We start from the raw sequence: 72,089 nt of genomic DNA, 5'->3' as shown, positions 1-72,089 counted from the left end.
AATATGTCAAATTCAAATATTTTGAAGAATTTTCTCTACAGACTAAAATAAGTTTTGATATGAGCTCAAGCGAGTATAACTTGGTAGTAAATGTACTTCATCTTTCGAGACTACAAATGTATGATTAAGAGTGATTTTGAAATGATATTAAAATCAACTTTATCATGTTTAAAATTATTATGAAACACACTTTTGATCATTCAGAATCAATTCAATATTTAATTTTATACTTTCAAAATTGATATCGAATGGTAAAAGAAAATTTTGGAGTAACTTTAAAAATGATAAAAGTGATTTTAATCGATCGCTACCAAGCAAACCATAAAAGTTGAAATTTTCATACCCATACACTTACTTGTACTCTAAAAAGATAATTAAATAATATATATATATATATATAAAAAGATAAAAACCTCGACTTAGAAATAAGAGCTAGTTGCACAAATGACATTTAAGCCCAAAATAATAATATATGTAGCATAATGATAAAATAATTACATATATAGCACAAAATTGGCAAAAGACTAAAAAGTCCACTCCCAACCCTTCGTTTTGCGTACTTCTTCTAGGTTTTCTTAAATTGAAAGCTATCACTGATAGTAGCTATTAACGATAGCTTTCAATTTGAGAAATACACTATCAGTCAATTTGAGAACTATAAGGAAAACAAAACAGTTGTCCCTTCTTCTCGCAATCTCTACTATCAGTCTCTCCCATATGAACCATAAAACCCATCTTCTCTGTCACGCGCACACCATTTTTCGCCACCCTCCACTCGTGCTCACACCGTCGTCGTCATCTTCAACGACATGAGCTCTCTCTCTCGTTTCTTCCATCTAAAGGCCACCTCCTTTTCAATCTTTGTCTTGAAACCCTAAAAGAACGAAAAATTTATATTTAGCTTCTCGAAACCCAAATCAAATCTCAAAACTTCTCACAAAGCTTTGTGAAGGTGATGAATAACGCAAGAACTAAAGAAATCGAAAAAAAAAAAAAAAAAAACTAAAACTAAAAAGCAAATTTTCGAACAATGGACCTGATTTTGCAATCTATTATAATTTGAATATTCGTAATAGATAGTAAAATAAGAGGAAAAATTTAAAAATATATCACATTTTTTAAATATTTGTAAATATAAAAGGATTGATTAGTCAACTTTTGAATTTTTTCTAATTTTCAATTTCGCTCTCTCTTATTTTATCTTGTTGCACACTTTCTCCTTCCCTTTCTTTTATTCATTTATTTTTATTTTTTAGTTTCTCTTCAATTTATGCTTCTTTCTTTTTTTTGTTCTTTTTTTTAATTTTCTTTCATTTCTCCGGTTTTTGCTTCTTCACTTCCATTTTTTTATTTTATTTTCTTTCTCTGGTTTTTGCTTCTTCCTTTTTTCTATTTTCTTTTTTTTCTCCAGTTTTTTCTTTTAAAAAAAATATTTCATTTCTCCAGTTTTTGTTTTTTTTTTTTTTTAATTTTCTTTTCATTATTTGGTTTTTGTTTCTTCCCCTTTTTTCATAAGAACTATGAGCCTAAATTTTATACCCAAAACTTAAAAGTACCCAATTCATAAATGACTTAACACCAACAAGTCAATCATCAAGTTTGATTATTATAGTGAAACATTAAAGAAAACAGCAAATGAAAACGGATTTGAAAGAAGTTATTTTTTTATCCATAAATTTGCATCATTTTTAGAAACATTTCTTAAAAGTTTGAAATAAGTAACAAGAATAGTTATTACACAAGCTTATCTCTAAAAAAAAAAAAAAAAAAAAAAAAAAAGAAATACAAGCCATATCAGACATGCCAATAGTCTTTTTTCCCTTTTATAAAACTTTAAGAGTATGATGTCTATAAGAAATAAACTTGAAAAAATGGCATAGATGACCCAAAATGAAGGACACAAATTGAAATATTTATATATTTGTGTACCGTAATATTTGTTTACAAAATCAAATGAAAAAGAAGGGTTTGGTTTGGTTGTTCATTGTTTTTGCGGAAGTGTCCTTGAGAGGTATCGCAAAGAAAAGGGACCGTACGAATGTTTGTAAAAGACAAGGAAAAGGACAATAAGGTGGACAGTAGCTATCACTGATCTAAGCTACAACTGATGACATGTTATCAATGATAGAAGCTACCACTAATAGCACGCTATCGGTGATAGGAGCTACCATTGATAGCACGCTATCGATGATAGGAGCTATTACTGATAGCACGCTATTGATGAGATCATTAATAGCATCTTATCGGTGATGTTATCAGTGAAAGAAGTTATCACTGATAACCACGATTTGAGTGATATTAGCAATATTAGTGATAGAAGTTAGGTGAAATCTATATAGCGAGTTTCTTTGAAAGTTCATAACTAGTTATAGAAGTCTATCATTGCTAGCCTTAAGTGTTAATATTTCAAGGTCAATTCTAATCAATGAAAGTCTATCAGTGAAATCAACTGATAGCTGCTATCAGTGATAGCTACGATAGAAGATTATTAGTGATAGATACCGTGTTAATTAGGGGTGTTCAAAAAACTTGATGACCCAAAAAAACCAATCAACCCAACCTAACCCATGCGGTTTGAGTTGGGTTGGGTTCAAATAAATGAAAATTTTACGGGTTGGGTTGGTACATGGGTTCACTTAATATGACCCAAATCTACCTGAACCAACCTGATTTATTATTAACTTAAAAAAATATTTTTTTGTTACTTATAACATAATTATTTATACATATATTAATTTTAATTTTATTTAATTTCAATATTGCTTGAATAATTTATTCTTCAATAACTCTTAAAAGTAGTTTATTTGCACTTTAGAAAGAAAATTTTCACTATATAAATTGAAATTGAGTTGTTAATCTTAATTCAATATATGAAAATAATTCAATTAGATTTTTACATATTTACGTTTTGCTTATTTTTAAAACAAAATTTTAAATAAATGACTCGATTAACCCGAACCAACCCAACCCATCATGGTTGGGTTGAGTTGAGTTCATTTTTTAATAAGGGTTATTTGGGTTGAAGAAATTTACAACCCGAACAATTGGGTTGGGTCTAAAAAATCTTTCAACCCAATCCAACTCAACCAATGAACACCCCTATTAATCTTTCAAAATTGATAGTCATTTATGAAAGTCTATCAGAAATAACCACTATAGTTTTCCATCACTGGTATAACTCAATCTTTCAAGGTTGTTGGTTTTCTTTCAATGTTGATAACTCAAAAATCTATCATTGATAGCCATTCATAGCCTTAACAGTTAATATTTCAAAGTTGAGTCCAATTGTTAGTAAATTAAAAGCTAATATTTCTCAAATTGTAAGTTGTCACTGATAGCAATTGATAACTAATGACTATTAGTAATAGCTTTCAATTTGAGAAAATCGGAAAGAAGCGAGCAAAATGGTAGTTAGGCGTGGACTTTTTAGTCTTTCACCAACTTTTATTCTATATATATAATTATTTTATCCTCGTACTACATATTTTATTAGTTTGGACTTGAATTTCATTTATGCAACTAGAAATAACTGGGCCAAGATATCTGATTTCAAAGCCCGTTAAAAAAAACATGCTTTTTTGGAGAAAGATACTATTTCACCAATCGAGTCACAGGTATCTAACATATTCGTACCTAACGATTTTCCACAAAGTGGTGACGAAAGGTAAAATTTGTACAAATCTTTCCATTTTCCAATTCGATCTGATCCATTCGTTCGTCGAGCTATTTACTCGATCGCAGACATTTCTGGAACACCTCTAACAGAGGGACAAATAGTCAATTTTGAAAGAACTTATTGTCAACCTCTTTCAGATATGAATCTATCTGATTCAGAGGGGAAGAACTTGCATCAGTATCTCAATTTCAATTCAAACATGGGTTTGATTCACACTCCATGTTCTGAGAAATATTTACCATTCGAAAAGAGGAAAAAAACGGAGTTTTTGTCTAAAGAAATGCATTGAGAAAGAGCAGATGTATAGAACCTTTCAACGAGATAGTGCTTTTTCAACTCTCTCAAAATGGAATCTATTCCAAACATATATGTCATGGTTCCTTACTTCGACAGGGTACAAATATCTCAATTTGAGATTTTGAGATACTTTTTCAGACCTATTGTCGATACTAAGTAGCAGCCACAAATTTGTATCCATTTTTCATGATATTATGCATGGATAAGATATATCATGGCGAATTCTGAAGAAAAAATTGTGTCTTCCACAATGGAATCTGATAAGTGAGATTTTGAGTAAGTGTTTACATAATCTTCTTCTGTCTGAAGAAATGATTCATCGAAATAATGAGTCACCATTGATATCGACACATCTAAGATCGCCAAATGTTCGGGAGTTCCTCTATTCAATCCTTTTCCTTCTTCTTGTTGCTGTATATCTCGTTCGTACACATCTTCTCTTTGTTTCTCAGCCTATAGTGAGTTACAGACAGAGTTCGAAAAGGTCAAATCTTTGATGATTCCATCATACATGATTGAGTTGTGAAAACTTCAAAAATCCCACATCTGAACTGGTTAAAAAATCTCTTTCTAGTTGCTTTGGAACAATTAGGAGATTCTCTAGAAGAAATATGAGGTTCTGCTTCTGGTGGCAACATGCTATGGGGTGGCGGTCCCGCTTATGGGGTCAAATCAATACGTTCGAAGAAGAAAGATTGGAATATCAATCTCATCGATCTCATAAGTATCATACCAAATCCCATCAATCGAATCGCTTTTTCGAGAAATACGAGACATCTAAGTCATACAAGTAAAGAGATATATTCGTTGATAAGAAAAAGAAAAAAAAAATGTGAACGGGGTCTCGAACAATGATTTCTGATAAAGAAAGAGAATTCTTGACAACCTTAACGACAGAAAAAAGGATTGATCAAATTCTATTGAAACTGACTCATAGTGATCATTTATCAAAGAATGACTCTGGTTATCAAATGATTGAACAACCGAGAGTAATTTACTTACGATACTTAGTTGACATTCATTAAAAGTATCTAATGAATTATGAGTTCAATATATCCTGTTTAACAGAAAGACAGACATTCCTTGCTCATTATCAGACAATCACTTATTCACAAACCCCGTGTAGGGCTAATAGTTTTCATTTCCCATCTCATGGAAAACCCTTTTCGCTCCGCTTAGCCCTATCCCCCTCTAAGGGTATTTTAGTGATAGGTTCTATAGGAACTAGACGATCCTATTTGGTCAAATACCTAGCGATAAACTCCTATCTTCCTTTCATTACAGTATTTCTGAACAAGTTCCTGGATAACAAGCCTAAGGGTTTTCTTATTGATGATAGTGACGATATTGATGATAGTGGCGATATTGATGATAGTGACGATATCGACCGTGACCTTGATACGGAGCTGGAGCTTCTAACTATGATGGATGCGCTCACTATGGATATGATGCCGGAAATAGACCGATTTGATATCACCCTTCAATTCGAATTAGCAAAAGCAATGTCTCCTTGCATAATATGGATTCCAAACATTCATGATCTGGATGTGAATGAGTCGAATTACTTATCCCTTGGTCTATTAGTGAACTATCTCTCCAGAGATTGTGAAAGATGTTCCACTAGAAAGATTCTTGTTATTGGTTCGACCCATATTCCCCAAAAACCGGACCCGTGCGAATCACGTCTTCGATCTTGCATATATAGAGAATATCTATCTATATTATCTATCAACCTGGTCAACTGACGCCTGCATCACCACTACGGAAACGAAATTTCCTGGGCGAGAGGTTCTCCAAAAGTTCCCCAAGGCCCAAATTCTTGCTGAACATTCTACAGAAGTTTCTCAAGGCCCAAGTTTTGTTCACGCTCAATCGAATTCCTCCAGGCCCAAATTATGTTGGGCTTCACGTTCTTCCTCGTTCCACGAGGCCCAATTCTTTATGGGCTTCAGGTTCTACCAATTCTTTATGGGCTCAATCGAAGTTTCTCTACCTTTTCAAATCATTCTTCTTCAACTATAAACCAAACCAGACCTTAACCATGGTAAATCATTTTCTTAATTTTTGAATTAATTAATAAAACAACTATATATTGTGTGTTTAATATTTTAATTAATAAAATAGGGGAAGCATTGGTTGACTTATTTGTCTATGAGGGCACAATAATTGTGAAGGTGTAATGATTAAATATTATGACTTTTTACGACAAAAAATCTAATCAATAAAAAGGGGAAAATTTGTTGCACCCTAAAAAGTAACTTAATATATATGTATATATATATATATGCAAAGTGAATTATTAAAAAAAGGGCAAAAACGTGGGCGCATTGATTTAATGTTATGAAAAAATAGACATACAAATAGTTGGCTACTTCAAAGGATTAGCTTTTGAATTACTTAATCGGAATGGTTATAAGATATTGCACATGTTTTGCCTCCAAACATTATTTTTTTAAGAACTTTGAGGTTTTTAGAAAAATGATTTAAGTTGACCAACATGATATCAATACACAAAAGTTTGACTTGTCGGTATCAATTTGAAACACGCCTCTTAAAGTGGTAATTAGTATAAAAAAAACATGTTTCAAGATATCCAATACTCGAGTGCATTATGGGATGCACCTATCTAAGTATAACTCATAAATATCTCACAACAATAAAAAAATTTAAAAAATAATTTGAAAGAAATAAAAAAAAAAGAGCTTGTTACGGGAGACTGTGGCAAAATGTGATTAAACAATTGAATGAACTGCATAAAGATGGATGTAGTTAAATATGCATCTAAATATTTTTATGAATGTTATATATTTTGTTTTTCCTGTATGCATTTGCTTGTTTAGTCAAATACGAATGTTTTGTTTCTTCAAATTCTCTTGTTACTATGTTTTTTTAGTAGCCTCATATGGCCAATGAAGCTTCACAATAACTATTAGATAAATATATAGGTGCGTCCTTATATACATTGAAAATTTTGTAACACATTGCATGTAGGATGTACTCTAATACTTAAACATATTTATTATGAGAGAAAACAAACATAAACTTTGAAAACTTAATATAGAAAAGGAAATCACTGCTAAACGAAAGGAAATCGCTGCTAAACGGACCTCCATATTTTGTTTTGATTTTTTTAAAAATTAGTTTATAAACATTAAGTTCTGTCATTCACTTTCTGCTAATATTTCAAAAACTAAGTTAGAGTAGTTTGATATTTTTTTTTTTTTTGGGTAAAAAAAGTTACACCTAGAAATGGTATGGAAATGGGAAGAACACAAGCATAAAATATAAAAGTAAAAACCTAGAAATGAAATCTTTATCAAAACAACCCTAATTTATTTGTTTTGTTTATAGGTAGGGCATGATTTGATTTGATATTTAAGATACAAATCTTTCTAAAGTTTGATAATCTTTGTCTAGCATAAATAAGAGTGTGTAGCTAATACAATTTTTTAAAGTAGGTGAATGGCCATTTGCAAAACTTGCAATGGCACTTTGGTGCAATTTGTAATTATTATACATTATATGTTTTCACTTTCAATTGTCCACACACTTCCTTATTTAAAAATTATTATATAATAATCTGTGAAATTTTATTTAAAATAATGGAACAACTAAAGTTTAAATTCTCCTTTTCATCTCCTTTAGGGATTGAGGTTTTCAACTTAGACCTATGCTAGTTTTATAATTGTATTTTATACTTTATGCTCATATTGCAAAAATATCCTCACATGTCATATGATATTGTCTTTATTTTATTTTTATTCTTATTCTTTTTGTTTAATTAAAGTGATGTGTCAATTAAAAAATAAGTTTAGTATGAAAATGAAAATATTAGAGAGAAATGGAGTTGTTATTTCATCTATCATTTTTCAAAGTTTGTGAGGGACAAAAATTTAAGGTAAATGTGGAAGAGTGATGAAAAACAGTGAAATATCAACAATCAATTTTAGTTCTTAGACTTTTCAAAAGTGTTTATTTTAGTCCCTATTATTAAATTATGTTAATATTTTAAAAATGAAATCTGTTTAAGAATAAAATTGCATCTAGTATGAGTTGAGCAAGATTGAAGGTGCCAAAATAGTGAATGGCCAAAATCTTGGACGAAAAATAACTTTTGAGATCTCTTATAGAAAATCGCTTTACCACCTAATTCAAAATTAAAACTATAGATTTTCTAGCATGGCTAACTCTTTGATAGCATAGTCATCCAAATCATTTCACTATTATGTTTAAGAGTTAATAGAATCTTAATAGTAAGGATCGAAATAAGCATTTTTAGAAGTCAGGAACTAGAATAGACATTTTTTAAAGTTTAGACACCAAAACAGATAATATTTACACTTATAATAATAAAACTTTACAAATAAAAGCTCATCATTTTTATTATGAATTAAAATATGTTTCTATCGTATTTATTTCAGAATTATACCTAGATGAATTGTTGTATATTTACAACAAATTTGAAAAGAGAAATAATAAAGTACAAAAGATGTAAAAATAATAAATTATTATACACAAACTCATATATGTGAATCTATAAAAATTAAAAAGCGAAAAAAACTACAAAAACATAAAATAGTCAATTACTCTTATCTTTCTCACTTTATCGATCTCTGAATTGCTTAATTTTTAACAAATTTCCTGAACCTCAAAAGTAAGGTTTTCTTTTCTACTTCTTCAATATGTGAGGAAGAATAGATGAATTTGTGTGTATAAAATAAGAAAAGAGCTACAAAAAATATATAAAAAAACTATAGTAATAGTAAATAATCATTGAAGAGGAGGACATATAATAAACAAAAAAAAATAGAGAGAGATAAATGTGGTATATCCTTCTAGACTTAGAAGAGAAATACGTGAATAAAAAATATTGAGATAATGCTACTTCTAAAAAAAGCTCAAAGGAGGAAAAAAAATGTTGGAAACGATGTCGCTATTAAGACAATTCTTTTTTTTTTAAAAAAAAATACCATAATGCTACAAACAAAATTTCCACAAAAATGAAAGGAAAAAAAAAAAAATAGAGGGGGTGAGTTAAAAAGAATAAATTTGCGAAGAGTTAATTTAGCTATTTATAGAAAAATTAGATTTCAAATCATTATTATGTTTTATTTTCATTTAAAACAAATATATTTACAAATAATAAAACTATTGGAAATGCTTTTTTTAGATATAATAATATTTGGTTTATTTCTTAACGTTTTTAGATAAAATGAGATTTTTATCCCTGACATTTTTTAGATAATATGAGATTATAGACCAAATCTGAATCTGGATTTTTTATATAAATTTATTTTTATAACGAATTATTCAAATCATTTTTTTGGGAAAAAAAACTATTATCACTCCAATATTCTCAGTTCAAGGTGAATGCCACAAAAAGAGGGAGATTATTTTTACTTAGTGATATAATGTGAAATTACACTTTCAATATCTATTCATAGCCCATTTTAGTTAGGTTTTAGATTAGAATTAGATAATAAATAGATTTTTCATAAGTGGTTTTTCCCCTTTTAACATGATTCAAAATTATATATATTTTTAAATTTTTTTTAACGTTTTTAAATAAAATGAGATTTTTATAAAGAAATTTTTTAGGTAATATGCGATAATAGATAAAAGAAAAATTCTTATAAACGGAAAAATCTCAGAAATATTTACACTTTATAGCGAAAAGTTCTAAAAATATTTTGTACTTTGAAATTTTTTGCTATAAAGTATAAATATTTTTAAATAATTTTTTTATATTTAAAAAGACCCAGATGAAATCTAAAACTAGATTTTTATATTAAAAAATATTTTTTTTAATGTGATAGCATATAGATAGACATTTTTTCATAGCTCTTTTTATAAATTCTTGAAAAGAAAAAGAAAGAAAAGGGAGAGAAGATGATGAAAATTGATATATTGAATTTAACTATTTATAGATAAAATTTTGATTTCATAAATCTGATTTTATGTTAAATCAAACTATATTAACGTGATATGGCATGAGATATAGAAAGATAAAATGTGAGAAAAATTTGATTTCATAATAAAATCAAATCATATTAACGTGATATAGCCATAGTTTAAAATTTCCTTTGCCTCAAAATTTTGAATTGGGGGAAATTTTGTATTCCACCAATTCTGATGAAATTTCGAGATCTCAAACTTTGAAGGTTTTGAGAATATTTCGAGAATATTCTGATTTCCTCTATTTCGAAAAAGTTAAGATTTCTCACAAATTTCGAGAAATTTCTGAAGGAATTATGAAGTTCCATAATGAATGCGGGGATCAGTCCAATTTTAATTGTCATAGAACAATAAAATTACATAACACAATTTATACAATTAATATTTAATTTATAGCATGCAAGGAAGAAAGAGGAGAAGAATTTACACTTGAAGATACTGAAACCTTCTTCATGAATTGGCTCCTCTTCGATCACTGATGTGATCATAACAAGCGATGAAATGAGTATTAAGTGTGATGCTAAAACACACTATTTTATCTAATTGAACCCAAGTGCAAACTCAACTAAAGTCCTAATGAGTCCAGGGTCGAACTCAGGCATTACTTTACAAGTATGCAATGAAGTCTAATGCCTTGATCTTGACACAATTGATTACAGATCAGATTGATTTTTGATAAAACTTAAACACTAAGTTATGTGCGATGGGAAGGTTTATACTTTAAGTGAAACAGTATATGCGATGATAGGGTTGAGAAGAATATTCGCTAACAATTCCTAAGTGAATATATAAATCATGTGTTCATACAATGCACATAATATTAGAACTTACACTTCTCAGTGTACATAGCCACATTATCCTATCTCTAAGATGCATGTGATGAGTGTGTAATGCAAAAAATGTTACTTATATCTAAGGAACCTCTTCTCTTGTTTTATGAGTTCTAAATGTTTAATTTTCTCAAAATGAGATTTAAGCTACTTAGGTTAATCTTCTGAGTTATCCAAGTATTCATTAGACATACATAAAACAAGTGAAACACATGAGTTAAATATTACTTAGTTTATGTTAGCTAGATGCTTCTCAACCCATGAAAGATTTTAGTTGTTCATGATGAATAAAGAGAGTATGGATGAAAGTTGAAATGAATATGTATTCATACTAAAGAAGTAAGTCTTCACAATGCTTAAACATTACAAATACGCTTTAAGATAAAAAAAAAAAAAATAGAGAAACTGAGTCAAACCGTGGTGCACAATTTTTTGTTTCCCTCGACTTCCTAAATGACCGCTTCACTATAAGTATTGAAATTTGAAATTCCTCTTTTACTCCCACAGGAAACCAAAGCTTTCACTAAGTTTTTGAATGAACGTAAGAGAAAGGGGCTCATTTCACAGAATTTGTATTGTTGACTATTCTCTTTGCGCGTTCCTCTCTCTCTTTGCATGGCGATTTCATGACTATTTATAGACGAAAATGATATCTTTTCTTTTCTTACTAATGATTGTGTTGATAAGGTACATTATATTCCATACCTTAATGCGCCACCTATTGTGCGTCAGAGGTTCATTGGCTCTGTAACGAAGCTTTCTTATCAGCTACCAACTCAATCTTTGATTTGATCTCCACTGCCCAAGTGTTGCACCATGCCTCATCGCCTAGAGTCACCGACTCGCCTCGCTATGCAATCATGCGTAAGCGTTGAGATTTCTCATTTGATCGTATCGTCAGTCATTCTGCAGTTAAACAAAATGATTTAGCTTTAAAATAGACAATTAGGCGTTGAGTGCGTGAGATCGCATGCCACAATTATTTCTATAAATTTTATTAGCAATTCGTCGCATTTTCAGAGCTTTTTTTTCCTAGTTGTTTTAGATAAAAGGGGCAAAATCTACAAGTCATCAATCAGGAACAATCAGGATCCAACGAACGGTAAATCCAAAGGGCACCACCACAAGAATTACCTCTGTATTCTCTTGGGATGAGAATTTCTCAATAGATGTGGGCTCTGAGATTTTGGAAGAGGGGGAGAGATTTTTTAGATAGGCGAATTAGTGTGATTTTTTTTTTTTTTTTTGAAAATTACAGAGAGTTTTCTTTTTTGTATCAACCTTAAAGAGAAAAAAAAAAAAAAAAAAGAAAAGAAACTTCCTGCAAAACCACCACACGTTAGTGATTAAAAGAATGAAGGGAAAGAAGTTATTTCCCTCCCTTTAATTTTGAAATTTAAAAAATAAATTAAAATTAATTTAATTTAAATAATAATTATATATATAATAACTAACTTCTTATATGTATATATAACTATATGTTATATCATGTATAACACATAACCTATAATTTTTATATTATATCTAATACAATATCACCTATAGTTTTAATTCTCTCAATAATGCATGGTATTTACTATAAATCATATTTATACTAAATTCAATTATATGAATCTCATTCATATAATTAGTACTTGAATCATATTCAAATATTTAATTCCTTTCTACATAAACTTTATATTATAATGTATTGAATACATTATATTAATTATATCACATATAATTAATTCCCTCAATTAATTTGAACAATTCAAATTAATCCAAAATTAATTCTCAATAATCCCTGTTAAGCTACAGAGATGACCTTATGGACCTGGAGATCGAAGCTCCAATGATACTTAAATAATTAATTAAACTCCTTAATTAAATTATTCAACATCCATTAACTGTCGGTCACTTTACTAAAAACTGACAGCTGCACTATTTGCATTACAGATATATTTCTATGTCCATTGGATATAACCAGCCAATAGTGCGATGAATCTTCACAAATTGCTCGTAAATACATTTGGACTAAATTACCATTTTACCCCTGTAGTTATATCTAATGAACAATAAGTCATTGTCCAACTATGACCAAACCCCTCCTGGGTCAAGAGAGGGTGTGGCGCCACATTATTCAAACCCCGAAATCAGCCTTTGGGGAAGCAATTTATCTACTTACCCAGACGTTAGGGAATGAATGAATTCCATCTTGTGTAGTTGTGTTCCCAGCTCCTCTATCAGACGAATCCCTAACATGGTAGGCTTATTGAGTCGGTAATCTGGCCACTCTCACCCATACAAATTAAAGGATCACCTTCATAGGCAAGAGTTCACAACTCACTCAGGATTCAGGTCATATCACCTATGGTCATCCTAGTGAAATGTAAGTCTCTATTATGAATGGTGTTATATAATGAGACTAATCATTTTATGGCCCAGTTTTATACAAACTCCTTTGTATAGAACACCTCTACTCACGTGTCTCTACATAAATTATCAGAATTAGATCATTTGTAGCACTTTACAATAATTGTAACATCTACAAAGCAAGCTGTATTCGTAGTATTACCAAGGTAAAGTGCCCAACCTTATCCATCTACTACAGACTATTTAGGCTATCACTTAAACATGATCTTATGATCCATTTGTGTCGCTACATACTTATTTAATCTACAGAAGATAACCTTGGATGTTAGTTTATTGGTTTTGTAAGTTAATGCTACTATATATCAAATAAAACATCTCATATTTTATTAAATAAATAAAATATTTGTACATTACAATTACAAACTACAGAATCTACGAGATTTAGGACATCAACCCTAACAATCTTCCACTTGCCCTAAAGCTAGTGAAGTGTACAATATAAAAGTCATACTAATATAAAAATACACATAAAACAATAAACTAAGGCATAAAAATGTGCCTAGTACAAAATCTCCCACTTGTCCTAGACTAAATATGGCCTGTCTCGTAGACCCATACTCTGCAGGTGGCCCTCAAACACCTTAGCCATGAGGGCCTTTGTAAATGGATCAACAACTTTGTGCTCCGAAGCTATCTACATGACGATCACGTCCTCTCGGTGCATAATCTCTCAGATGGGATGATACTTCTGCTCTATGTGCTTCCCGCACTTGTGACTCCTGCATCTCTATTATCACAATAAAGAGTGATGGGCTTAGACATATCTGGAACCACTTTCAGATCAGTCATAAATTTCCCGAGCCACACAGTTTCCTTAGCAGCTTCACAATCCACCACATACTCAGCCTCCATAGTATAGTATGAAGGAACTCTAAAACTAGAGAACCAATGAGCGGAAACAGATCGTTCCAAATCCCATTGTGAAAGAACAAAACATCTTCAATCAAACAACAACAATTATGCATAACTAGTGAATTACAACATGCTACAAAGGTAAAAACAAAGGGATCGAGTAAACATACCCTTGAAGAACCTTTTCTTCTAGTATTTCCTCAATCGAACTTAGCAACGCATCCCACAACATGAATGAAACACGTCTCTAGAAAATCCTTGAAATGCGCAACGAGTGAAACTCGATCCTCGACTCTCGAATAGAAACTTGACACTACCATCAGGCTACCTTGGTATTCTCGGTGTGAGAATCCAGGAGATGTGGGCTTCGTATAGATTTGGAAGAGGGATGGAGGAACTAGATGATCGGGAAAACGATCGAGTAAGTAGAAGAAGGATGAAGTCTATCATTTAGACTTGGGTACTCGATCATTTAATAATAAGTATCTAGCATATAGAATCCTCGATTGATCGTTTACTCTCTCAACCAAGCTATCGTAAAACTTGATGCCTTTAGCACGTGAAATCTTCAAAATGAAAATAATTTTCACTTTTATCCATTCAGTTGCCATAAACTATCCATAACCAACCACTAAATCGATTATTGGAGAAAACCAAAATCAATTATCTTATAATCAATTATCATATTATATTTATAACCTATAGTTTTAATATCACATCATATGTAACATATAAACCATAGTTCTTTTTCTCCTTTATGACATTTAATATAAATCATATTTATATTAATTCCTCCAATAATTAATGTATCAAATACATTTAATTAATTATATCATATATAATTAAATTTCCTCTTGTTAATATGAACACTTCAAACTAACCCAAAAACTGATTCTCAACATGAATCCATTAAGCTACCAAGGGGACCTTATGGACCTGTAGCTTGAAGCTCCAATGATACGTGAATAACTGACTAATCTCTTTAATCACGATATCCACCATCCATTAACTGTAGGGCACTCGACTAAAGATCGACAGCTGCATTCTGTTGGGGTTGATGCCCTAGAGTCTCGTGTCCTGTAGTTTGTAAACAGTTTGTACGAACGTTTGTGTTGTTAATATATGATATTTACTTCACATCTTGTATTTTTGCTCTACTTGTTTTATTTGCTTTACCACAAACAAATAAACATAAAATCTCTGGTTATCTGTATGTGACTCAAGCATGTATATGGTGACATACAAGTGGATCATGTCTTGAGTGATAACCAAAATGGTCTGTAGTATATAGATATAGGAGGAAAACTTTATCCTGGTAACGCTACGGATGCGGCCCACTTTGTGGAATTGTCACAAGTGTTGTGACTTGTCACAGATGGTCTGATCTTGATCATTCATGTTGGAGACATGCAATACAAAGAGTTTGTATAAGACCTGACCACGAAATGTTAATGTCTCGTTATATAACACCGTTCATGACAAAGACTTCACTTCACTAGGATGACCATAGATAACATGACTTCAATCTTGAGTGAGTTGGGAACTCCTGCCATTGAGGGCAGTTCTTTGTTTTGTATGGGTGCGAGTGGCCAGGTCGCCGATTCAAACCTATCATTTTAGGGATTCGTATTATTTGGGAGCTGGGAACTCAACTACACAAGATGGAATTCACTCCTTCCCCGAGACATGGGTAAGTAGATAGATAGCTCCCTTAAGGGCTGATTCCGGGGCTTGAATGATGTGGGGCCACACAACTTCTCTTGGCCTGAGAGGTGTTCACGCATAGTTGGACTATGTTGTATTTTCATTAGAGGAATCAGTGGTACTTAAGGAGTGAGATGTAACTACAAGGGCAAAATGGTAATTTGGCCCAACTGTACTTACGAGCATCTGTGAAGGGTCATCGTACTCATGATTGGTTAAATCCAATGGACACAAAAATATATATGTGTTAAGAAGAGTTCAGCTGTTGGTCTTTAGTAGAATGCATGACAGTTAACGGATGGTGGATCTCGTGGCTAAAGAGTTTAGTCAGCTATTCACGGACCGTTGGAGCTTCGAGCCACAAGTCCATTAGGTCCCCTGGGTAGCTTGGATAAAGTCGAGAACCAGTGTTTAGGTTAATTTGAAATGTTCAAATTGACAAGAGGAAGTTTGATTATATATGATATAATTGGACTGGTTAATTACATATGATATAATTGGCTAAATGTATGAGATACATTATTTTGGAGGAAATTAGATATAAATATGATTTATATCAAGTAGAAGAGAAAATACTATAGTAGATATGTTATATCAAACTATAGGCTAAAAATGTAATATAATTATATTTTTTAATATTTTAGTTGGTTAATTATATGATAATTAACCCAAAAATCACGCTTGGACGTGGGTTAGTGGGGCAACGTCGGTTATTGTAACCGATGAATTAAAATGAAAATAGTTTTCATTTTGGTTGCCCATCTAAAAGAAATAGAGAGGGCGTGTTGGTAGAATAGTAATCGATCGCTTAAGAATTTCTAGAGCCTATATGATAGTCACTCTCCGCCTAAACGATCGTCCACCTCGCGCCTAAACGATCGCACACTAGTTTCTATACGATCGCATAGCTTCTCTAAACAACCATAGTGTGTGTCGAGTTTGCTAAACGATCGTATACCATTTCCTAAGTGATCGTCAGTAAAACCTACACGATCATGTAGTGTCATAAACGATAAGCATCGTGCCTGTCCAAAAGAAATAGAGAGATCGCGTTGGTAGAATAGTGATGGATCGCTTAAGAATTTCGAGAGTCTATACGATAGTCACTCTCCACCTAAACGATCGTTCAATAAAACCTACACGATCGTGTAGAGTCTCCTAAATGATATGCATCGTGTTATGCGATAGCACCTTTTCCCTCCCACTTGCTTATCGCCTACACGACCCGTGCTTCCTCCTTCCTCTACCAAATTCACCAAAGACCACGCTTTGGGTTCTCACTCCGAGAATACCCGAGGCTCTTTTCTGGTGGTGTCGTCCCCGCGACGTTCGTGCTCATGTTGCTATAGTTCCGAAGCTTGAAGAACATCTTCAACTGGTATTACACTCTCTCCCATGTTATATCTTGTTCATAGCATGCCGATAATTATTGGTTATTTGCATAACTATACGTTTGAATGTATATTGTTGTATTTTGGTCATTGTGAAATTGGAGCGATCCAAACGCGCTCATGGAACTCTTCGGTAAGAGAACCTTCACATTCTTCGCACTACAGATATATTTATGTGTCCACTGGATATAACCAATCAACCGACGATGATCCTTCACAAATCGCTCGTAAGTACAGCTGAGCCAATTTACCGTTTTGCCCCTGTAGTTACATCTAACTCCTTAAGTACCACTAATTCCTTTAATGAAAAATACATCATAGTCCCACTATGAGTAAACACTTCTCGGGCCAAGAGAAGGTGGGGCGCCACATTGTTCAAGTCCTGAAATCATCCCTTAAAGGAGCAATTTATCTACTTATCCCTACTTCAGGGAATAAGTGAATTTCGTCTTGTGTAGCTGGGTTCCCAGCTCCCCAATCAGATGAATCCTCAAAGTGGTAGGTTTGAGTCGGCGATCTGGCCACTCACACCCATACAAATCAAAGAACCGCCCCTCATAGGTAGGAGTCCACAACTCACTCAATATTAAGGTCATGTTACCTAGGGTCATCCTAGTGAAATGAAAGTCTCTATCATGAACAACGTTATATAATAAGACTAAACATTTAGTGATCCAGTCTTATATAAACTCCTTTGTATAGAGCATTCCCACTCTCATGTCTAATACATGAATGGTCAGGATCAACCCATTTGTAGCACTTTACAACACTTGTAACATTTACAAAGCGAGTCACACTCGTAGCGTTACCAGGATAAGGTTTCCCTCCTTTATCCATATACTACAGACCATTTAGGTTATCACTTAAAACACGATCCACTTGTATGTCTCCACATACATGCTTAAGTTACAACGATAACCAGGGATCTTAGTTTATTGGTTTGTGGTTAATGTAACTAAAATATCTCATATTTCATAGACTGAGGTGAATAAAATATCTCATATTATAAATCATCAAACTGTTTGTTTTTTAAAATTTGATTGAGATAGACCTAAGATCACTTTTCCAATGAGATTAGAAATCTAAGTTCAATATTTTAAATCGGTTTAATAGGATTAAATTGATTCCTAATAAAAGATTAAATATGTAACAAATATATCTATAAGGGACCTTTTATCTAAGACCGATTTTGGCTAGGCTAAGGTACTTAAGTCGATGAAACATCGCACCCTTACCTGGAAACCTACCTAGAAAGATGAATTAGATAGATTTTTTACATGCACGCAAATTTGATGAAAGTCTATTAAATAGTTTAATAAGACTTGAATTAATGTTGTTTAATCATCAAAGACATGAATTGTTTTTTTAGCAAATCAAACAAATACTTAGATAAAATTAGTAGTTGAATTTTCTAAGTCAATGAACCCTAGGTAGAACACTCAGTGGGAAGAAAATGGGGTATATGATACTTCACTTTAACCTCTACATGTTTCTCCCTAAAAGTTCCCAGCATGAGATCTACTCTCGGCCTCGAGGCACCATGGGTGTCCTCCTACGGGTAGCGTTTAGGTAGGTCAATACCAAGGTGAATGGAGAGAGTGTTTATAGTAAGTGGGAGCGGGACGTGTGACAACATATCCCTCAGCCTCTCTCATTAAGTTGGATAAAGTTTTATGCATCGCCTCGTGGCATCGTGAGTGTCCCTCTAAAGGATGGCAGTTTTGCATCACACTTTATTTAATCTCCAGAAATGGATAGGGTTGCTTTAGTCTCTTGTTCTAATCAGCTTTTCCCCAAGGTTGATTCATTAGGGAGAGACTCTAGAACCTAAAATGAAGAGTTACACTTACACAGAATTGTTAAGGATGTTAACAAATTCTGGACCGAACAATGGTGACTATTAGTTACAGTTACAAGGAGTTGTTTCTATCTGATGGTTGAGAATGTCTCATTTCAGTGAAGGGGCACTTGATCACCCTACAGTGACTTTTGTCCTGTCTCACTGAAGCATCATTGCAAAATAGATGTCACTTAGGGTATATTAGACTATTTTGCTAAAACTTGTTTGGTTTTCTAAAAGTGGTTTAATGCAAGTATACTTAATTAAGTTTGTTCTTATTTCAACAATTTAATATGGCTACCGCGACTCTTAGTTTGCTTGCTGCTGATAAATTAACTGGCAAAAAATTACGCTAGTTGGAAAAACACTATAAACACGATTTTAATCATCGATGACTTACGTTTTGTTCTAATGGAGGAGTGTCCTTCTATTCCACTCCCTCCTACTGCTCGAAATGTTCGGGAAGCATATAAACGCTAGATAAGGGAAAACGCGAAGGCTCGAGTGTATATCTTGGAAAGCCTTAACGAAGTCTTGGCCAAGAAGCATGAGCTCATGGTCACTGCAAATGAGATCATGGAGTCCCTGAGGGGAATGTTCAGACAACCATCCGCACAGCTCAGGCACGACGCTCTCAAATATATCTTCAATTCACGTATGCAAGAGAGGGCATTTGTTTGGGAACACATTTTCAACATGATAATCCACTTCAATGTGGTTGAGATGAACGGGTCAAGCATCGATAAGGTAGCCAGGTTAGCATCATTTTGGAATCTTTACTAGAAAGTTTCCTTCACTTTCGTAGCAATGTTGTTTTGAACAGGATTGACTACAACCTAACTACTTTGCTCAATGAGCTGCAGACTTTCCAATCTTGTTGAAAAACAAGAAGAATAAAGGTGAAGTAAATATTGCTTTATCATCTAAAAAGTTCCCCAAAGGTTCGAACTCTAGAACTAAGTCTGCACCTTCTTCCTCCGGCGCTAAAAAATGGAAGAAGAATAAGGGTGGAAACGGGAAAGCTGCTGCTAACCCAGGAGTTGCTACTCCAAGGGATAGACAACAAGTGAGGGTTGACAAGGGAAAATGTTTGCATTGCAACCAGGATAAACACTAGAAGAGGAATTGCCCCAGATATTTGGCAGAAAAGAAGAAGACCAAACAAGGTAAATGTGATTTACTTCTCTTGGAAACTTGTTTAGTGGAGAATGATGATTCTACCTGGATTATTGACTCTGAGGCTACTAACCATTTTTGTTCTTCATTTCAGGAAGTTAGTTCCTAGCGGCAACTTGATGCTGGTGAGATGACAATGCGAGTTAGAACCAGGCACGTTGTCTCAGCTGTGGCAGTGGGAGATCTCTGGTTATCTTTACAAAATAAATTTCTCATTCTGAATAATGTATTTGTTGTTCCTGATTTAGAAAGGAACTTAGTTTCTGTAAAGTGTCTTTTGGAACATTATTATCAAATTAACTTTTCTTATAATAAAGTGTTTATTACTAAGAATCGTGTTGATATATGTTCTGGTAAACTGAAAAACAATTTGTATGTGTTAAGGTCGTTAGCAACAAGTGCCCTCCATAACATAGAGATGTTTAAAACTGTCGTAACTCAAAATAAACGACTTAGAATTTCTTCAAGAAAATGTCCAACTTTGGTACCTAAGACTAGGACACATTAATCTCAATAGAATTGAGAGGTTGATGAACAATGGACTTCTAAGCGAGTTAGAAGAAAATTCTTTACTTGTGTGTGAATCATGCCTTGAAGGCAAGATGACTAAAAGATCGTTTACTGGAAAATGAAAATGTCATAGGGCCAAAGAACCTCTAGAACTAGTGCATTCAGACCTTTGTGGTCTGATGAATGTAAGAGCTAAGGGAGGTTATGAATATTTCATCACTTTCACTAATGACTATTCAAGGTATGGGTACGTTTATTTAATGCAACATAAGTCTGAGTCTTTTGGAAAGTTCAAAGAATTCAAGGCTGAAGTTGAAAATGCATTAAATAGAACAATTAAAACACTTCGATCTGATCGAGGTGGAGATTTTATGGATTTAACTTTCTAGAACTATTTGATAGAACATGGAATAGTATCCCAACTCTCACCACCTGGTACACCTTGACTAAATGGTGTATCAGAGAGGAGAAATCGAGCCTTATTGGATATGGTTCGGTCTATAATGAGTTACGCTTCCTTACCTGACTCGTTTTAGGGTTATGCAGTGGAGACTACAACATATACCCTGAATTGCGTTCCTTCCACGAGTGTTTCCAAAATACATCTAGAGTTATGGAATGGTCGTAAAGCTAGTTTACGTCATTTCAGAATCTAGGGTTGCCCAACACATGTGCTTGAGGTCAATCCTAAGAAACTGGAACCACGTTCAAGGTTATGTCTATTTGTAGGCTACCCCAAGGGAACGAGAGGTGGTTATTTCTTTGATCCTAAAGTTGTATCGACAAATGCTACTTTTCTTAAGGAAGACAACATAAGGGAGCACAAACCCAGAAGTAAAATTGTGTTGAATGAGATTTCCAAGGAAACTATTGAATCTTCAACAAGAGTTGCTGAAGAGCCTAGTGTTGGGAATGTTGGGCTTTATGTCCTAAAACTCGTGGCTAGTAAACACTAAACTTATTCTTAAAATTCAATAAGTTGTTGTTGAATATATGAATTGCTTATTTCATTTTAGAAATAAATCCAATAAACTAAAAGATCCATGACTATTACATGAATACATGAACTTTATGTGGAGACATAAAAGTGGAACAGGTTCGAGTAAGTAGTCAAAATGATCTATAGTATATGAATAAGGTTGGATGCCTTATTCTGGTAACACTATTGGATGTGACCCACTTTGTACTTGTTACAACGAGTTGTAAAGTGCTACAAACGAAGTGATCCTGATTCGTACATGTAATGACATGAGAAGTGGGGGCATCCTGTGCAATAAGTTTGCACAAGATCGGACCACGAAATAAGTCACTCTTACTTTATAACGTTTTTTTACTGCTTAAGACTGACTATGTCAAAGTGATGACCTAGGTAACTTGACCTTAATCCTGAGCTAACTATGAACTCCTGTTTATTCGGGATTATTCTTAGATTTACATAGGTAAAGGTTGGCTCAACAGCACCGGCTCAATAAACCTCCCATTCAGGGGTAAGACCGGGTAGATAGCTGGGGACATAAGGTACAAGATGGAATTCACTCTTACCCACTTTCAGGGATAGTAGAGAGGTTGTTCCCCTAAGTGCTGACTTCGGGTTTTGAACAAGGGGCCCGTCCTCTCATTGGCTCGAGAGAGACTTGGTTTGATGATCAGATCACAAACAAATTGTTCATTAGAGGATCAGTGGGACTTAAGGAATAAGAGGTAATCTCAGGGATAAAACAGCCATTTGACCTAGTCGTTATTACGAACAACCTGTGAAGGGTTAAGTCATTAATCATGGTTATATCGAATGGACATAATATATCTACAGTGAGGGGAGTGCAACTCTGGGCTTTAGTGGAATGACCCAATAGTTAACGAATGAGGGTTAATTTGTGTAAAGAGTTTAGCCAATTAATCTCGGATCGTTCGAGCCCATGATCTGTAGGTCCATGAAATCTCCCTACTAGCTCACAAATGGATTAGTCTTAGAGTAGCATGATAAGTTAATTTGAAACTTTCGAATTAGAATTAAGGGAATTAGTAATTATATGTGATATAATTAGTTTAATTTTGGAATTAAACGAAATTGGAGAATTAATTAATATTTAAATATGATTTAAATATTAAATTCATGAATAGGGATTCATGATGGTGGAATTAGTGTTAAATTAATTTAATATTTGATATTGAATTAATTAAAATCAATTAAAATTTTTAATTAATTAATTATTATTAATTTTATTAGATAAATTAATTATTGAATTAATTTTGTAAAATTAATAATAGAATATTGATTTTGAAAATAAAATTTATTTTAGAAATTTATTTTGAAAATTAAAATTGAATTAAAAAGAAAAGAAAATTTGAAAATTGAAAAAATCCGAAAAGTTGGATTTTTCCACTAATTCCAACTAGCTTACACATTTTCCACTTCCAAATTCAGTCATAAATCCTAGCATGAGCTGCAATTCAGGTAGCAATGGTTCTTGCATGATTGTCATGCAATATATACTAAAGAATTTGAGTGGAATTGAGCATGCATTTGGGTAGATTAAGCTGAAAATCTTCAAAGGTTGAAGATAGGTTTCCAATTGGAAAACCAGAAACCTCTTCTCTCTTTTCCCTTAATTCAAGCTTATTTTGAGTCACACGACTCAATTCAAGGTACCAAGAGGATAGTAGGGAAGGTCTTATGGTGGTTCACAAGCTAAATTGATGAGAAATTGTAGTTGGAATTCGAGATTCAAGTGTTTCTTCAAAGGTATGTCATGAAACCCTCTTCATAGTTTATGAGCATGCTTGATTCAAAGCCAAAATTAATGAATTAGAATGCTTAATGATCTGTTTTTCTTCCGTTGCATATTTTCTAACTCTAACAGGTAAATCTCCTTGTAATCTCGTAGTTTGTAAACTCTATATAAACATATTGTTGTTAATAAAATAAGTGTTATTTTATAAGTATATACTCATTTCAATAAACTAAGATCTGAGGTTATTTCATATAATTTAAACAAGTATGTAGAGACATACAAGTGGATCTTGTTTAAATAATAACCTAAATGGTCTGTAGTAGATGGATAAGATTGGGTACCTTATCCTGGTGACACTACAGATATAGCTCGATTTGTAGGTATTACAAGTGTTGTAAAGTGCTACAAATGATTTGATCTTAATCATTCATGTGGAGATATGTGAGCGGGGTATCCTATACAAAGAGTTCCTATAAGAACTAACCACAAAATGATTAGTCTCTTTATATAACACCGTTAATAATAGAGACTTATATTTCACTAGGATGGCCATAAGTGACATGACCTGAATCCTGAGTGAGTTGTGAACTCCTGCTCATGAAGAAGATTCTTTGATTTGTATGGATGAGGGTGGTCAGATTGCTAACTCAACAAGCTTACCATTTTGGAGATTCATCTGATTAGGGAGCTGGGAACTCAGCTACACAAGACGGAATTCATTTCTTCCCTGATGCAAGGGCAAGTAGATAAATTGCTCCCATAAGGGCTGATTCTGGGTCTTGAATATAGTAGCCACACCCTTTCCTGGGCTAAGAGGACTTGGTCATAGTGGGACTATGACTTATTGTTCATTAGAGGAATCAGTGATACTTGAGTTAGATGTAACTACAGGGGCAAAACGGTATTTTGACACGGCTATATTTGCGAGCAATTTGTGAAGGGTCATCGCACTGTTGATTGTTTATATCCAATGGACACAGATACCTGTAGTGCGAAGAGTGCAGATGTCGTTCTTTAGTGGGGTGACCGACAGTTAATGGATGTTGGGTAAGTTAATTAAAGAGTTTAATTATTTATCCGAGTAACGTTGGAGCTTCAATCTACAGATCCATAAGGTCTCAACTGTAGCTCAATAGGATTTAATCTTTGGATTAATTTGAAGTGTTCAAATTAATTTAAGGAATTAATTATATATGGTATAATTAATTATAACGTATTTGATACATTATGAGAGAAATTTGAATATGATTCAAATACCAATTATATGAATGAGATTCATGTAATTAAATATAAACATGATTTATATTGAGAGGATTAAATATTTGGATATGATCCAAATATCATTTGTATGGATAAGATTCATATAAATGGATTTAATATAAATATGATTTATAATAAATGTCACGTATAGTTAAGAGAGAATAAAATCTATAGTTTATGTTGTATTTGATGCAATATAAAACTGTAGACTATATGTTATATATGATATAACATATAGTGTATATATAATAAAGTAGTTATTATATATTATTAATTTATTTGAAATTAATAAAAGGGAAGGAGTTATAACTCCCTCCCCACATTCTCTCAAAGAATATCTAACAAGTAATAAAAGAAGTTGAGAGATCATCTTCTTCATACAGTTCACAATTACCAAGAAAAGTTCTTTATGAAAAAACTTCCTCTATCCTCTCCTTCTAGTTCCCTCTACCAAGAATTCAAGCAAAACCCACTACTCCTGTTTGAATTCTTTAGTCTCAAAAGAGAATACAGAAGGTTCTCGACTGGTAGTGTTCGTGCGTGAAGAAGAAGGAGATCCACAACGAAGGAGTTCCGTTCGTGATTGTCCGAGGGATTCGTGAAGAAAGGTTCTTAAAAGGTGATATCTCTTGAACTTGTTTCTTGTTTAAAAGCATGTTGTAATTTAATGTTAAATACATATATCATTGTATCTTTATTGGAAATTTTGTTTTCAATAATTAATGGAATTTGGACGATCCGCTTCCGCTCAAGGATCTCCTCATATCGGATTTCCTTCAATTGGTATCAGAGTCAGGTTTGTGGTTTCTAATTCCAATTTCCATTCTTGTATTGAATTCGCTTACAGTTCTGATGGGTTTTAGAATCTGCATTGCGTTTATATGATAAATGTTTGTGGCTGAATGTTGATGGCCTCGTTGATAGCCACTGTACAATTGCGAAGTCCTTCAATTTTCCTCTGATTTTGGCCTCGTTTTCTCTAGAAATCCACCGGAAAACTCACGAATGACTCAAGACTAAAGAATTACATACTCTATCACAATTAATGCCCAAAAAAAAGGCCTTTACAAACCAAAATTTATAAAAATAAAGCGACTAATCTAAGGTCCAATCTCGTAAACATCCAAAAATTGCAAGCATTCATAATCATTCATCATATGAAAACATATAGAATGCAATCCACCAATAGATGTGTAAAACCAATTCTGGAACAATAAAAATTGGGACAAAAAACCTCTGCTCTGTTACAAATTGAAGGAACTGTGAAGTTTTGTAATAGAAGTAGGGATCGATCCAATTTTAATTTTTACATAACAATAAAATTATAAAACACAATTTATGCAACTAATATTTAATTTACAACATGCAAGGAAAAAGGAGGAGAAGATCTTACCCTTGAAGATACCGAGACCTTCTTCACAAATTTACTCTTCTTCGATAATGAACAATCACGATCCAGCGAATGGTAAATCCAAGAGGTACCACCACAAGAATTACCGTAGGTTTTGAGATTTTGGAAGAGAATGGAAGATTTTTTAGAGAGACGAATTATTGTGGTCTCTTTTTTTGAAAATTACAAAGAGTTTTATTTTCTATATCCACCCTAAAGAGAAGAAGGAGAGAGAAAAGGAACTTCCTGCAAAACCACCAAACGTTAGTGATTGAGAGAATTAAGTGAAGGAAGTTATTTCCCTCCCTTTAATTTTGAAATTTAAAAAATAAATTAAAATAAATTTAATTTAAGTTATATATATATATAATAACAACCTTATCATATATATATAATAACTACCTTATCATATGTATATATAATTATATGTCATATCATATGCAATAAACAACTAAATGTTGTCTTACTTTATAAAAAATGTGATTGAAAATGGTCAAATATACTCTAATTAAACCACATTAAAGTTTCATTAACTAATTATAACAATTTTCATCAATTTCTATCAATTTTTATTTTTTTCCTAAAATTTTGATCACGTTTTCGGGATGCCCTTAATAACCAACGCTATTACACTCGTAGTCTCTGAAGGATGAGAACCCACTATGTAGCATCGATGTCAAATTCCTTCTTTGGAAATGCACCTTCACCTGCCCCTTTTCCGAATGGATTAGTTGGTACTTGAAATGTTAAAAAAAAGCCCGGGAAGGGGAGAGTGGCCAAGCGGTCAAAAGCCTCCTTCCTTCAGGCTTTAGGTTCTTTGTTTATCAGGAATGAAATACTTTTCAAGCAAAAGAGTTCTTCCAGCCAGCCAGCCAACCCGCGGAGTTGAACACAAGCCCTTTTTAGTCACGACCAGGTTCTTCTATCAATCTCCTGGCCCTTGCTTAACTCCTTGTTCTGTAAACCAGTCGCTGGTTGATCTGATCGGACCCCGGACACGCGAGAGCCCTCTAATTGTTTCTGCTAGGCCAACGTATTTCCCGGGGGAACCAGTAAATACTTCTGCTACGACAAAAGGTTGTGATAAGAAACGCTCAATTTTGCGTGCTCGTGCTACGGTTAAGCGATCCTCTTCGGATAATTCGTCCAACCCAAGGATAGCTATAATGTCCTGCAGTTCTTTGTAACGTTGTAAGATTTATTTAACTCTTTGCGCAGTTTCATAATGTTTTTCACCAACGATTCTTTCCACAAAATCAGGACCTCGATATTTTCATTGACATCGATATTTCGAACTTTGGATATAGTATAAAATATATATAAAGATAAAATATGTTTTTTCAAAAGAGAAAAAAAGAAAGAAAAAACTACTATCATTTAACACGCCAAAAAATAAGAATATTTTTTAATTAACGTGTAGTGTCCAAAAAAATAGGAATATATATATATATATTTAAAAAAATTTAACTTCAAAGTGGAAAAAAATAGACCAAAAAATTTTATCTAATGTGAAATTACCTAAGATATCCTTGTAACCAATTACTATAGGGGCCAATTGGAGAAATCGAATGTTTTTCCCTCATAGTCCTTTTTAGATGGTATAGATAGAAGTATAAAGATTTGAATCTTTGATTTCAAGAAAAAATATTAGAGGTCAATTATCATTTATCTACTTACTATTAAGAGTTAAATACTATTTTATTATTTACATTTATAAGAAAAATGTGATAGGGCTAACCTAGTTCAAAGACAATTATTATATAATACTCTTCTTCATAAGATGTGGAAAGTTTCTTCTTTCATTTTTCCACATTGGTTATACCAAGAAAAATGTAACTAGAATTACAAATATTTGCGTGCTTATATGGTTATACATTAATTAAAATTAAATTTCCATAAATTTATATAATATATATATGTATATACACCGGCACACATATATACATACAAACACATACATATATATATATTTAAAAGATGCTCGTAAATTTTCAAAAGTTTGAATAATATCCTAACGTTTCAAAACTACTCTTAGAGTAGTAATTCTTTAGAACTTCAAACAATAACTATGTCATAAAATAGTGCGAGGATGACTTAGATCGAAAATTTCGATCGTTCATACCATTTCAGGTCACTGCCACATTGTTTTGAGTCTCGATTTCTATTTGAAATTCGAAAAAGTTTCTACTCAAATGGTAAAATTTAGGGATGGCATTGAAACTTTTGGAAGTAACGAGGTATTTATGAAATAAATGTCAAAGTTCAAAGTAATGGGTTTTTTTTCTTAACAAAGGAGAAATTTTCACAAATAGAAAAAATGGCAAATTATTTATAGAAATAGCAAAAAAATACTGATAGACTTCTACTAACTTTTATCAGTGTCAGTGTGTATTAGTGATAGAATTCTATCCATTTCTATTCAAGAATATTAAAATTTTACTATTTTATGTAAATAATTTTTCATATTTTTCTATTTTTGAAAATACTTAAAAAAAAATTGGAGGGAAAAAAAGCAAAAGAAAATGAGAAAAAGATGGAAGATAGAATCGAAGATGCGGAATCAGAGTGGAAGACAACTTGTTAGTTTAGTAATGCACTCAGGTGGGGCCCAGGAGAGAACATGAATCACTACCATTGATTATTAATAAATCCAACGGTGGGGACCTTCTCGTGACATCCGTTCGATCAATCGAGCGGCAGACAATCAGAACGGATACGTACTGACTTTCCCTTGGTCGGTGCTAACGTTGTGCGCCTTGTTCTAAGGTCATTTTCGTCATTCCACCCAATACAATAAATGTGGGAAATCAAATAAAGTGGGAAATACATTTCTGTGGGGCCGTTTGTTGGACAGATTTTATGAATTCTCGTGTTTGTTTAACAGTTTTCATTTCCCAGACATTTTCATTTCCCATGTAGGTTTTCTATTCTCTTTTAAAATTATGGGCAGTATATTTTCCCCTCTCTATCGATTTTTTATTTTACATATAATTTTACTTTAAATACAGTTAATTAATTAATATTAATTTAATAAAAATGATATAAATATTTATTTTAATAAATCAATAATTATATATTAAAATATTTACTTAACTTATTTGTATAATAAAAATTTATTAAATGAATGGAATTATCTTTTTACATAAATTATTAATTTATTAACTAATAATATCTTAAATATATTTAATTAGTAAACTATGATTAATTAAATTTAGTTTATACTTCATTTTCAATAATAATAATTTATTACTTTATTTTTTTTTAATAATCAAGTAACTTATGGAGATTAATTTTAATTTGATAATTCATTATGAATATAATTATTTATAAGAAGTTAATTATTTATTGTGATTATTTTTTATTACTCTGTTCATTATTAACCTATCATATTTACAAAATACTTTTTAGTATTCATTATTAATATATCATATTTTTATCTCATTTTCTTCACATTTTATATAATATAATGTTCATTTAAATATATTTTCTTATATTATTTAATTAAAAGTAAAATTACTAATGTTGAACTTAATTAATAATAAAAATTATTAAGTGTTAGATTATAATTAATATGACGTTCATTCAATGCATTAACTGGTTAATTTTAATTATAAAATTATTAAAATATTTATAGTTATAATTAAAATATCGAATATTTATCATTATAATTATAATCTTCAAATATTTATAATTAAAATTAGTATTGATTCATAATTAATTAATTTTTTATTGATATATTGAATATTATTTATTCTTTAAATTGTTAAACTATTACAACTATAATAAGATTTTCATGCTTAATTTCATAAATTAAACACAAACACAAATTTTATTCACAAAATGTCCTTAGTATTTTATTTTTCCCTTCAAATTTTACTCACTAAATATTTAGTATAAATCAAGAGATATACATTCTCTCAAATCTCCACTCCCATAATTTGGACTCGGGAAAAAAAAAATATATATTAATATATATATGACCAAGTTTTTCCATATTTAAAATGTAAAATTGTCTAAAAAATATAATACACGTATTTAACATACTTGTCTATGACATTATATAAGATTGTTGTTGAATGTAATATAAAATTCTATTAGTAAAGAGGGATATAAATTTAAATATCAAATTTATAAACATTAAAAAGATTTATCATAATGGAATATGGTATAGAATTTCAATAATAAAGGAAGACCATTTCTTCTTTTTCTTTAATGGAACTCTAACAATTATATATATATATATAGTTAAACAATTAAATCATGATTGAAGAGTTCAATGAAACATGAATCCACAGTATTTGGTAGTAGATGGTTGAAAAATAAACTAGGAATAGGAATAAAATGAATTAAAGAGCATTTATTATATAAATGTTATGTGGTTGCTTGTTACACACAAAATAAGACCGACATAGAAAAATATAAAATATTCCACATTGCATGGGAAGTTTTATGGGAAAAAAAAATGTCACATTATATATAGTAGTGTATTTACCATACACATTTTTAAATAAATAAATATGATTGGATTTGTCAATTTTTGACTTTTCTAAACATTCACTTTCTAGTTTATAAAATAAATGAACCATTTTAAGGGTTTCCCTATCAATTATACAGAATCCAATTAATATTCATTTATTATTAATACTAGTGCAATACTAACCAAAGTCAGTTGCTTGACATTATTAAAGTTTTAATGGTTCTTCTTCCTCTTAATTCAACTAAGAATTCTCCCAAAAAAATAAAATCAAGTTATATGAATGCATTTGCCACCAAAATAAAGTATGTAGAAAAGACATTCCATTTCATCTCCAATGTTGAAACCTATTTTTATAGAAAAAGAAATATTTAACTACATCTTAAGTTGTATTCATCCTTTTGTATCTCATTAAATTATCTAACTACAGTTTACCACGTGTCACTCTTTGTTGTCTTTTTATAAAATATATTTCTAAATTTTTTTTGCTTTATACTTATGGTGGACCGAAAAAGCAATTCAACCTAAAATGCATCCAAATATTACTTTTATTTTTTTAAAAAAAAAAGCATGATTAAAATAACTAATACCCACAATATAGTTTCATTCACCAACGAGAACCTCCGCAAGTAGCAATGAAATTTTAGGGGTAAAAACTCAATTAACAAAACAAATAATAATAATAAATCAATCAAACCAACTTTTTTAGCCCCCTAACTATTTGTTTTTTTAACATTAAACATTCTCACAATTTTTTTGACAATGATTTTCATTTTTCTGGTGTAAAAGAGTGGTATGTGAGTCCCAAAATGAAAAGTCAGACCCTCAGATTTTGAGCCAATGAGCCAAGCGAAAAGAAATATACTGATCGAGTTGAGCTCTATCGTAGCGCTTTGTAACCTCAAGGGTTGCAATTCTCTTGACATTGTTGGTGTTACACGTAACAACATGTAAGTGTCAGAGGAAGAATATTATTATAAATAGTCTCAATTGACAACTCTCAAGGATAAGAAGTAAGCAAGCTCACACGAACTATATATATTATCTATAATAACTTAAAAATTGGAATGTGATCAGCTCAATACCACACTAGTGCTAGTGCAAGTAGGTTAACTTAGAGGTAGAAGAAGTGTTTATAAACCATCTTTTTAGTTTTCAAAACTTTACTTATTTTAGTATACAATTTAGCAAAAAATTTGGAGGTAGAAGAAGGGTTTATAAAAACAAAAAAATGGGCCCTTAGTCTTTTAGATTCATGAAATCAAAACTTTAAATCCTAATTCATAACACCTAGTCAAGTAAATGTATAAAAAATGGGAAATTTTGCCTTTGGGAAAAAAGAATTATAAATTTTATGGCCAGAAGAGAAAGAGAAGCGGAAAGGGCGTGGTGGTAATTTGGAGGCCATGGGCGGTTCGGACCGGACCCGTAGCCGGTTCATGGACGGTCACTTAAATGGTCCGCGGCCGGTGGTCAGTTCGCTGGACCGTTGACTGCTGTTGTTGCGGCTGTACGGATAGCTGGTTGCATTTTGATTTGTTAATTAATTAATTTTGGACATTTTTAACAAAACTACATAAGTTAATATGGGACTTTCAAAGAAACCTACAAAATCCATTCCTGACCACGGATGTACCAACTCAAAAGCCTATTGGTTTTTCAATGGATTATTACCACCAAATCCTCTTTATTATTTTAATGTTTATTCATGCATTTTTTTAATTAAAAAAACTTAATATGTTTATTTATTTATGTATTTATTTGGATCATTTGTAGCCCATGTTTATTAGATTAAGCCATCACATTTGTACTTTGTCATCGTTAATATTGTGTTTTATTCTCATTGCTTGTAATATTAATTGTAATCTCTCTATTAAAATAATGGTTTTGGCCTTCATAATTTTATAAACAATCCTTCATAATATTAATTGTACTCTCTCTGTCTATATTTTATTTTATTTATTTTTTTTTTTTTTTGCAAGAGCATTCCTTATTTTATAGTCCACGACTCCAAAATCCAAGTCTCATAAGAGATTTCAACCTTTAATTTCCACATTGATTTTTTTTAGAAATTTTTTCACATTGAATTTAAGGTAAATTTCAATGATCATCATTTCAATATTCCAATCAAATTAAAGGAAATGCCTTAAAATCAAAACAATTTTTTGTATATCTTAAATTCAAGCATACTTGCTAACTTTTGTATACTCAACAAACTTTTAATCTAACTATATTATTAAGAATTAAAAATTAAAAATATGAAAGAATTCATATGATCTAGTGACAAAATTTAATGCATAAAAAACTAAGAATTTATTAAAATTTAGATCCCAATACAATATTGTTTATATTGACCGAGTTGAGAAGAAAAAAATATATACTTGAACTAGATAAAAAGTTTGGGAAGGGTTTGAATTATTGAATATATTGCGTTGTGTTTGGTATGGAAATCAAGATTTGTTATTCTTCTTTTAAACTCTTTTGAATAATGTTATTACGTGAAAAGATGGATATTTCAATTTATTGGTTAAAATTATTCAATGGGGGAGTGGTCAACATTAAGAATTAGAATTGGCACTCAATGTGTACGCATTGGATGGTCAAATATTCATGGTCATTTTGCCATCCTTGAATTTTTTATCACATTCAAAATTCTAAGGTTTTTAGTTTATGAAAATAACAGTTTGCATCTTTATAAAAGTATTGAATTTTAGCAAATTCTAAAAATAAAAATAAATTTTTTTAAAACAAACAACTATTTTTTCAAATTTCAAAATCTGATTTGATTTTTTAAAATATTGGTAAAAATTTAAAAAAAAAAAAAAAGATTTAAAAGTAGAAGAGGATGTTTGTATACTTAATTTATAAAAACTACAAACTAAAAACTAAGCCTCTTTCGTTAACCATTTCGTTTTCTATCTTTGATTTTTTAAAAATAAGCCTATTTCCTCCCATTTTCCTACAATGGTTTGCAACTTCTTAAACACATGAAAGAAATCTTAGCCAAATTCTATAAACAAAAACAAGTTTTTAAAAATTACTTTTTTTTTTTAATTTTCAAATTTTGGATTGGTTTTAAAAAATGTAGATATAAAGTAGATAACAAAACAAATCTTTAATTTAGAGGTGTAGGCTGATTTTTTAAAAACTAAAACCAAAAAACCAAATGGTTACCAAACGAAATCTAAATCTTTTAGTTTTAAATCTTTATTTTTGGGTTGAATATCAAGACTTGTTTGGTCAATAATACTTTAATCAATGTTTCGTTAAAAAAAAATGATACAAGGGACTATAACTTAACATTGTTCATGTTTCTAAAAAAAGAAAAAAAAATAAGGAACAAAAAAAAGTTACTAAATGCTTCTATTTCTTAAAATCTAAAAACAAAAAATAGGAAATCGAAAACAACATTATTAGACGAGCCCCACATGACAACAAAATCTTATTGCTTATGTCAACAAGAGCGTTAACTCAACTGGCATAGTGCTTGTACTATCGATCCCAAGGTCTGAGGTCCGATTCTCCCACTCATACTTTAATTACAATACCTTAAAAAAAAAAATCTTGTGGCTTAATTTATAACAAAAATTAAAATTTTTATGTGTGTATAGGTTCCACCAAATAAACAAATAATCATGAATTCATAAGGGATAATTATCAATTGACAAATTCAAAATTATTTTATTTGAAAATTTCAATGACGATACTAGTATTGGTAAGCTTTTTTTTTTTTTTTTAAAAAAAAAAAAAAGTACTTGTTTGATAAAATCCAACATAAATACTATGAGGTAGAAATACCTTTTAGAATACTGAAAGAGAATTTAACATGATTTTTCAATAAGCAAATTTTCTATAATCAAATGAATATTTCTGAGATCCGACGAAGTAGAAGTTTAAAAACTTTTTTGGAGCAAAATTGATGTTTTAAAGGAAAATGTTTTAAAAGGTTAAAATAAAATGTCAATTACTATATTAAATATTATTTTTTGGAGGTGTAGATAAAATATGAATCGGTTCATAAGGTGGCCGGTTGTGCCTTCAAATTGGACACCTAATTAGGCTGCCAAACAGGCGGCAGCTTATATGAAAAATTCATATTGATATTTAAAACTTGGGTAGCCTGTTATCTCTTTCTAACTTTTTGGCAAATATTTATTTAAGAAATATTTGACTTATTGTTTCAAAGCGTTTATTCTAAGTTTGAATTTGGCTCTATATTTAATATTCAATATGGATTTTCTAGTTTGAGAAACCATATAAACTCAAACATTTATTTATTCTTTTAAAGATTTTTTTTCAAAATAAAAAAATTAAAATTCTACTTACTACACTATACACTACACATCTCATAGATTGATTGAATGATTTTAAAATGATTTTTTTATTATTATTATTTTCAAAATTACTCGTAAAATACTTTTAATAATTTAAAATCAATTTCAAACATCAAAAAAGTAATTGTAGTTATTTCAAAAGTAATTTTAGACTTTTGCCACTTGGTGGGCCTAAAATTCTAACATAGAATCTAACAAATCTAACAATATTAATTTGGTGCATACAAATGTTTAAATTCTAAACACATCCTCTTGTTTCATTTGAATTTAGTAGTGACCATATATAATAAAACCTACCATTACACAATAATTCAATGCTTCCTAAAGATGTGACGGAGAGTGAATGAGATACTAACAATAATTTTCTTTAAGCTAAAATAAGTAGAACTTAATTAATATAGAATTTGTTCTATTGAGGCCAAAATTAAATCCCTAATCCTATATTTCTAATTTTATTTTTGTTATATATTGGGTGAAAGTTGAAGCAAAAAGTACACAAACTTCAGGGGGCTATTTGAAGTTCATAATGAAATGTGTTTGGATTGTAATGTAATTCAAAACTCATGTTTGTATTGAGTGTTTTGGACCGGTTTGTAATATTTAACATATTTTATTCCTCAACAATTTTTAACCCAACTCTCTTTTCCATCATTTTTACATTTCACAATCCCATATTAGCTCCGCCTTCGATTTCTTATACATTCCAATACTCTCCTGATTCTCAATAGTTCTGATCACATTCCAGCCTCTAAAACAACCTCTAATTGATTTTACAAGACAACTATCTGACTCTACTATGTTAGACTAATGACCTTCTATGCAACCACAATAATCTTTAATATTATAGTTCGGTTAAAATATCATTTTAGGCTTTATACTTTATCGTTCGTTCAGTTTTATTGTTCGTACTTTCAAACGTCTAATTTTAGTTTTTGTATTTTCAAATAAATCTTAAATTTAGTTTCTCAAAGTTTCATGCAGTTTAAAATTGTGAATATGTTTCCAAAATTTATAGACAAAATACTAATATATAACTTTTTAAATCAACAATAAACTAAAGTAGGTAGTAAATTAAATATTTTTTTAGAAAAAATACAAAAACTAAAATTAAATATTTGAAAGGAGAAAAATGGTATTTTAACCGAAGTAATCGAAAAGAAAAACACATCCTAAAAGTGTGATAGAGAGTGTAAGGAAGGGACAAGCAGTTCTAGTTTAATTAAATGTAGAAAAGAATCAAGAATATTAATTTAGTAAATCTAATATAATTTTTAAACATTAGTGAGGTAGGATTTGTTTAGGGAAGCAATAAAGAAATTAGAGTAAAGAAAAAAGGGAGGAGGGACAGAGTGGGGATTATGGAAAAAGTAGAGGGAGAATTTTGAGATGGGAAGAGAAAAAAAGAAACCAAGCCACGTTCGATCTGGTTTCCTAAGGTCTGCTTCTTTTTACTCGGAAAATCTGAAACTCGTTTTGACTGGACTGGGGCCAGCAGCCCACTCGTTTGAAATGTCCAAATGAACATGTTTTCTTTTCAACATTTTAAAAATGAGACCACAAATGCGTAATTTTGAAAAAAGTACTTCCCATATTTTTTTTAATATTTTATTTACCAAAGTTCTTTAATCATTCTCTTTAAGATACTAAATTCTTAAATAATCCCACAATACACTTTAAAATATTAATCTATCACCTAATTATCTTCCATAATCGAATATTCTCCTGCAAATAGAATTAATCCTCCCCACCTACTAATAGTTAATGCTATTCTTAAAATAAATCTGTGAAACATAAACTATCAGCATAATTTTGGTAAAATTTCAAACCTTAACATAGTTCAAAGGTTTCCGATGAATCTCTTATTAACTACCCTAGAAATGGGAAATTCAACCTTTAATTATTGGATTTTGGCAAAATATTAGAAAACAGTTACTTAGTATATTGACTCAGTTGTGTAAATAGTTGCCCTTAAAGTTAAACTTAGTGCATGCTTCGGTGTGATTTTAAAATTGTTAAAATCAATATTGTCATCCTCAAAATCATTTCGAAACACACTTTTAATCACTCAAACTTAATTTAATATTTAATTTTGTACTTTTAAATGCAACTTTCGTTTCATCAAAATTGGTTTTGAATCATTAAATATATGTTCCATAATGATTTCAAAAATGACAAAAGTGATTTTAATCATTTTACAATCACTCCCAAATATGCCTTTAGTACACTGATAAATTGTGTGAATAGTATAATGCTTTAAGATATTACTCTTGTAATTCGGATCAGAGAGATATCTACGTGGTTGTAATAATTTTCCATATAGTAGAATTTTTCTAATTCGTAGTTTTTTCTCTGGTTTGAAGCTTTTCCACGTTGAGTCTTTGTCTTTCCAATTTCATTACTTTCTTTTTATTCTGTTTTTCTGTTTATTTTTGTGTTAGTAGTGGAAGGTTTTTCTCAATATCAACCTCATAGGAATAGATGTCATTCCAATTTCCATTGGTGAACTCACTTTGGTTCAAATCTTCATTACTGACTGTTGTAGTCATTTATAATTTGGAAAAAAAAAAAGGATAAAAAAAGATTACAAAAAAGATTTCGTAAGACGTGTGGACGGTGAGATCTATGGAAGAAAAAGCTGCTCTCTCTCTCTCTCTGTCGCTCTCTTTCCACCTTTTGGCGTTTCCCTCTCTAAACTGTATAAAAAGAGAACCCAGTGGCGAGGCCAATCAATAGAACCTGCTTTCATAACAATTCATTTTACCTCTTGACAATTTCTCTTCCAACCTCCATTTTTCCCATCTCAGCAAAAGAGACCAACTTCCCATTTCTCAAGGAGTAGGAGAAAGAAAACTGGATGGCACTAGCAAATGAAATTATGACATCATCGTTTCTTCACAAAACATCCTTGGTTTCTCAGTTTCAAAATGATGGTCTTGACAAGCAGTTCTTCAGGCCAATTTGGGTTGTTCCAGTAGAGAAAAGGAAGGTGGTTGCGCAGTTAAGGAAGGCTGTGAACAGCCCTGTGGCTGCAATAAGTGAGGATTTAGTCAAGCCTGTGCCCTTGGCTGAGAAGCCGGTTAAGTGCAAGGTCAGAGCCGTTGTAACTATCAGAAACAAGAACAAGGAAGACATTAAAGAAACGATTGTTAAGCATTTGGATGCTTTCACTGATAGGATTGGCCAGAACGTTGTTCTCCAACTTATCAGCACTGAAATCGACCCAAGTGAGTCATTTTTCCCCTTCTGTTTGTTTTTTGGCTTTCTCAATTTCTAGATGTTCTATAATCAAGTTTTCCTCTTCCGGGTCTCTTTTTGTTTTCATGTTTTCGTTGTGGTTCTTGTGAGAAACCTTTTGTCTTCTTCCCCGACTAGAGTAGTTTTATCTGATTTTGTCTGAACCTAAAAGAGTTGTACTGAATTGATTTTGATTTGGAACATTGAAGAAACAAACGCTCCAAAGAAAAGCAACGAGGCTGTTTTGAAAGATTGGTCAAAGAAAACTAATTTAAAAGCCGAGAGGGTAAATTACATAGCAGAATTTTTACTGACCTCGGACTTTGGAGAACCTGGAGCCATCACAATTACCAACAAGCATCAGCAGGAATTCTTCTTGGAGACTATCACAATCGAGCAATTTGCAAGTGATCCTATTCATTTTCCCTGCAATTCATGGGTTCAGTCCAGAAAAGATCACCCTGCAAAGAGGATATTTTTTTCTAATAAGGTAACTTTTTTTATCAACTTTTCTTAAAAACGTTTTTTCCTAGTTCAGCTTTTGTAATTTGTCTTCAACTAAATAATAAAGACCATTATGAGATAATGCGAGTTAAAGCTGATGTGATGTATTCTTTCATATTTCTGCTTTTAAATGCCTCCACGTCCTCTTGTCATTGTAATGAATGACAAATACAATTCTCTTATCATAGACTATTGGGAGGTGAAAAGAAAAGGGGAGGGGAAATTTGCAAGCCTTCTTTTTTTCCGTTTGAAACTCTTCTTTATTTATTTGTTTCATTCCTACAGTTCTGAATCTGCTAAACTAATTGATAAGATTGCCTGTGGACCCAGAATTCAGCCTACAAAACTCTAGTTAAATCATCAAGTTTGCTACTTTTGCTATTATGAGCATGCCAATCATAAATGAGGAAAAACAATTTCAAAACGAGAAGAGCTAAAGATTGTAAACGAACCTTCCCATGAAACAGCATATTCTCTTTAGATCTTGCTCCGTGGATTTTTGAAGGGTTATCTAATGTGTTATACAATTCTGCAGCCTTATCTACCAGATGAGACACCTGCAGGGATTAAAAAATTAAGAGAGCATGAGCTTAAAGACATTAGAGGTGATGGGAAAGGAGAAAGAAAACTGTCTGATCGAGTATATGACTTCGATGTGTACAACGACTTGGGAAATCCAGACAAAGGAATAGAATTTGCTCGCCCAAGGCTTGGTGGTGAGAAAATTCCATATCCTAGAAGATGTCGCACTGGACGTGCCCCTTCCGATACTGGTAAAATTCGACACCAGCATTTTCAATTATAATAATAATTAGCAAAGGCTATACAAAACCATATCTAATAATGGTATATGCTAAAGATATAACTGCAGAGAGTCGAGTTGAGAAACCGTTACCCATGTACGTGCCAAGAGATGAACAATTTGAGGAGTCTAAGCAAACCACTTTCTCTCTTGGGAGGCTGAAGGCAGTTCTTCACAATTTAATTCCCTCTCTCAAAGCCAGCATTCTGTCAAACAAAAATGATTTCCATGGGTTTTCAGACATTGACAGCCTTTATAGTGAAGGGGTGCTCCTTAAATTAGGCTTGCAAGATGAACTCCTGAAGAAGCTCCCGCTGCCAAGAGTTGTGAGTGAATCCAGCCAGGGACTGCTAAGATACAACACACCCAAAATCCTTTCCAGTAAGTGACATCATCAGCCTTCAAGAGTATTATTCATTTAAGCATGTAATTGACTAACATACGTACCTGTAGTTTGCAAAATTACTTTTCTAATAAAGATTCAAATCAACTGTTTTACAGAACTAGAACAATCCAAATTAATGAAATAGAAAAGTCTTTTCAACTTTGGTAACCTCAGAAGTTACCTTAATAGATGGGCATTGCTATAGCACATCAATTTTTGCTTGAATGCAAAATTGACAAACCCCAATGATTCATAAATTTCATCATAATTAATTTTGTGCGTCATGTCCAACTTGCAGAGGACAAGTTTGCCTGGCTGCGAGACGATGAATTCGCCCGCCAAGCAATAGCAGGAGTTAACCCAGTCAACATTGAGAGGCTCAAGGTTTTTCCTCCAGTGAGCAACCTTGATCCTGACGTTTATGGTCCACAGGAATCTGCCCTTAAAGAAGAACACATTCTTGGCCAAATTAATGGCATGACCGTGCAGCAGGTGAATTATCACTTCAAGATGTTAACCCATCACTAAGATTTTTTCTTTTTTTTTTTTTTTTCACTAAAACAAGAATTGACTACCGCATTTTCAAATCCTGATATTATCTAGCCTCAAATTGCTTTTTGATTGTTACAGGCATTGGATGAAAACAAATTGTTTATAGTGGATTACCATGATGTTTACCTTCCATTCATTGATCGGATCAATGCTCTCGACGGCCGGAAAACATATGCAACTCGCACAATCTTCTTCTTGACTCCACTTGGAGCTCTCAAACCTATCGCCATTGAGCTCAGCCTTCCATCAACCGCACCAAGTTCTCGATCGAAGCGCGTCGTAACTCCACCAGTCGACGCTACAAGCAACTGGATATGGCAGCTCGCCAAGGCCCACGTCTGCTCCAACGACGCTGGAGTTCATCAACTTGTTAACCACTGGTAATTGAGCAAACTTTATAACTCGAAAATAAGAGAGGGATTGAACTTTCTCATTACTAAGAATGGCTTACTGTTGATCACAGGTTGAGAACGCATGCGACCTTAGAGCCATTCATATTGGCAGCACACAGGCAACTAAGCGCCATGCACCCAATCTTCAAGCTCTTAGACCCACACATGCGTTACACATTGGAGATCAACGCATTGGCGCGCCAAAGCCTGATCAGCGGCGACGGAGTGATCGAGTCTTGCTTCACTCCAGGCCGCTACTGCATGGAGATGAGTGCCGCAGCGTACAAGAACTCTTGGCGCTTCGACATGGAAGGCCTTCCCGCCGATCTCATACGCAGGGGAATGGCTGAACCGGATCCTTCAAAGCCTCATGGACTCAAGCTTTTGATGGAGGATTATCCGTACGCTAGCGATGGGCTTCTAATTTGGGCCGCAATCGAGAATTGGGTGAAAACCTATGTGGCTCATTACTATCCAAACCCGAACATGATCCGCGAAGATGAAGAGTTGCAGTCCTGGTACTGGGAGTCCGTCAATGTGGGGCACGGCGATCTCCGACATGAAACTTGGTGGCCGCAATTGAACAACTGCGACGATCTCGTCTCGATTCTCACCACGCTCATCTGGCTCTCGTCGGCACAACACGCAGCGCTAAACTTCGGCCAGTATCCATACGGAGGCTACGTACCTAACCGGCCTCCATTGATGCGTCGGCTGATCCCCGACGAGAACGATCCGGAGTACGCGATCTTCCTGAACGATCCTCAGAAGTATTTCCTATCGGCGTTGCCTAGCGTGCTGCAGGCGACAAAGTTCATGGCGGTGGTGGATACATTGTCAACTCACTCGCCTGACGAGGAGTACCTCGGAGAGAGGCAGCAGCCGTCGATTTGGACGGGGGATGCCGAGATGGTGGAGGCATTTTACGGATTCGCGGCGGAGATAAGAAAGATTGAGAAGGAGATTGAGAGAAGAAATTCAGATGGACGGCTAAAGAACCGGTGCGGCGCCGGAGTTTTGCCGTATGAACTGCTAGCGCCGAGCTCGGAACCGGGAGTTACTTGCCGTGGAGTTCCGAACAGTGTGTCAATTTGATAGCTTTCCCGCCATTGTTGAGGCTAAGAGGTCACTGTTTCAAAAGAAACGTGAAAGAGGAATATTTATTTCTATGTATTTATTTAAATATTGAGAGGGGAGAAAATACGATATTAGATTTTGATGTAACGGGCAGTGGTAAATTTAGGGATATTGTACATGCTGTAAAGCTTGTAGCTTTGATAATGATTATTTAGATGAAAATAAACAATAAAGTTTGTTCTATACGATGTATAAAATGCATTGAGCTTACATTAGAGCAATTTTTAATTTATAATATGGTTTTTGATATTGTAAATATGTAGTGAAATACATTATTATATGAAATATGAATGGTAAGAAAATAAAGCTTTCAAGTTAAAATGTCAAAATAGCATAATTCAACTAATATAAAGTTTGTAATATCGATCGTAAGATGAAATGTTTGAATCTCTCACTCCATGTATTAAAAAAAAAAAAACGTATGTGAATAGTAAATGTTTTTTTTTGGTACTCAAAATGAAAAATACAAGAAAAATAATTAAAAACCTATTTTGTATACTTATTTTAAAAAACAATCCCTTAAAATAGCTCATTTTCAAAAAAAAAATTGGTATTTTCTTTGTTTTTAGAAAAATATGAATACATCTACATGAGATGCGCTATTTGGAAACACGTTAAATTGAATCTATAGATTTTTTCCTATTAAATATGAAAAATATGCTTCTATCCACAAGTTGTATCTTTTATCTTTAATGAAGATTTTTTTATTATAAAAATAAAAAATAACAAAGGAACCAAAGTAACATAACATATCATGAATATACTACTAATTTAATTAGTGTAACATTTTATAAACATTCATCCTACAAATTTGTCATATGTTAAAAGGATTTCTTTTCTTTTATCTCGTTGGATATTATTTATTTCTTTTTTCTTGTCAAAAAGAATTTGTTATTCTCTTATACATTACTATTTGTATTTTGATAAATTAAAAAAAAAAAAAAAAAATCTCCATTGGTAATCTCTCTCCACTATTTTTTCTTTCACAACCAAACCAAATATTGAAATTTAAATTTCAAGTTTTTAAATTGGAACCAAAATATTTTTTTTAGAGGGAATTGAACCTCTGATCTCAAAGTCGATAGTACAAGCACTATGTCAGTTAAGCTACACTCATGTTGATGAACCAAAAGAGTTTTCACATAGAGTGAAAAAGAAAAAAAAAAACGTTTTTATTTTCTATTAAATTCTTTATTTTTTAAAACAAAAATTTCGTATCACAAACTAATCAAGGCCTAATTTTCATATTAAAATTTTTTTGTTGAACAATTGAAGTGATTGGTTTGTTTGTAGAATTATTTATTGATATGTGAAAACAAAATATTAATACATAGAGATATGATTGATATGTTAAATTATTTTTTAATGACCCAAAATTGATAGGTATATATTCAAGAAATCTATATATGGTGAATACATATAACTTCATTTCATGCAAACCTAAGCATAGCTCAATTGCTAAGTATATATCTCTCACAGAAAAATTCAAAGATTCAAAATTTTCAGCCTATATGTTGAATTAAAACAAGTTTCACCTGACATTATATCAAATGAATAACATATAATAAGGGAAACTTTAATGGTATTGAAGCTATAGGAAAGAAAGACTTTAATAAATTTCTTATTCTAGATGATGATGTTAATCTAAGAATTTATACAAACTAAACTATGAAATAATTCAATAGAGCTAGTGAATAATCATTATCAAATTTAGAAAAAAAAAACTTTTCTATCTATCAAATATCAATCATTTTGTAAAGACTAAAAATAATGTTTAAGTTTTATATAAACTTTCTATCAAGCATAAATAAAAAGATAAAGCAACCTCAATTATCGTACACTAAAGGTCGATGATTTGATTCCTCGCTCTTGTAATTATTCAATTAAAAAAAACTATTATTGTAATATGAGTTTGATATTTTACTAATCTAACCTATAAGTTAAACACCTTCCATTGTTTTTGTTTAATCAAAAAAATAATTAATAATTTTTTTTTTTGGATTTATAAACAACTTTTGAAAGTAATATATTTTGATTTATTAGAATTTGATAAATCTTGTCAAAGAATTTAAGATTAAAGAAGTTTATATTCAAAAGGAAAAAACAGTAAACAACAATGATGAAACATAATGAAAAATTGCTAAACTCATTCAAATGGTTTCCATCATTTGAAAAATTAGAATCATAAATTAAGCCTAAAGAAACACATGAAAATTGTAGAAAACCACAAGTTGAGTGGACTACAACCCTTAAATTTGAGTGGGTTGGTAAGATATGAAATGGGCTACCATTGAAGAATGATGCACTATTAATTTAGACCTTTCAATTTCTTTCATTTTCAACTTTGAAATTTATCCTATGAATTTGAACATTTCCATAATTATTACCACATGAGGAAAATCAATAGGCTACACAATAAAACTTTCAAATATGACCATTTTGATTGGGTGGCAGCTTCTCTTTCTTTTTTGTTTTTGTTTTTTTTCTAAGAAAAAAGCAATACTTAGGTCCAGTTCATACTGGACTCATCTCCTTCAATCACATTGAGAAAAAAAAAACATTAAAAAAAATATCTTTTTTGAAGAAAAACCGACACCTGACAACTTATGATTAGACACTATGGTGAATTGCACAAAGATGAGTGCAGCTCCTCCGAATGCACTTAAAATAAAAATACTTTTTTTTTTTTTAACAATATTTGAATGCATCTAAAAATGCACTTATCTTTATGCATTCCACTATTGGCATATACACAAAAAGAAAATTTTAATAAAGATATAAGAGAAATTTATCGTGTGAAATATTAGGATCGAACAATTAGATAAGATGCATACAAAATTGGCTTGAGCTAGATGCACTTTTTTTTCTTCTAATAATCATTGTTTGAATTGAATTTTTTTCCTTTTATTACTATCATTTTATTGATCTTTATTCCTTTTTATTATTTTCATATTTCTTGAGTTAAATATATTCCATCTTTATATTTTAACTTCTCACATATGATCCAAAAAAAATCTTAATATTTTTATTTCAATCTCTTGTTTTGATAAATGTAAAAGGTTGAATCATACATCTCTATTGTTTATTAAAAAAAAAAAAAACAAAAAAACCAAAAAAAAAAAAGGTCAACAATGAAAAGTTAAAATTTTACTCTAAAATAATAAATCATAGAAATTTATCAACCACTAACCATTGAATTTCTTAATGGTGTTTGCTCTAAATATTTTCTACTCTTTATTCAAAGGTTCAAGAAAGAACAGTTTAGGGACTTTAATTTTTACAAGTATTTATTATTATACTCACCAAAAGCATCACTAATGCCATGACAACTTTCTTCAACAAAAGTCCAATGATAGAAGTTTGAAAAAAAGAAAATGAGATTCATGTGATGAACTAAATATTACCAAATGCGAAAACATGATTTAAATAGCAAAGATATCCACAATATCGAGATCTCACTTTTAATGACCGATAGATCTGTCAACAAAACATCGAAGATTTCTAAAAATAAAAAATTTTGAAAAAATTAAATTAATAACAACGTTATTTCACTTCTAAAACTATGTTATACATCTGGTTTTTTTTCTTTTTTTTTATCCGTGAGTACTTGGGCCAGCTTACATGCATCTTGACTAATCTCACAGGCCAGCTTACGCACACCTACAACATTTGGGTGCCAAAGAAATATGTGGGATATTAAATTTTAGATAGATAACCACCATAGATTGAACTCATGACCTACATCTTGTTATTAGTTGGGATTTATAGATTATATTTTCTTAAAGTATTATGTATATTTATAAAAGATGTTGAAGATATTGATTAGTTCTTAAAATCCACATTGTACCCTGCAATTTGTGAATATATCGACCTATCGATAGATTTTTCAACCTCTAGTAAATAGTATTTAGGTCTCTACTCAATTTATTCATTAATCTATGATGTTTGGTAAAAACAAGTTATTCATTAATCCATCCTGATTTTTTTTTTAATTTATTCTAACGTGCAAAAAGTTGATATATACCATCTTTTAGATTTAGCTTTCCTAAGAATTTGTTCGTCTTAGTTCACAAATCTCAAATTTATCATTACATATTAATATATCTTCTCAATTCTCACATCTATTATTTCATAAAATTTTGATTGATTCAATTTTTTAATCAACTATTTTTTTAATCTTTTATCAAATAATTTAATTTAAATTAAATTAGTTGCAATTTAAATCGTATAAATTTTTAAATAAGGATAATTGTTTTAAATACAAAACTGTTGGAAATATTTTCAAATAAAGCAAAATGTTACTCTATCAATGATAGACAACGACAGAAACTGATAGACATCTATTAATATTAGTGATAGACGTTGAAAAGGTATTTTTCACTGATAGACAATTATATTTTTGCTATATTTGTAAACAAGTTTGCTCATTTTCTTAAATTTGAACATAATCCTTTAAATAATTATATTATAATAAATTATAAATTAAAATATCAATATAAAAATAATTGTAATAGTAAATCTACTTAGGTACATATAACTAAATTACACCTATTTAATATTAATTTATCAAGATTATAACTTTAAAAATGAAATTTATCAAACACTATTTTTCTTGCTTCCATATGAACTATAGAAATCAAAATATTTACAAAGTAAAGTCTTTTTTCCTTTGGAATAAAATCATAGCTGGGAAAACTTGATTGGGAAATTTATGACCAACAACATCAAGTTCTCCATAGATTAAAAAAAACAAAGTTCTTTAGGTTTCCATTTCCAAGAGAGATTTTCATGATCTCAACTTCTTGGAAACCAAAAGAAAATATGGAAAACTACCAAAAACAAACAAACAAACCAAGACACCAAACTAACTAACATGTACTCTTTGCTCTCTAAATTTCCTATGTCCAATATAGATTTTAGGCCAAACTATAATGACAAACATGAAGTCAATCTATCTATTTTCTACTAAGGTTATATCAGAATGAACTGCACCAGATCTTGATCTCGACAACGGTACCCGAAGCCTATAACTTCGACCTTTTCGATCCCGATAACGATTTTTAGGTCTCTCCACCTCTTTGATCTCTTCATTTGGGACAATATATACAAATGGCTCAGTTAAAAATTCTTTCATATTAAGAACAACCTCCAAATCTTTCACCACTAAGCTCATTGTAGGCCTACATTTTGGGTGGTGGCTAAGGCATTGGTGAGCTATTGTAGCCAATTTTTTAGACCCTTCATTTGAATAATGCCCCTCAAGCCTTGGATCAATGATCTTCTCAAGTTTGTGGTGATCTTTCAAGAGATGCCTTCCCCAAGCCACCAAGTTCTGTTCTCGACTCGGCCGACTCTTGTCGACCGCTCGTCGACCAGTTAGCAACTCTAATAGAAGTACCCCAAAGCTGAACACATCACTCATTGTTGACAAATGCCCTGAATTTTTTTTTAAAAAAAAATGTTAAGAAATGGTTGTGCAAGTCTTTTTTTTTTTTTTTTTTTTTAACACAACTACTAGCTAACCTGTCATGATGTATTCTGGAGCTGCATAACCTTCTGTCCCCATGATTCGAGTCGTTACGTGTGTATCGTCTTCGTCGGGACCATTTATGGCCAACCCAAAATCCGAAAGCTTCGGATTGTAATCCTAAAAGAAGAAGATGACGAAGACAACGACAACAATATTAGTCACGGTGTTGTTTTGAATTATGGTTAGCTCTATGAAGAGGAGATTGATTAAGTAGGTAGAGACGAGGTTACCGAGTCGAGTAAGATGTTCGAAGCCTTGAAATCACGAAAAATGATCGGTTTTTCGGTTTCGTGAAGGAAAGCAAGGCCTTTTGCTGATCCTAATGCAATCTTGATCCTTTGTAACCATGTCAAATTTGAAACATAACAACCTAAACCCAAAAGAACATCCATTAAAACACTCAAAATGAGCATAAGAACAAAAAAAAAAAACAAAGAAGCCGTAGATTTTCTCAATTGAGTTACCTTTAAACAACAGATCCTCCAAGTTTCCTCCTTCCATATATTCATACACAAGAAGCCTCTGTTCATCTTCAAGGCAATATCCAATCAAATTAACAAGATTTGGATGTCTCAATTGCCCAAGAAAAAACACTTCAGTCTACAAAAAAAAAAAAAAAAAAAAAAAAAAAAAAAAAAAAAAAAAAAAAAAAACAGAGCAAAAACTCAATCATCAACCAAAAATTACACTCAAAATCTTCAAAAAGAAAACAAAAACAAAACAGAATAATATTCACCAGCCACTCTCTATGGCCTTGAGAGCCATCCAAATCCAAAATCTTGACAGCCACTTGTTGTGATTTCAAACCAGCCTTGAAATTCTCACCAATGAACCCTTTAAACACAGGCCCAAATCCTCCCTCACCCAAATAATTGATTTTGTTGAAGTTTTCAGTAACTTCTTCAAGTTCTTTAAAGGTGAAAATTTGAAGATTTGAACCATTACAAGAATTTGAAAGATCACTAATAACTGATAAAGATGATCTAACACTCATATCAGATAATGATAAGATTCTTCTAAGAGACATTTTTTTTGAAGTTTGAATTTCAGCAGAAGGCCTTTTTAGCAGTTTCTTTGGCTTTAAACATTTGGGTATCAAATATTTTAGAGAAAATAGCTTTTTGAAAGCCATATTTTGGTTTTTTGCTCATAAATTTTGGGACAAATCCTTGGAGTTTATATAGTGTCTGAAGAATTGGGGTCTAGACAATTAAAGTCAAGTCAGGTTTTTTAAGCTAATGATGACTAAACAACTTGGTTTTTTTTTTTTTTTTTTTTTTTTTTTTTTTTTTTTTTTAATTTTAATTTTATTATTATGTGTGGGTCAGTTTTCAAATATGGGCTTAAAATCCAGTTTTTGTGGGGAATGAGAGATGGGATTTGGATTTTCTTGACTTTGAATATTGGGAAAAAGGAGGGATTTTAGTGGGAGGGTCTTAATTCTTCTAAAAGTTGGTTGTTGTTTTTTTAATTTTATTTCCAAATTAATTCTATTTTTTGGGTGTTGATTTTTGTTTGGACATATGCTAATTTTGCAATTTCTTAGCAAATTCATATGTTGTTGAATTTTGTTTGAGGAAGAGAGTATGAATGTGAAGAGGCCTCCATTGTTGTATTGTATGTGTGGGCGCCGTGTGAATTACACACAAATTATGGACTAAAATTCAATGATTTTTAGACACTTTTTAAGTCGGTTAAATTACGAGTTTAGTGTTGAATTTAATTCTCGTCCATTTGTTTTTTTAAAATACGTAAGATGAGGGAATCAAACTTCTGATCTTGAGATCGATATTAAAAAATTTATATTAATTGAGTTATGCTCATTTTACCAAATTTATTTTCAGTTCAACAAAAGTGTAGAGAAATAAAAATGTTGTGATTGTTTTATCCAATCATGTTTGTGTTAACTCTAAATTTTGATTCTTATATGAGATAATTGTATAGTTAACTCAAATTTTGGGTCCAAAATGGAATATGACACACTTTTTAAAACTTATCTTTTTTTTTTTTATTATTTTTTATTATTATTCTTTTGCTTGTGTTATATTAAGAAAATTACCCCCAAACATCTCTATTGTGCATGTGCGTTCGGCTCTAGACTGAAAATGAAGAGAGTGGGGAGCGAAAAAATCCAAACCCAAAATAGCGAGAGAAGTAAGAGGATTAAGAATGAGAGAAGAAATATTAGCTGAAAAACCTAAGTCCAAGGAAGCGAGAGGAGTGAAAGTAGCGAGAGCAAGTAAAAAAAGTAACTTTTGAAAATCTATTCGGGTAATTGCACATTGATATGAGAAGAAATATTTGCACAATGGTCTATTCAGGTAATTGTACATTGATATGATATAAACAAAAGTTAAAAAACGTAGATTTTAAAAAGTTAGTTAGATTTTATTTTGTGTACAAATTTTGAGTTATCCGTATGAAAAATTTTAATTGTGTCTATATAGTTGATAAATTAACGGAAAATGTGGTTTGTTCCTTTTTTTTTTTCTTTTCCAATTAGTTTTACAACATTTAGTTTCATACTTGATGTTTTGATTTGTTTTACGATACAAATAAATATTATTTCAAGATTTAGTGTGAATCTATTCCATTATGGTAATTATTTTAAATGACAAAATTATTGAAAATATTTGTAAATATAATAAAATGTTAATGTCTTAACATTTTGCTATATTTGTAAATAAGTTGACTCATTTTTCTAAATTTAAAAATAATCCTTAAACATATAGACTCCGTTTGGTAATTATTTTGTTTTTTATTTTTGGTTTTTGAAAATTAAAACTATAGATACTACTTTTACCTTCAAATTTCTTTCTTTATTATTTATTTAAAAAGTCAAGAAAATTTTGAAAATTAAAAAAAGTAACTTCTGAAAATCTTGTTTTTGTATTTTGGAATTTAGCTAAGAATTCAACTATTGTACCTAAAGAAACATGCAAAAGATTGTAAGATATTGGGAGAAGATAGGCTTATTTTCAAAAATCAAAAGTAAAACATAAAATGATTATCAAATCGGTCTATAATATTTTCAATTAATAAAATGTATTTTGATAGTAAAACATTATTTTATCGATGTGTTTAGTGTTTTCTAACAATAAATAAGTGTTTCAAAAATAATTAAATATATCAATGATTGACTATATATTTATATATAAGGATTTAAATTTAAGGATTATAGTATACATTAAACTTAAAAAATTTCGTCAAAAGTGAGTTTGGCTCAATGGTATTAGCATATGCTCCGATCTACTGTTCAATCCTCCACCCCACAATTGTTATACTAAAAGAAACGTAAAAAATATCTTTGTTATTTCTATTTTTAGTTTAACTATTGATTATGAGTGACTCCTAAAATTTCGATCTTGTGTTTAATAGATCTTTGAATTTTTAATTTTATATCAATTGATTTACTCAACATATTTTAATAATTAAAAAAAATTAGTAAACAAAAAGTTCCAAAAAATTTTTTTTGGTTAATTTAAAAGTTATTTTTAGATCATCTATCTCTCGAGAGTTTCTTTTAAAATAGCTTTTAACTTAATCTAAATTATTTAAAATATTTTTCATTTATTAAGATTTTTTTCTTTTCCAGTAAACAAACTTCTATTATAAAAAAAATCATTGAAGAAGTTATATCACGCACAGTTTAAATTATTAAATTAAAAAGCAAGAAAGCCAAATTTGAGTTTAAAACGAAAAATGGAAAAATGGTATATTTTATTTCCTGAGTTTTCAATATTAGGTGAATTTTGTTTTTTAAGTTTTAAGAGCTACATTTTTAATTCCAATTTAAAAGGTCACCGAATAATAATTATGGGGAAAAATATTTAACTTTTTCTCTCTCTCCTCTTCTTCGATAATAATCATTTTTAATTTAAAATGTCATGTCTAACATTTAAGATAATAATGAAAAGTTACTTAAAAGACGTTTAAAACATAACCTTAAAAATAAATAAATTAAAAAAATACAATTTGAAAACTTGAAATCTATTTGATAATGTTCATATTTAACCTATTTGTTTTTTATAACTATTCTCATTTTTTATTTTTAAAATTTTAAAATAGGTCAAATTTGAGAAACTATCGTGTTTTATTTTTATTTTTATCTTCATGTTCCTTTTAAAAAAAAACTAATTTTATAGAGCCTATTTGATGACGTTCATGTTTCTTTTCTTTTGAAAAAAGATAACATACTTATTTGATTACTATTCGCATTTCTTGATTTTAAATTTTTTATAATCTTAATATGTATATTTTTGTATTAGAAAAAAATATTTTTTTATCCCTAGATTTTTTATATAGTTTCTATATGATTCATATGTTTTAGAATGTTACATATTTAGTCTTAAGTTTTGAGTTTTATTTTAATCTAGTCCTTAAATTATAAAATATTGCAATTTTACTCTTAAGGTTTGAATTTTCTATCAATTTGGTTCCTAGGTTTTAAGATTTTATATTTTTAACCTCAATTTTTCATTAAATACTCACTTTAAATCATTGATGTCCATTTCTATTAATTAATTAAAAATAATTATGAAGTAAAATTTAAATTTAATTTTAAAAGTGATAAAAATAGTAAAACTTAATCAATTATAATTCTTTTAACGATAATTTATCAACATAAATTAACACTAAAGGCGAAAATGAGTATTTAGTGAATAATAGAGGTTAAAAGTATAAATGTTGAAATATAGGGACCAAATTGAAGTAAAATTCAAATATCAAGGGTAAAATTGTAACATTTTGATCTCGTTGGGTTTCTTATAATGATTTGCATTTTTCTTAACTACAACGGTTAAATTTTTAGCCAAATTCAAAAAATAAAAATAACTTTTTGAAAGTTTTTTTTTCAGTTCTCAAAATTTGCCTTGATTTTTTAAACCATTAGTGAAAAGTAAATAACAAATGAAGAAATATGGAGGTGAAAGTAGTGTCTATAAGTTTAATTTTCAAAAACAAAAACAAAAAACAAAATGATATTTTAAAACCTAGAAACTAAATTGAAATCAAACTCAAACGTAAGGGCTAAATGTATAACATTTTGAAACCTAAAAACTAAATAGAAACTAGACCAAAAAATCTAGACACCGAAAATGAATTTTTCCATATATATTATTTTAACTATACATCTTACATTTTTTATAAAGGAATGTTTTCATATATAGAAAATGACAAACTTATTTACAAATATAGCAAAATAGTACAAAATTTTAATCTTTTTTTTATAGAAATAGATAGATATTGATAGAAGTCAATCAGTATACAAAATTTACATAAATTTATCAATGATGGATGCTAATAAAAATCTATAAGTGTCTTTTTTACTACTTCTGTAAATAGTTTGACAAATTTTGAATGGATGAGAATTTTCATTATTTTAAATTTATGGTTTTGAGGTTTGCATTTTGTATTTTAAATAGGTACGAATAAATAAATTACGCGTGTTCTCCACTCAGAATTCAGAAATTTGGATTTGCGTTTTTAGCCTATATTGAAACAGTGATAATATAATAGTTTCGTGTAGTTTATGGAATTGTAAAGGCAAGTCCACTTCAAAGTCTGAACATAATGACTACCTTTCAATGATAATGAAAACCTCAATTTATATATATATTAATTAATTCTACGATTTAATTATTAATTTTATAACTTTTATTTAGTTTTATCCTTATAAGTCAATAATTATAATAGATTTCTTAATATGTAACTTCTTTATTGTTTCCATTGAATAGAAATATAGAATTAGAAACTTAGAAGAATCAAACAGAAAGCTCGTATGATTCAGAAATAAAATAGTATATATACTACAATAGATGCTCGAAATTATATTAATAGCCTAAAAATCGTTTGATTTTTGAAAAATGCTTAAATTTCTATATCAACCTTGTAAATTTGATTAATGGATGTGAAAAAGATTTTAAGTAATTATGAAAAATCACAGCAAAATAGGAAGAAAAGCCAAAAGGAAGAATTGGTGGGGGGAAAAGAGAAGGCTGTGTAAAGAGAGAAGAAATGCTTAGATTTCGATAAATAGAATTCGAGTTGTTCCACCAATTAAGAGACCAAAATCGAGCCTTTATTAAATATTAAAGACTTGATTGTTCAATTTTGAAACTTAAAAATTAATTTGACACAAATATCAAACCTCCAAGACCAATGTTGCTTACCCAAATGTATTCTAAGAGAAAATAAGCTAAAGGCACCATCAAATTAATTAATTAATTAATTAAGGTTATGTTACCTTGCATATTTATTTTTCCTACACTTTGAAGTTTTTATTTATTTAGATTTAGTTTGGGGTTATAGTTTTTAAAATAATTATTGACATCTATGTTTCTAGAAAAATCAGGTGTTAAATTAAGTAAATTGATGTTTGGTAAATTTCAACTTATACTTGAAAAAATAAGTTATAATGTTTGGTAAATAAATACAAAAACATCTTATTTTATATATAATAACTAAAATAGACTTAAAAATAATCTTTTTATTTTGTTTTTATAATTTAAGATTTAAAATAATTGTTTAGAATGATATATATTTTTTTGTTATAAATTAATTTTTCAATATTAAAGGAAATTTTTTATTTTTAAAAAAACAATATGGTATACTTTTTCGAAAAATTCATGCATTCAAATTAATGAAAATTAAAAAATAGATTTGATTAGGTGAGAAATAGATAGATGTTTCAAATAAATTTTATGTTTAAAGTATAAAATTGAAAACTGAATATTCATTAAAAACTCCTAAAATCTAATAGGTACTAGGATACTACTTTACAATAGACATAAAATTAACGTAATTTTGAAAATGATTTTGATTTTATTCGAATATGTTCTACCAAACGCAAAAATGAATTTTTTATAATCACTTCTCTCTTCAAAAAGCAATCACAATCGCACGCTTAGTCCTTATCTTTCAAAAGTGTTAATAGATGATAAAACTTTCAATTTTATATCAAATAGATCTTTTATTTTAAAAAATATTTAACATGTTATTCAACCTTTTTTAATCCAATAAATCTCTGAATTTTTAACATAACATGTTCTTGAATTATCTAATATTCTTTTAAAAAAAAATTCACAAATGTACTAAATATAATTTTAAAGATCGATTGGACTTTTTGGAAGTGTTTGAAGATTATTAGATACTTACAAATTTTCATCATATCAACTCAACACAAACTTTAAAGCTTAGATACTAAACTTATAATTAACCTAAAAATCCGCTCCACGAGAAATTTCGTTTATTTTAACCCTACAATAAACAAAAGGATTAAAAAAAACAAACAAACTCCCTAGCACTCAGACAAAAGATCCAACTACACTTTCTCACAAAGCATCTTTTCAAGTGACTCACTTCGTTCTATAAAACACTTTTAGATCAATTCTAAACATGATATGGTGATTGATCATCTTAAAAAGTACTTTTGAGGTGAAAAATTTTCACCCTCAATCATGGCTTTGATCAAAAAGTGTCCAACACTCTTGCTTTGAAGATTCATGAGATAATTTTAAAAAAATATATGAAAAAATGAGAAGAGGACTAGTCAGTCATTAGAAAGTGATTGCAAAATCAAAGTCTTGGCTCACCTTTAAGACTGTACCTTTAGCTGACTTCTTCTAACTGACATCATCAAACATACATAATCCCTATTATTTTAATGTACAAACCAACCTGGTCTCAGTTCACATTTTTCAAATCCTTATAGACCAAATCTAACCATACCAACCCATTAAAACAGCGTACATTCATAGAATTCCACATAAGAAACTCTGCAGTTCAACCATTGAATTTGTGTATGTGTGTGCGTTTATATCACGTGTGCATGTCGATAAACATCCCAGGGCTGAAGAGAGCCACCGACGAAATATAAAAACGATGTTTAAACAAGACCTCCATGTCTGCAATTAAAAAAAGAAGTCGGTTCTCTTCATGTTAACCCTATTTAGAGCTTGAAATTCAAACTTGAGATTTTATTTCATGATGACATAAACTCATATTTGACCAAAATATACAAATCTGAATTGATAAGCTTTATCCAGTGATGCATAGCCAGAAACCAAAGAACAAAATTTATTGAGTCTTAAATAATCGTCATAATGTAACGTAACGGACGAAAAGATGTAAGAAAATACAAAACCTAAGCAAATGGTATAGACAAAAGAAAAATACCATGATCTCGTAAAATAAGTAGATCTCCACTTCGACCAAACTTTACTGAACTTTCTGTGGTTGATAAGGTCTTTTCAGGCAATGTACAACTGTAAACAAAAAGAAAAAAAAATAGATATAAAGAAAAGAATGAGCCAACTCTAATAGTAATATCCATTCAAGATATAAAGAATTCAAAATTAGGAAGCTGAAAAGAACATAAAGATAACAAAACTACCTCATTCATTAAATAGCCGCCAAAAAGGTATATACAACATAGATCCTGCAAGATTATCCAAATAAAGTCAATGGAGAAATAATCTTAATATGAATCCAGTCAGTAGATTACTATGAGATCCATCCTCACCCTTGGTGATCAAAATTGCTAGTCATATTTCAGAACAAACACCACAAAATGGAGTTCTCAGGAAATATTATTAACTTATTTCATCCAAGTGGCAATGCTATCTGAAAACGAGACTTCCATTCTGTTGAACTCTTAAACTTTCTATAAGTGACTGGTAAAATGACTTTAACGCCTTAATGTCGCTACCCTGCAAATGAGAGAGAACCCATAAGAGGATCAAACTAAATACAAATACTGCATATACAAAAACTATTCATCATTTTAGTCTAAAATGATGAACATTATTTACAGGAATTTTGTTCTCTTGTTCATGAACTTTCTGCCTTTGATAGCCAATTCTTTAGTTTCTCTATCTCATACGTCAAGCTGATTTTTAATATAATATGTTCAAATATCACGCACTTCACTAATGCATAAATACTCTATACCCTAGAAGGCTACGAGGCTATTGCATTTTTAGTGCGCCTCACATTTTAAAAAGTAAATAAATACATAATTGGGGAATTTTTTGCTTTCTCCAACCTCTTTAGGTTGGATTTGACAACTCTACCTAAACTGTAAGTAACAATTTTAGTTTAAAATGGGGGAACAGATACTCAACCCAATAAACGTCATATAAACAGGTGCTTAAAGTGAAATTTTGTTCACCCTCCCCCAACCATGAGATATCCTCACAAAAGTTATCTACTTTCGAGTTTTCTTTTCCATGAAAGCTTACATATTAATCAACCACATCCACATTAACACACCAAAAATTTGAAACATTTGAGGTCAGCAATTCCAAAAGAAATGTAATATCTAAGCATGTGGTAACCAGAACGTATGGGCCATAAAGGCAATCAGAGTTCATTGCTCTTGTGGCTAAATCCATTTTTTTTCTTTATGAATAGACAGAACCTATAAATCTATCCAATCCTACAGTTATAGAAATGAGTTGCTTGAATCGCTCAGATTTAATAATAAATATAGAATCTCAATCTACATTTGAAAATGCAAATATACGTGGTCACAATTTCAACTACATAACCTTTCTGATGTGTGTCAATAGAAGTTTTAATTGATGCTAGTAGGTACCTGCAACTTTTGGCAATACTGCTCGGCCAAATCTTGAGGGCAGTGTGCAGTTAAAAAACCCTTTGATACAAAATGGAAAAGAAAATCCTGCCCGAATTTCTCATACATAACCTTTTGGGCCACTACTATTTCTCCAAGCAAAATTAGCTGCATCCAAAATAAACGAACATGCATAAAATATATATACAAATAGAATATTCTGCGACTCTATCATTGCGGTTCAATAATAAATGAAACAGAATTTTGAATAGTGTCCTCACAGTATTTGCATCATGTAATTCAAATGATTTGTCAAGTACGCTGTACAAGCAACAGTTTGTTGCAAAGCCCTCGATTATAAAACTTTGGAAGCCAGGCACCTGATTCAAAAGATCAAAGTAGTAAAATATATTATGAAAAAGAGTGTTCATTTTTTCAGGGAAGAGAACAGACACATAATCAACAAGGAAAGCAAAAGGGGCACACTTACCTTTTCTTCTCCAGAAGGCCGGGCACACCAGTCCTTGATTAATTTAATGAATATCTGTACACATGCCTTGATCACAGAAAACAATTATCAGGTTCAGACAACTAAAGTGAACTAGATGTTTATACATGGAAAGAAAAAAATCTAAAACATATAACAGCTGTTAATTGTTTATACGGCAAGCAATATTATACCTTTCTAACAAGAATATCTTTATGATTACACGATGTATTTAAAAGCAACTGCATCATTGGTTCCAGGTAGCTTCTGCTTTTAGGGGATAGAAAGACAGAAGAGAGATCATGTGTGGTGATCACATGAAGAAATGTATAGACTATTCGCTGAAGCTCTTGTAGTTCACGAATTTCCTACAATAAACACAAGGGCCTTCCATTAGATAAAGGATGCCAAATTATCTCCTGGTTAAATTGAAGGCCCAAGTCAAGAATTAAGTTTCATGCTCGAAGCAGTTCAATACTTCATCATATAACATATGCTCACAAATTCCATTCCTTACGGTGTAAATTCAGCATTAACTACTGAGTAAAATAGAAAGAATGCAAGCCATATCATAACTGCCACCCAGTTTCAAATATTGATTTCAACATGGAAATCTTATTTAACACAAGGAAACTGTTACATAGTAGTACAAGTTGGGCTCCACTTCAAACAATGTAATGAATCATTCCTATAAAAGCTGTTACCCCATTTTTTAACTATTGAAAGGTTTTTCTTTTACGAAAAAGACAATCCCAAGATTTCTAAAGTTTATTTTCTAGTACATCACTGCAAAACAATGACATGAGGACATAAACTAAATAACTTACCACATTTGAAATGCCCACTGATGCCAAACCCAGTGTCATCTTGAAGATGCCATTTAATAATATAATAAACATAAATAAAATCAGAATTAAAGAACACATTAAGAGTACCTCAATATTGGTTCCTGGTCCTGAAGGAAGTGAATCTCTTGGTATAATGTTAAATATCCGACTAGCAATTGTTGGAAATACATCCTCCAAAATCCCATGGACCGAAGTGCTGAACTTGCAGATTAGTTGATTAAGTAACACAAGGAAACCAACCAACTCCTTCGGCTGCAAGAAAACATGCAATCAGAGTGAAGCTCTAAAACAATTGCGAGATATAAATGAACAAGCTTCACTCATACAAGAAATAAATAAAACTCAAAACAAAGGTGTCTCAGATTGTTCCTTTAATCAGATTTATTTAATGAATCCAATGCCAATTCAATTTGAGTTCATCAGTACCTCACTTTCTGCAAGCAACTGCTCCAAAGCCTTTGGAAGATAGGGAAATACAGATGCGCCTAAAGTTTCCACCATTCGATGTATAAAAGAGAGGACCTTAATTCAACAGAAACCAACATCAGTGCTGATGCAATTTATAAAATATAGAAAAGGAAGTACCTCTAAGGATCTATATTAACCCAGTACCTTAGTCCGTAGAGGTTCTATTTTAGGAAATGCAACAAGAACTTGGAGAAGAACATCCAATGTCTGAATTGAAGAAGAACGTACACCAGTTAGTATATGATTAGTAATAATAATTCAATGAAAGGCCGTTTAATTCATATTTTGCTCTATTTAATGATAGAAAATGCTAGCAAAATGAGTCGCTTAGCCACCAGCCTCTTAATCTAATTGAACACAAAACACCAGCTAGGAAGACCCTATTAATAGGTGCTTTCACATCATTTCTTTATTCCAAGTTTAAAATTTGCAAAAACAAAAAACAAAAAGAAGAAGAAGAAGGTCGTGGAGTTAACCTGTTTGAACATCAAACCAATTGCAGGCCGACTTGTTGTGACTAGGCGCTCGTTGAACCCCTGGATGGAAAAAGAAGGTGTCACTATTTCTGATTGACGAAAAAGAAGGTAAAGTTGAGTTAAGAAAACTTTAACTCGTTGAAAGAAACAACTATGCTGGGGGGAGTCTTACAGAAAAAAACTATAACCCAATAATGAAAAAAGTGCAATGGGGAAATAAACATGTTCCCAAGAGAGAGGTCATTAAAGAAAGAGACCTTGCTGAGTGCATTAATGGCCATAATTATTTGCTGAATGGTAGCAATCTTTGCAGTAGCCTCTTCTGGAGTTAATGACTTAGCATTCATTAGCACCCCCTCAACCTAGATTAAAGCAGGATAAGTTTACTCGAATTATATAAGAATTAAACACAAAATAAGGGATCCAAACCATTAAAAAAAATCTATTGGCAATTTAGTGGCAACCTGTTGACAAAGTGGCTTGAGCAAAGATGACAAATAATCAGATTGCTTTTCCAATGGAACATCTTCCATCCCAATCAGTAAGCCAATTGCCTGTAAAGTAGTAAACAATTACATTAGATATGTAAACAAAGAACAGAACGAAACACCACTATATGCAGATGCATGCAAACAGAATGAACATAAAACCATAGAAAGAAGATAAATGTATGTATAGTATATGTACTCAGAGCAAAAGGAGAACCTCAAATATGTGGCTTCCATCTTCAGACCCTGAAAGTTCATTTGATGCAAAATTTGAGCTTGTAAATCGTGCAACGGTATCTTGTAGACTCTGAAATTTCACCATAGGGATACCCAACGTTATGAGAAATTTTACAAGGGAATACAGAGTTTTAAAATGTGAAACATGCTTGAATTAATGAAGTGATTTATACCGTTAAAATTGTCTCAATGTAAGGAACGAGGTTCACTTTTAGAAGTTTCACAGCCCTCATGAATAGATAACTTGCCCTTCTACTAACGTTGATGTTGGGATGGTGTATGCCTCTTTCATCAAGAAAGGCAGCCAAAACAACGGGAATAAATTGAGAATTCTCCTGAACTACCTTTATATATCGGAAAATTGTTTCCAAATACATAAGTGCAACTAGCCTGTTAGAATGGCAAGAAAACCGTGTGGATAAAAGCATTGTTACCAACTCCCCGATAAGTCCACTTCCATTTCTCAATACCTCATCACTAATTGACTCCCCATATGCAAAGAAAAGTGTAAGTGAAGCCTCTACCTCTTCAACATTCCGATCTGATGAAGAAGAAGCAGCACTTACGATTGAACTTCTAATAAACAATTGAGTAACATCAGGTGCCACACGACCCACACTACGCAAAAGTACCAATAAATCCTTCCTAAACTCCACCATTCTATCCTCTTCTTCTCTCCCAATCTTATCTAAGATATCAAGATTGTCCCGGTATACAGAATCATAACAGATTTGTGCCTGGATCACTTCTAATATTTGACTCACGTGAAGTAGTTGTTTCTCCGTCAGTGGAGAAAGGCTCTTCATGGTGGCAACATAACCAGAAAGGAATTGCACAATGCTAAAAGCAGAGTCCAACTCACATTTTTGTAATACATAGAAAACAGACGGCAAAACTTCATTTAGCAGCTCCAAAGAATTGCTCTTAGAATCTTCAGAATTCAACCGTTTAAAACACTCCAAAACCTCAACTGCATAACCTGTAAGTAAGCTAGCCACCTTGGAGACCAACTCGGAGTCACTGTCTTCGGCAGCAACCAGACCAAAAACCCGACTTATTTGAAGACTCTGCAACAGGGTTAGTTTTGCCTGATGATCCATCCGCTTCGAAACAACTGCCAGTAAACACCCTGCTGCAGCTCCACGAAGTTGTTCCAGCAGCCCATCTACTAAAGTTAACTCAAATAACAATGGCAAAATCATATCGTTTACTATTAACCCAATGTCAATCCAAGATATGTATCTTCTCATTGCATCCAACACACTTGCACATAATTCTTGATCGGAATTCTTATACATGGACAAAATGTCATACCAGGCTCCAACTATAAGAGATACACACTGCTGTCTCATAGCATCCTTAATCCGCCCTGCGGCTGTCACTTCCTCAGGCGTCCTAGGGTAATCCATGCTAATTGACTCGTCATCCAATGTATTAAGAACCCGACAGAACATATCAATCACCACAGGCCCTTTTCTCAAATGAGATAAGAAATCAACAAAAACAGAAGGCCAATTCATCGGGTAATCAAGGTAAATTAGTGTTACCATAACTTGAGCAAGTTTGTTCTTAATGAAAGCAGGACCCCGTAAGATTCTAAGTGCGTGATTCTCATCAATACCCTCCAAACACACGATGGAAAACACCGACTTCCGAATGAAGTACTTCTCATCTAGACTCATCCACGAATAACGAACCCGAATAGTCTCATGAAGTGTTTGCAAACACCAAAACTGAACCTGAACAATGTTCGAAAAACAAAGCTTCTCAACACACACACTACATATTGCCGATTCCTCTTTGGCCTTATCACAATACTCATTAGCCTTTAATTTTAAGTTGGAGTCCACATTGCTCGTTTCATCAAACATGATAAGTATTGCTTTCTCCAAGTCATCCATGGCGCTTAAAAACCCACAAACCCACAACCCAAAATCAAACAAGAAAGATATTTATCAACAACTTTTGCAGAATCACTGGAAGCCAGTGATTACATAAAGAAAAAGGTAGATTGGGAACAAAATTCTTCAAGGGTTTTTGTGGGGTTTGTGATACGAAGCGAAGAACAACACAGAGCAATGGAAGGGAAACGATTTGAGAGAGTGAGATCGAGATTGAGTTCTCAGAAAGCTTACCTTTTTATTATGGGATTCAGATCAATTCACGGATCTTTATAATGCGAAGTGTTTTAGGAGGCGTTCTAATGGAATTTATTTGCTGGCCGTTTTCGTTTTTTTTTTCTTTTTTCTTTTTTCTTTTCCTTCTCCTTTTCCTTTTTTTTCCCTCTCTTTTTCTGTTCTGTTTCGACTCTCTAGGGTTTGTGATTTGGAGGTGGTTTCCAGTTTATATAGCAATTGGTAATTGGTAATTATCGCGCCTGCGTAAATTAAATAAATAATAAATACAGATTTTAAAACAATAATAAATTAATAAATAGAGATGTGAAGGAATATAATTGCATTCGCGAACATTCAAAAAAATATATTTATATAATATAATAATAATAATTGCTATTCGTGTATGTTTGATCGTTGGATTTCATCCAATTTCGTATGATCTCGTGAATTAAGTGTAGAGGAAAAAAACATAAATGTGTAATTATTATCAAAATTAAGCTCCCTATGAGTTATTATAGATTTTATAACGGTATAAATTTGAGGATCCAATTTTAATAGTCGTATAAATTTGAGTGCTCAATTTTTATGATTGGAAGTTCAAGAGTATAATAAAAAATATCACCATATTGGTTTTTGCAATTTGTGTTGAATATTTATATAAAATTGATTTAACTCATGCTATTTTTTTGTGGCAAAATTTACATCTTCCATTTGATATAATTTAATATATATAAAAAATGTAGAATAAGTTAAGTCAAACCGAGCATGATTCTACTTGACATACGAAATATGTTAGTGACTCTAAGGCATGTGATTTGAATTTTCACCCTAACAGTACTAGAATAAACTTATGAATGAGTTTTTTTTTTTTTTTTTTTTTAAAAATTGGAATTGAAGGACGAATATCTTCAAAATTAATACAATACATAATAGTATGCTCATTTTAGTTACAAATCATATTAGGGATTAATCGATTATTTTTAAAAATAATAATAGAAGATTGTTTAAGCATCGTGCCTTCTTAAAAAAAATCATCAAAATATAATTAGATTATACATTTCTATCGAAAGAAAATAATATATATTCTTATTTTTTTACTACAATAATATATATTTTCAAGTTGAATAATTAGATAGATTATGAATCAAACTGGCGTAATCAAATGGTATAAATTTAATTTATTCATAAATATTTGTTAAAAGAAAATCCTTATTTATTCACACTTTTAACCTCTGGAAGAATATAATATTTAACAATGGAAACTTTTAATACATATAATAAAAAGAAATTAATTTTGTTTCAAAAGTAAAAGAGAATAGAGAATTTTCTCAATTTTTTTCTCATATATAATTATTTTATATCGTTAGACTTCACATCATTAAAAATGTTGACATGACAATCAATTAATGTGAGTAGTACCCATATTCTCATGATATTAATATATTTTTTTAGAGAAATAATTATTTAATTAATTATTAAGTAGGAAAAAAGAAAGTAATGTTTTTATTTTCATCTTTTTAATTTTAATCTAATTTGATTTGATTTTTTAAGGAAAGAAAGTGGGATAATAATGGTTGGAAAATGGTATTGGCGTTAATTAATTTTTTTTAAAAAAGAGGGTAAAGTTGACAATAAAAAAGAATACCTCCGACGTGTACCCTTTTCTCGGAAATATAACTGAATTGATCCTGACGCGATCGTCAAAGCGTTTTGTCACGCGCCAAATTAGTTGGTAAACTGCTCGGACTCCGAGGAAGACCGACGTTGACCAAAATACCATTCGTCAGCTATAGGAAAATTCCTGTAAATTCCATTTTTACTATGTACGCCAAATCGATGGGCTTTTTCAAGAAAGCCCATTAGTGGAGGTTTTAGGCCCAATTATTTTAGCCCATTTCCGACAGCAGTTGGCCCAATATCTGTGACCATCTGAGCTTAGCTTGGGGTGACTTTAGCTTATATGGGCCTAATAGAAACACATCGTACAAGCTCTTGAAATTTTCTTTTATTTTTCTTCTTATTCTTCTTCTTTTCTTAATTTAAAATTGTATGTATAACATACAAAACCCAATTATAGAAACATGATTCAAACTTCCGAATCGGAAGAATAGATAAACTTAAATGGTAAAAAACTCGACAACATAACGAGCTACACCACAAAGACAAAAAAGAAAAAGAGACAATTTCTATCTGTCTTACTAAAACAACAATTTCATATTATTTATCTAAGTAAAGTATGTTGAGCAGTTGTTAATCATATTAACCACCTCCCAAGAATCAAAATCTACCGTTAAAGCAAAGGAAGGAGATTGGATAATGGATTAATGTGTCAAACCTCAATAACCGCTCAATGTTCCAATAACCCGACTGGACAATCTGTGCAATCTCTTGTATTTTGATTCAACAAGCTCATGAATTCAAACTAATCAAACTAAAAAATAAAATAGTAAATAGATAAATAATACTTTGTTCCTATGTATTTTTGATGTTGGTTGATTTTACTTTTCTATATTTTCAAATTTGGTTCATTTTAGTCTACATGCTTCTAAATCTTTTATTCTCATCGTGTAGTAAAAAAATTATTGTTCAAAACAATTTTAAAGTCCATGAACATTTTTTTTTTAATAAATTTCAAAGTTTAGGGGAAAATAGACTTTAAAGTCTAAGGATATGATGAAACGTCTATAATTTAACCTAAAAGATATACTATACTTGGCGTTCACTCATTCCCTCTTATTATAATGGCCAATGTATTCATATTTTATATGGCATGCATAACTTTGACGACAATTTAACTTACACATATGGGCGAACTTTTTGCTCTTTTTTTTTTTTTTGTAGTTTCTTTAATGTTCTATATCATTTGGGCCAGTTGGATAGCTTTATCAAAACTAATTGTAAATTAATTTTACCAATAGAAAGATACTATAAGTCAAAATTGGATGTTAAACCGATTTAGTTCATACAAAGATACGATTAATAGTTACCTTCGTCCACAAGCATTCAAATGTTCGACGTTAGAAAACAGTTTCATGTTCAATTTTTTTTTAACAAGAATTACAACCTTGATCTTTACGCTTTGAAAACTCAATATCTCTCTTAAAAGTTGTAATATTACCATTGATCTATCATTAAAATTTCAAATTTATTTTTAAAGTATAAATTCTTTATAATTTACGATGAAAATAAAAACCTGAAATGGTGTAGTTGTTGGGTTGATGACCTAAATTTCGTAAGGTCTCATAGTTTGTAATTGTAATGTACAAACATTTTATTTATGTAATTTTGATTTTTTATTTTAAAATTAGTTGCATTAACCACAAACCAATAAAATAACATTCAAGGTTATTTTTGTAGCTTAAACATGTATGTAGAGACATACAGGTGGATCGTATTTAAGTAATAACCTAAATGGTCTGTAGTAGATGGATAAAGCTAGATATCTTATCCTGGTGACACTACGAGTATGGTTTGCTTTGTAGATATTACAATTGTTGTAAAGTGCTACAAATGATCTGATCTTGATCATTCATGTGGAAACATGTGAGCGGGGATATTCTATACAAAGGAGTATGTATAAAACCGGACCACGGAATGCTTAGTCTCATTACATAACGTCATTCATAATAGAGACTTATATTTAACCAGGATGACCATCGGTAATTTTGAGTGAGTTATGAACTCCTGCCTATGAAGGCAGTCATTTGATTTGTATAGGTGAAAGTGACCATATCTACTACAAGAAAAATGAGCTCCCCCGACGCCTAAATTGGCCGTCGGGAGCTCGATTGTTGGGAGATACGGTCTCTCCTGACGACGTAATGGACCATCAAGAGTTCCTAAGGAACTCCCTACGAGTAAAGAACGACATTGGGAGATGCCTCCTATCTCCCAACACACCTTAGGAACTCCCGATGGATCTCTCGATGTCCGTTGGGCAGCGTCGGGAGATCCTATCTGGTATAGACCAGATCCTTTCCCCCTTCCCGTCCCCTTCTTCCCCATTAACCGAAATTCTAAACCCTAGCCGCCGCCTCCTTCCCCTACCCCTTCCCCTTCCCCTTCTTCCCCATTAACCCAAACTAAAAACCCATTTTCTACGCGTCTCTTCTCTATTTCTTTCACCATTCATTTCTTTGCCATCGCCATTTTATTGCCTGCCGTCCGCCGCTCCGGTGTCATTCGCAAGCTTTCAACAGGTTTGCCCACATCCCTTTCATTTCATTTCTCTTATTTTGTGAATCCAAGCCATTGTTTCATTTCTCATGAATTTAAAATTCGATTACTATTGCTTTGATTTATTGTCATTTAGCATCTATCTCATTTGTTGTTCTTTAAATTAAATATAATGTTTCTAGCATATGTTTTTTTTCTTCCTTGTTGCACTAATTGAGATTGACCATTTCATTACGTTACAATTTCTGCAATTTGGTGGAATGAGTGTTTTTTTTCCCTTTTAATTCTAAAGGTTAGGGATTTAATGACTTGCTTGACTAGAACTAATTAAAAATATATTTCAAATTTACTATGATATTTGTGAGATGTTGACACATGTATAAGTAAAATGATACATCACCTAGTGTTCACCTCTGTCAATTCAGCTAACTTAATGAAGGAAAATTGAACTTTATACCCCTAAAAACACTTTGCTTTTCAAACCAAATCAATAACATTAGGGGCAAAAAAAAGTCAAATCACCTATTAGAGATTATTAAAAATTTCAAATTCTCCAAATAAACTTGGAATTGTTTATTAAATTAATCAAAATTCATGCTTAATAAAGACTTTTTACTTTGTCCTCTAATCCATGTTATTGTTTTGGATTACAAGTTGGTCAGAAAAGATTTGTTTTTAAGGATGAATAAAAAATAGACTAAACTAAGGAATAAGTTATCAGTGGAGTATAAAGAAGAAGTATTCTAGTTTCTAGATATGGCGAAGTTTCATGTTAATGATTCCGAACGAATAAGATGTCTATACAAGAATTGTATGAATTCAATTCGGGAAAAATTAGATATCGTGGAACAACATGTATTAACATATAGAATATTTCCCTCATACTGTGAATGAATATATCATGGAGAGCCAGTAAACATATCTAGAGGTTTTGAAAGTCATACAACTCATTCAATACAGAATGTTGAAGTAGATAGTATAGATGGTAATGTTGTCGAAGAAAATGAGATGTTGAATCTTATAAACAATCTACAAGTTCCCATTGACAACGAAGATGCAAATGAATAAGGGATTGAGAATGAAATGTCCACTAATGGTCAAGAAAGAGATACCACGAACTTATACAAGGATTTATTGACCGAAGCACGTAATGAACTATACTCTGGTTGTTCGCAATTTTCGTCATTGAACTTTTTAATGAAGTTTATGCATATCAAAGTTCTCAACGGCTGGAGTAACAAATCATTTAACATATTGCTGGAATTGTTAAAAGCAATGTTTCCAACTGGCCCTGCTATACTTACTTCCTTTTATGAAGCTAAGTGAAAATTGCGTGATTTAGGCCTAGGTTATGAGTATATTCGTGCGTGCAAATATGATTGTATATTGTATTGGAAAGAATTTGCAGATTTGCAACAATGCCCGTTTGTGGTGAGTCTCGGTACAGAGTTAATGATGGCAAGGGTAAGAAAACACCAAATAAGGTATTGCATCATCTTTCATTGATACTGAGATTAAAACAATTGTTTGCATCAAAAGAAGGTGCTTCTGACATGAGATGGCATAAAGATAAGCGAGTTGAAATAGAGGATGTATTGCGACATCCAACTGATGCAGATGGGTGGAAACATTTTGATCATGAATTTTCTCATTTCACTTTAGATCCCTGAAATGTTCGTTTTCAACTTCAGATGGGTTCAATCCATTTGGAAATATGAGTACTTTTTATAATATGTGGCCTGTGGTGATAATTCCTTATAATTTGCCCCTTGAAAATGCATGAAGGAAACAAACTTCTTCATGTCTTTGCTCATACCTAGTCCAAAATCTCCTAGAAAGGAAATTGATGTTTACTTACTGTCGTTGATTGAAGAGTTGAAAGAGTTATGGAATATTGGTGTACGAACTTATGATTCTGTTACTGGTGAGTTTTTTCAACTATATGCCACCTTATTATGGATTATTAATGACTTCCCTACGTACAGTGACCTATCTGGGTTGAGTACAAAAGGTTATCAAGCATGTCCAATATGCAAAAAAGATAATTTGTCCTTTGGGATAAGAGAGAAAATATCATTTATGGGACATTGACGTTATCTTCCAGAGAATCATAGTTGGCGCCAAAGTAGGTAACGTGTAGGAAAAGTTGAACGTAGACCTCCTCCAGTCGTAATGAATGGATAAGAGATCTTACAACAAATAAATATGTTGAACTTTTATGTGTTTAGCAAACATCTATCGAAGCAAGATAAAATAAAATAAAATAAAATAAAATAACAAATTCTAAACTGGACTAAGAAAAATATTTTTTTCCAACTTTCATATTGGTCCAGACTATTGTTACGACATAAATTGGATATAATGCATATTGGAAAAAATATCTGCGACAATTTAGTGGGCACATTGTTAAATACTGAAGGAAACACAAATGATACAACGAACGCTCAATTAGACTTACAAGATTTGAAGATAAGAAATGACCTACACTTGGTATAGGTCGATAACAAATTTGTAAAACCACATGCAACGTACACATTAACTAATAATGAACGGATTTCGTTATGTAAGTATTTGAAATCAATGAAATTTCCTGATGGATTCGTCTTTAACATATCACGATGTGTGAATGACAAAGATGGAAAAATATCAGGGCTAAAAACACACGACTGTCGTGTGTTACTTCACAGACTACTCCCTATTGGTATTCGAGCATACCTACCAAAGAACGTGGCCTCTACTATTGTTGAATTGTGTACATTCTTTCACGACTTATGTGCAAAAAAAATACGTGTAAGTGATTTGAACAAACTACAAGTAGACATCATAGTCATAATTTGTAAGTTAGAGAAAATATTCCCGTATGCCTTCTTCGATGTAATGGCACACCTTGCTGTTCATCTAGCATATGAAAACAAAGTGGTGGGTCCAGTTAGTTACAGTTGAATGTATCTTATTGAAAGAAGTTTACGAACATTAAAACAATTTGTACGGTACAAAGCATGTCTTGAGGGGTCTATAGCGGAAGCATGTACAATGAATGAATCATGGAACTTCTACTCGCAATATATAAGTGGGATTGAAACGAGATTCAATAGAGATGAACAAAATGATGATAACATTCCTGATCACTAAATATTTGGGGAATTTGAATTGTTTAGGCAGAGGGTACGATTATTAGGGACGGCAACTTTACGGACACTATCAGCGAAGGAAAAGCATATCACCCATTGGTACATTTTCAACAATTGTAAAGAAATAACACTATCGCAAGTATGTTTCAAACTTTATAAATTTCTAAGTTCAAGGATAAATCCTTTGATATAACTTTCAAATAATCAATTTTCTAGGCAACACTTAAGGTTAATTCTTCGTGAAGCCCAAAGCGCCTCTGACTTATATATAAGACATCAACACAAATTTTCCGATTGGTTCAGATCTCAGGTATACATAGTATTGGAAGTTGAGAGATGATTCATTTTTTGTAGTCATTTTAATGTATAATTAATTATCAGGTTCTATAATGACATGAGAGAGAGGATATCTCCGATGATTTCTTTTTCACTTGTAATGGGACCTTCGTCTGAAGTACGCTCTTATAATGGATGCATTGTTAATGGGGTATGATTTCACACTGTAGAGCATGGAATATCATCGAGCTACACAAAATAGTGGAGTCTTAGTGGCTGGGGAGATCAGTGAGAAGGGAAGTGTGGATAACAATTTCTACGATGTTGTAGACAAAGTATTAGATTTCCAATATGCAAACAGAAGACGTGTTTTTTTATTCAAGTGTAGATGGTTTGACACAAATAACAATAAAAGTAATAGGACACATGTGGATTTATGACACAAATCGATTAATACATCACGCTTTTGGTATGTCAATGAGCCTTTCATCTTTGTTATCCAAGCACAATAAGTCTTTTACATTGATGACATAAAATATGGTAGCAATTGGAAAGTTGTTCAAGTAGTCCAAAATAAGCGAATATGGGATGTACTAGAAGTAGATGATGTTGAAAATGCATAACTAGATTTACTAGAAATTATTGGTGGAGTCCAAATGGATGAAACCATTGAGGATATTACTTTATGCAGAGTTGACGTTGATCCTATAGTTGTGGAAAGACCAATTATTCAACGTGGCGATGATGACTTCATAAACGATGATAAAGAACAATTGTCTCCCATAACAGTTCAAGTGCTGATGAATAAATTGATTTAGATGACGGTGATGAGTAATCATGTATCTACTCAATTATCTTTCTCTGTTTACACGTATTTCATATTAATTTAATACTATTTTATGTTTGTATAGATATGATGTCAACCTCTAATAGGCAACAAGAGGTTGATGAAGAATTCTAGGAGCAAGAGATATATTTAGATAACACAGGATCTTCTGTGGGTGACACTTCAAGTTAGTATATTTTGAAATATATTTTGTTAACCAAAATACATCCTAAACAGTTTTAAAATTTTTATTCCTCAGATAGTAGCTCAGCATCCATTCGGAGAAAACACGAGCATTCACGAAACATTAAGTTGGAAAAATACGTCCAAAAACATGGCAGAATTATAATCGTGATAAATGAGGGGGAGACGAAACCGATTTCTCAACATTCGGTATGATTTAGTAATGTGATTGGTGTCGTCGTGAGATCTGCATTTCCAATACGATGTCGTACTTTTGCTGAGGTTCCAAACAAGTTTATAAAATTGGTTAAGAGTCAACTGTTGGTAAGTTATAAGTTTATTCTTTTATAGTCAATTGTAGACTAAGAGTCATGAACATCATATATGTTAGTTCTTCCTTTATTCTTTTGTAGCCTCATTTCATGCTTGATCTATCCAGTCAACGACTTAACCATTTTATAGAACATAAAATGCAAAACTCCTTCAAAGAATTTAGAGCAGATTTGCTCAGACATTATAGGAAATGTGGAGATCCTCAGCAAGCACGTGCCAACTTGCCTAGCTGGCTTAAAAATAGACCGGAAGATTGGTATTTTTTTTTTTTTTACCGCTTCAAGAGTGAAGTGTTTCAGGTTAAAATAATTTAGGGTGTGTATCATTTACTACATTTACTATTATAGAATATTCGTTTTTTTTTTTTTTGTTGAAATGTAGGAAATGTCGGAGACGAATAGGAAGAATTGAGAGAAATTACCGTTCGACCACGTAGGCGGATCAAAGTCGTTCCTGCAAATTCTAACAGAGTTTCAGGCAAAGGAAGGTCGAGAAATAGGACGTGTTGACCTATTTAAGGAAACACACTCTAATGGTGGCAAGTTCGTGAATGAGGCAACTGAAAATGCACATGTAACCTTTTTTGTTTTACTTTCGTGTTGTTTTTCATTTCTAACTTCAGTCGCTCGTACTTAAACATATAATTAATATGCCTAAAATCAAATGTTAGAATTATAATCCAACCCCACTCCAGAAGGTTCTCAATCACTAATAGGGGATGAAATCTATGAGACGGTTTTGAGTAGACGATCTGGATATTCAAAAGGCCTAGGTTGGAGCCCTAAACCCAAGTCAATAAGGGGTAGCAGCTCATCGAGTTCGTCATCTACTCAAGGAACGGAGAGGTAGGTGAGGGAATTGAGATCCAATTTCAAACAGTATCAGTCGAGGATTAAGGAACTTAAAGACGTTCAGAAAAAAATGAAAGAGGATCATGCAAGACAAATGGAAGACATGAAAAAAATGATTGAAGACATGATACGATCACAGAGAGAAGGCCCATCGAATTAGGTATGATTACTTCATTATTTAGTTATCTAATATGTTGCTATCTTACAGTTATGGTAGCAAAGTAGTCATGTCTTAATAGCTTTATGATA

At 31.4% G+C, this 72,089-nt stretch overlaps 3 protein-coding genes across 4 annotated transcripts; 1 reads left to right on the top strand and 2 right to left on the bottom strand.

Annotated features, from left to right (window-relative positions):
• Positions 1-37,487: 37,487 nt before the first annotated feature.
• Positions 37,488-42,022, top strand: LOC120085966 (linoleate 13S-lipoxygenase 3-1, chloroplastic-like). The gene is made up of 7 exons (XM_039042322.2): positions 37,488-38,057; positions 38,277-38,557; positions 39,107-39,344; positions 39,431-39,754; positions 40,057-40,250; positions 40,389-40,690; positions 40,774-42,022. The coding sequence occupies exons 1-7, from the start codon at positions 37,688-37,690 to the stop codon at positions 41,795-41,797; spliced, it is 2,733 nt and encodes a 910-aa protein (XP_038898250.1). The 5' UTR covers positions 37,488-37,687; the 3' UTR covers positions 41,798-42,022.
• A 4,409-nt stretch (positions 42,023-46,431) lies between these two features.
• LOC120086644 (EPD1-interacting receptor-like cytoplasmic serine/threonine-protein kinase) lies at positions 46,432-48,587 on the bottom strand. Its single transcript, XM_039043380.2, has 5 exons — positions 48,106-48,587; positions 47,834-47,969; positions 47,600-47,739; positions 47,363-47,486; positions 46,432-47,275 (listed from the first exon to the last, which is right to left on the bottom strand). The coding sequence occupies exons 1-5, from the start codon at positions 48,499-48,501 to the stop codon at positions 46,791-46,793; spliced, it is 1,281 nt and encodes a 426-aa protein (XP_038899308.1). The 5' UTR covers positions 48,502-48,587; the 3' UTR covers positions 46,432-46,790.
• Positions 48,588-54,895: 6,308 nt separating this feature from the next.
• Positions 54,896-62,306, bottom strand: PSD (ARM repeat superfamily protein). Of its 2 annotated transcripts, XM_039042634.2 has the most exons (16): positions 60,121-62,306; positions 59,928-60,017; positions 59,687-59,776; positions 59,480-59,584; positions 59,223-59,282; positions 58,891-58,953; positions 58,705-58,800; positions 58,366-58,530; positions 57,625-57,798; positions 57,434-57,499; positions 57,225-57,323; positions 56,965-57,111; positions 55,891-56,077; positions 55,762-55,806; positions 55,545-55,633; positions 54,896-55,273 (listed from the first exon to the last, which is right to left on the bottom strand). In XM_039042634.2, exons 1-13 carry the CDS (start codon positions 61,846-61,848, stop codon positions 55,988-55,990), a joined length of 2,973 nt encoding a protein of 990 aa, XP_038898562.1. In that variant the 5' UTR covers positions 61,849-62,306; the 3' UTR covers positions 54,896-55,273; positions 55,545-55,633; positions 55,762-55,806; positions 55,891-55,987. The 2 variants fall into 2 exon arrangements, with proteins under 2 accessions (XP_038898562.1, XP_038898563.1); XM_039042635.2 differs by lacking the exon at positions 54,896-55,273 and having other exon boundaries at positions 55,422-55,633.
• Between the last annotated feature and the right edge of the window lie 9,783 nt (positions 62,307-72,089).

The sequence above is a fragment of the Benincasa hispida genome, chromosome 9 (assembly GCF_027475165.1).
Source record: "Benincasa hispida cultivar pf3 chromosome 9, pf3_genome.v1.1, whole genome shotgun sequence".
NCBI lineage: Eukaryota > Viridiplantae > Streptophyta > Magnoliopsida > Cucurbitales > Cucurbitaceae > Benincasa > Benincasa hispida.
The sequence above is the reverse complement of the archived record's forward strand: the minus strand, read 5'-3'. Positions and strand labels throughout refer to the sequence as shown.

What these genes read in the sequence shown, in the direction of transcription:
- LOC120085966 (XM_039042322.2), top strand. Translation starts at nt 37,688, where the DNA reads ATGGCACTAGCAAATGAAATTATGACATCATCGTTTCTTCACAAAACA. An exon ending in GGATATTTTTTTCTAATAAG is followed by an intron (nt 38,558 to 39,106) that starts GTAACTTTTTTT and finishes ACAATTCTGCAG; the next exon opens with CCTTATCTACCAGATGAGAC. An exon ending in CACACCCAAAATCCTTTCCA is followed by an intron (nt 39,755 to 40,056) that starts GTAAGTGACATC and finishes TCCAACTTGCAG; the next exon opens with AGGACAAGTTTGCCTGGCTG.
- LOC120086644 (XM_039043380.2), bottom strand. Translation starts at nt 48,501, where the DNA reads ATGGCTTTCAAAAAGCTATTTTCTCTAAAATATTTGATACCCAAATGT. An exon ending in GGAGGATCTGTTGTTTAAAG is followed by an intron (nt 47,740 to 47,833) that starts GTAACTCAATTG and finishes TTTTGGGTTTAG; the next exon opens with GTTGTTATGTTTCAAATTTG. An exon ending in TCCAGAATACATCATGACAG is followed by an intron (nt 47,276 to 47,362) that starts GTTAGCTAGTAG and finishes AAAAAAATTCAG; the next exon opens with GGCATTTGTCAACAATGAGT.
- PSD (XM_039042634.2), bottom strand. Translation starts at nt 61,848, where the DNA reads ATGGATGACTTGGAGAAAGCAATACTTATCATGTTTGATGAAACGAGC. An exon ending in GACCAGGAACCAATATTGAG is followed by an intron (nt 57,799 to 58,365) that starts GTACTCTTAATG and finishes TGTTTATTGTAG; the next exon opens with GAAATTCGTGAACTACAAGA. An exon ending in AGTATTGCCAAAAGTTGCAG is followed by an intron (nt 56,078 to 56,964) that starts GTACCTACTAGC and finishes TCTCATTTGCAG; the next exon opens with GGTAGCGACATTAAGGCGTT.